Source organism: Nicotiana tabacum, chromosome 24, assembly GCF_000715075.1.
Source record: "Nicotiana tabacum cultivar K326 chromosome 24, ASM71507v2, whole genome shotgun sequence".
NCBI classification, from domain to species: Eukaryota; Viridiplantae; Streptophyta; class Magnoliopsida; order Solanales; family Solanaceae; genus Nicotiana; species Nicotiana tabacum.
Window position 1 is genome coordinate 86,901,966 of NC_134103.1, and position 63,404 is coordinate 86,965,369.

General features: G+C 39.1%; 1 protein-coding gene across 4 annotated transcripts; it reads right to left on the minus strand.

The window, feature by feature from the left end:
* Positions 1 to 5,352: 5,352 nt before the first annotated feature.
* On the minus strand, positions 5,353 to 41,809 carry LOC107793620 (BTB/POZ domain-containing protein FBL11-like). 4 transcript variants are annotated; one of them, XM_075247169.1, is made up of 19 exons: positions 41,526 to 41,809; positions 41,389 to 41,439; positions 38,763 to 38,883; positions 32,335 to 32,476; positions 32,164 to 32,210; positions 30,901 to 30,989; positions 30,703 to 30,808; positions 29,805 to 29,841; positions 29,551 to 29,702; positions 28,239 to 28,788; positions 27,224 to 27,499; positions 21,509 to 21,546; positions 20,338 to 20,685; positions 18,688 to 18,931; positions 8,035 to 8,090; positions 6,801 to 6,881; positions 6,416 to 6,460; positions 6,270 to 6,338; positions 5,353 to 5,955 (listed from the first exon to the last, which is right to left on the minus strand). In XM_075247169.1, exons 1-19 carry the CDS (start codon positions 41,705 to 41,707, stop codon positions 5,782 to 5,784), a joined length of 2,808 nt encoding a protein of 935 aa, XP_075103270.1. In that variant the 5' UTR covers positions 41,708 to 41,809; the 3' UTR covers positions 5,353 to 5,781. The 4 variants fall into 4 exon arrangements, with proteins under 4 accessions (XP_075103270.1, XP_075103269.1, XP_075103271.1 ...); XM_075247168.1 differs by having other exon boundaries at positions 21,509 to 21,654; positions 41,526 to 41,808; XM_075247170.1 differs by having other exon boundaries at positions 21,509 to 21,654; positions 32,164 to 32,232; positions 41,526 to 41,798.
* Between the last annotated feature and the right edge of the window lie 21,595 nt (positions 41,810 to 63,404).

Consider the following 63,404-nt stretch of genomic DNA (forward strand, 5'->3'; position numbering starts at 1 on the left):
CTGTTGCAAGCTCCAAGTTGTGTGTGGGGTAGTTATTCTCATGATTCTTTAACTGCCTAGAAGCATAGGCAATAACTTTTACATCTTGCATAACAACACAACCAAGACCAACTCTATAGGCATCACAATACACTGTGAACCCACTCGAACCTGTCATCAAGGTTAACACAGGTGCAATGGGCAACCTATTCTTTAACTCTTGAAAACTCTGCTCATAAGCGTCTGACCACTGGAACTTAATTGCTTTCTGAGTATAGTTAATGGAGCTGCAAGTGAGAAAAATCCCTCTACAAACCTTCTATAGTAGCCAGCTAACCCCAAGAAACTTCTTATTTCAGTTGGCGTTATCGGCCTTAGCCAGTTCTTGACTGTTTCTGTCTTCTGAAGGTCTACTTTTATGCCTTCACTAGATACCACGTGGCCTAAGAATGCCTCTGACTGCAACCATAACTCACATTTTGAAAACATGGCATAAAGCTCATTCTCCTTCAAGGTCTACAAGGCTATCTTGAGGTGTTCTGCATGCTCTTCCTTGCCTTTAGAGTATACCAGAATATCGTCTATAAACACGATAATAAAGGTATCAAGGAATGGCTTAAAAACTTTGTTCATGAGGTCTATGAATGCATTTGGAGCTTTGTCAACCCGAAGGACATTACTAGAAATTCATAGTGCCCGTAGCGAGTCTAATGGCTGTTTTAGATATATCCTCTTCTCTGATTCTCAACTGATGGTACCCCGACCTCAAGTCTATCTTTGAAAAGTACTTTGCACCCTGAAGTTGATCAAATAAATCATCAATTTTTGATAGTGGGTACTTGTTCTTAATGGTAACTTTATTCAACTGCCGATAGTCGACGCACATTCTAAGAGACCCATATTTCTTCTTGACAAACAGGACCGGGGCACCCCACGGTAAAACACTCGAAATGATAAAGCCCTTGTCAAGAAGGTCTTTCAACTGTTCCCTCAACTCATTAAGTTCTGCTGGAGCCATCCTATAAGGAGGTATAGATATGGACTGAGTGCCTGGCATGAAATCGATGCCAAAGTCTATAATTCTTTCTGGAGGAAGTCCGGGAAGGTCATCTGGGAAAACTTCTGAAAATTCTCTAACAACTAGCACATACTGAAGAACTGGTGGTTCTGATTCTAAATTAATGATGTGAGACAAATAGGCGAGATACCCCTTACCGATCATTCGTTTTGCCTTAAGGTAAGAAATAAACTTACCTACAAGCGATGCTGAACTACCCTTCCACTTTAAGATTTCTTCATTTGGAAATTGGAACCTGACTATCTTGGCATGACAATCTAACATGGAATAGCAGGAAGACAACCAATCCATATCCATAATCACATTGAAATCCACAATTTCTAACTCTATGAGATCGGCCTCGGTGCTGCGACCTTGGACTGAAACTATACAACCTCTATAGACTCTTATGGCTTTCACTGACTCGCCAACTAGAATAGATACTAGGAATGGCTCACTAAGCTGTTAATGTTCTAGCCCGAGGTTAATTGCAAAGTATGGAGTCACGTACGAAAATGTTGAACCTGGATCAATTATGGCATAAGCATTATGTGAGCAGACTAGAAGTATACATGTAATAACCTTTGTAGATGCCTCTGCACTCTGACGATCAAGTGTAGTAAACAAACGGGGTTATCCCCCTCCCTGAGTAACTTGATCTGCACCTCTGCATGCCCCATGCCCGGTCTGATTATGAAAACCACAAGCCTGAGGTGGTGCAACTGTAGTAGCTAAGGAACTAGAAGGAGGAGCTAATCCCCCACTGAAATTACGTCGCAACTTTGGGCAGTTTGCCTTTATATGACCACTGTCTCCGCAATGATAGCAACCTTGAAACCCTAGCTTGCATTGACCTGAATGTTGCCGATTATATGTACCACAAAGACCTTGCTGTTGTGAATTTTGCTCAACATGACTATGGCTATATGAGGATGGTGTCCTAAAATTCTAATTCTAGCGAGACTGGTTTCCATAACTCTTAGTACGTCTGAAGGAAGACCCACCACCTGATTGATGATTGGACTGAGCTGGTGCTAATGACCCCTTATTGAAGGAACCCCTTCCTCCTCCGCTGGATGTACCAATAAGCCCGTCCGCTGTCCGGGCTTTCTTGTTATGCTATTTTTCTTCTCTCCTTTGTTGTCTGTCTTTTTCTAAGTGCTTGGCGAAACCCACAACAGAGGAAAAAGTTGTCATTCCTACCGCTGCAACTTATGTCGTATCCTTAATGTGGTAAGCCAAAACCGCCAACAAACTTGCATATCTTTGCTTTTTCTATCTTAACCATGTGAGGAGCATGCTTAGCCAAACTTATGAATTCTATGTAGTAATCTTGCACACTTTTATTCCCTTGCTTGAGCTGCTCGAACTCTGTAGCCTTAGCTTACCTATCCTCTTCTGGTATAAAATTAGCCATGAAGGCCTCTTCAAATTCTTCCCAAGTAGGCGGACCATCATCTTCATCTCTTTCCTTTTCCCACATCTCAAACCAAGCGCCAGCCACATCTCTAAGCTGGTAGGCAGCCAGCTCCACAGCTTCATCATCAAATGTCTCCATCGCTCGTAAGGCTTTCTTGACACCCTCTAGACACAACATTGGATCTTCATCAACTATAGTACCACGGAACAATGGAGGCTCCACAGCTTCATCATCAAATTCATTCACTGTTGAGGACTCAGAATTGTTCTGTCTATTTGATTGAGGTTGTATCTCAATTGTTCTCTCGTTCTGGTTAGCATGAAGGCTTTAAACATCTCCATAGCACCGTTGACAGCATTAAACATCTGACCCACCTCTGGAGATGTAGTTGTTTGAGCCGGAACTGCCGTTGGGGTTGGCACTGGATCCTGAGGTACTTACTCATCATGCTCCACTCCTTCTTCATGTTCAACCCGGGATACCTGAACCCCCTTTGTGGAATTACCCTTTCTTTTCTGAGTTGAAGACTTCTTAGTTCTACTTTGAGCCACAATAGTAGCAATAGTTTATTGAGTAGCATCCTGAGTATCAGTATCAGAGTTGCGAGTACGAGCCATTTATGCGAGTTTTGGAGAAACGAATACATTAAATAATTTCTTAGAGGTAGGTTCTATTGAACGATCTAAAGTATAAAAAAAAAATGAGGCTCTTCCTAAATGCTTGTAGCCTCCTATTTATAAGTATGGTGTACTTCATATCCATAAATAAGACTCTACTGATACGACTTCATAAACCCCTAGGACTCCATAAACCTAATGCTCTGATACCAAGTTTGTCATGGCACATTTTCTGAACAAGCCGTAACCGGCACCCGATCGCTAAATTTGACCGAGCAAACCATTTGTGCCTATCAAAACTATTATAACTTCAAAATTTATATGCAATAAGGAAATACTTTAATCAAATACTTTTTATTAATTTGAATATCTAAAATAAACCAGCTCCAATACTTTATTCATAGTCTCTACTGAAATACTACAAAGTTATTATCAAAATTACCTGAATCTTAACCCACTGACTATGTCTATGAAGCTTCTATTGATAAACTGACGCACTGCTCATGTATGAGATTTACTGGCCAGTTCTCCTAGTAAACAAAGAAATAGTTAAATAATAATGACTCAAAGGAATACTCTACGAACAAAAGCGGAGCTCACCAATAACACTAGAAGTGAGGGAAGTCCTAACCTATAGTCTGCTCGCCTACAAAACTGGTTCCTACGTTGTACCGTAGACCAACACAGGTTTCCAAAAGAGAACATCAGTACCATCCATTGTACTCGGCGTGTCTCAACGACAGGGGACGAAACTTTAATAAAATATACATTACAAGCAAAGATTCTAAATGCATGAAAAACATAAAGCTTCTACGAACAATTCTAAAATAATAGCATAACAACAATTTAAGAATATTCTAAAAGAAATTCTTTTCTTTTTCTTTCTTATCTAAAAAAAATACTTCACTTTATGCTTCGGAAGTTCCAACTATCCTCACTTATTTCTATCTTTGTCACTATGTAATCGGCATGGTTCGATCCTAACCTGATCGAATAGGCCCAATCCACGAGGTGCCACCACTCGATTCATGGTTCTCAGCGCTCATGTATCATACCTTAGACTGGCTAGATAAATTGTCAGGAACGAGACCCTCAACTCGTTTTCTCCCTACTTTGGCACAGGTAGTTTCAGGAAGTCAACGCCTTGATCAAGACCCTCGGCCTAGACGATGACCCCTTTTCAGAATAGAGGATACACCCAAAAATACTTTAATAATAAATTATTTTGTGTGACATCGCTAGGATCTAAATCAACTTCTCAACTTTCTTGACCATTCAAGTCTAAATCTTTTTTGGAACAACCTATACATACTCATACCGGTATCCTTAAATGTAAAACATGGCAAAAGCATGAAATAAACATTCAAAAGTATTTCTAAAGATTCTTGCTTCTTTATGAATTTTCAACATGAAAATAGCATATAAGAATAACACAAAAATCTGAAAATTTATGCACATATATCATAATAAATCATCTAAACTTTAGCTAGAACAATTCTAAGTAACTAGGTACTCACTCGCTCCAATTAAGTACATATTAACTATTTTAAGCAATTCCTCAAACACCTTGTATGCGTGTTTTTGTGAGTTAAACCACTTTAGTAAAGGGTTATATCAACTCACCTCAAAACTCTTCGAACCAATACGTAGGCCGCTATCCAATTTATACCCGTCAAACAATCGATTCTACAATAGCCGATGCATTTTAATTAATTTCAAAGTTTCACACCTAAACATAGAACTTACTGTTGATATAGAGAAAGACGGGAATTAACAATTCAATTCTTACCTATTACTATTGTAGGATAATTGACAATAAAAATTTTTATATACCTGAGTTCAAGAACTAGTGATTTGTAAAGAAACCCAGAACTTTTTGTTACCTGCGTGAGTAAGCAGCAAGGCTGCCTCTGTTTCGTGAGTAAACAAAACGCTAGTTCTGTTTTTCGTATAAGGCTTCTTAATTCTTTTGCCTTCCAACAGCCCTTTATGGGCTTTAGGCTTGTGTCCCCCCCTCCCTTTTTTTTGTTTTTATTTTGGCTTAACTAATAATTAATGATACTTACTTTTAATAATTAGTAATATTAAAATTATTAATATTCCCCTACTTGTATATCACATTATTTGTCCTCAGGGTAGGGATAAAATCTGCGTACACACTACCCTCTCCAGACAACCCTAGTAGAATTTTAGTGGGTCGTTGTTTTTGTTGTTGTTGTTATTGTAGTATATCACATTATTTATAAATAGAGAAGTAACGCAAAAGTCAATAATAAGGGTTTAAATCCGTAATAGAAGTATAATTTGTTATGCACTAAGGCAAGATTAAAAAAATTAAATTCTATATTGAGCGTGTCTTGAAATTTTTATAGATTTGAGGAATGTTGCATCACCCCACCCAAGAAATTAAGGCAAGACTGGTTGCAGAAATAATCTAATATGCTGGTTTCACAAGTGCAAATGTGCTTCCCTATTTTGTGTTAAACCAAACTGAGGCACCTTTAAAACTTAATAAAAAAGGTTGCAACAGACCAAGAATACCAAGTATTGCATTAGAGCTCTTTGTATTAGGAGTTCAAACTCCTAATATTTTCATGCAGAGACTCCACGAGCCCAGCAATATGACTTGACCGCTTTGCTACCAAAGCTTCATTCCAGTAAATGTGCATACGTTCAAGTCGCCACATTAGCATTTCTCACCATAATTGCTATAATCTTTCCTTGACAACAGTTCTCGAGAGTTTCTCACTGTCCCATGTCAATATCAAAGTTTCTGCATGCACTGGAGTTGTGCAAGGCCCCGATTCAATGGAATATAAAGTGCGCCTTTTTAAATTGCATCTTGCTATTTTCACAATGCTTAAGAAGCGCCTGTCAGTAAACTGAACCAAAAATACAAATATCAGGACGAGATTATAGTGGCTGTCCAGATTACTTAGGACTCTTGCAATCATATTTGTGAAGCAATACTAGAATATGAGGTGATAGAAAAACTATAATGACACCAAGCACTATTCTAGACACTAAAAAGAAGATTCATTTGAACCACTTTACTCATAGATATGCAAGAAGCTAGAGTAATACAACTATTGCGGCTGCAAAAGATATTAACAATGAAAAAATAACTTTTGAGAAAGAAAGGGGTCTGAATATGTATATTAGAGCAATATAAGAGCGTAACAGTCAGAATTCTTACATCTGGAAGATCAAAGTCACCATCCTTTGCATCGCAAACATCAAGTGCTACCTTCCGAAGCAGTGGCATCTAATTGCATAAGAAATATTATTACGACAACTTAAGGTTCATGTCTTTGAAGAGAAAAACACATTATCTATGCTTACCCTTGAAGCGGCACAGATAATAAAATTTCTGTCTATTCCAAGGCCCTATCATTCAAAAGTTGAACTTCAGTTCAGTAGCAACATTTATGTAAGAACCTCTTCAACGAGAGCATATAGGTGTCTCACATAATAGTAAAATCATGGCGACCATATCATTTCAGCCACCCTAAAACATCCCTAAGTTTGTACAGTGTCAAATAGTGGGATTAGATTCACTCAGACTTCCTAGAAGTCCTCATGCATAGAACAAAAATGATTAATACAATTTACCTTATCAAAAAAAAATGTGCGCTTTGGAATTTATTATCCAGTATTATTGATGCTCCCCCATTTGATTTTTATTTGATCTACAGAAGTGCAGGACATTCAATAGTTGAAGACTTACATTATGACGTAGTAAAAGATCTTCAAGTGCTTGACAATTCATAAGCGAAGTGACCCCTTTGGCAGTTACTTCACCACAGTCCTAAACAAAGATTAGACCAAATGAAATTGTGAGAGAACAGAGGCAACTAAATTACATTTCCTGAGGAAATAAACAAAATAAGTACCAAACTGTTTGGCTCAAAGATACTAGTGATGCAACAAGTTACAAAGAACACTTGAAAAGACTGAAGTTTGAAAACTTTTTGGGTCGGGAATCTAATCTATATCTAGGAAGTCTGATAATGAAACTAGCTATATATTCTATCACAGGAGTTTCAAAATAACTAACAGGAAAAAACAAAATGTGACATGAAATCGAACTCATTAACTAAATGCTTCAGAAAAAACAAATTATGAATGAAATCAAACTCATTAAATAAATGCTTCTTATGCATCAGACCTCCGTAACTGATATAGGACATTATGTTCCGACTTTAGAAGCCTAGATCCGGAAACAGTTGATCTTAAATTGTCAGGCTGCAGTTTAGGACTTAAGATGGTTTAGGTCTGTCTGTGCCAACTAATTTAAGATTTCGTGATCTCAGGTAAATTACACTTCTCGTTGGGAGTTTGATACTATTTCTAAGTAGTGGATTGCCAGCCAGCTAAACCTCTGTGCACACATTGATCAAAGTGCTTGAGCTCTCTATTTTATCTTTTTTCTTGATTTTGCAGCAATTTTACTTAGGAGCATCTTAATTCTTATACCAGGGATTGTATGAGACACTTGCATTGTTAAGCATCCAACTTCGTAGAGATTCTGATCTCTGGTAATTCTCTTGTAGTACTACAGTTGATACCGAATTATGTACTTGACAATGGATACATGGCTTAATAGGAGGTCTGCATCCATTGATTAATGCTTCTCTCTGCTTTTCACCCACGGAATCTTCAGATTCCTACCGTATATGCATCTCTTCTGAATATAACCTTTTTTCTTTTGTTAGAAATGTTGTTAACAGGTCGCGAAACTTAAGTTGCAACAATTGCATGTGAAGAAATATTTAAAGGCCTAAAAGAATACACCTAACATGCTAGTAATTTTCTCCTCCCAATTGCCATTTAAGAATCCTATCACCTAGGCAAATTTAAACAAAAGATTATTCTTTCTTCAGCTTGAAGAATTAGAAATTTCAAAAAGAAACATGAAAAGCAGGTATACAACAAGTGGAGTGACAATAGCAATGGCAAACCTCTAAGTGAAGGGAGATCAACCCTGGCCAACCATTTGAAATAGTATCTTGCGACTCTGCAAAGAAACATTATAAGGTCATAAAACCAGGATTTTCATCGTATTTGAGAACAACAGGAATCTTCAAAGTTGCGCAAGCAATCATGGCATTAAAAAAATGGGCAGCCTAGTGCACGAAGCATCCCGCATTCACATAGGATCCGGGGAAGGGCCGCTCCCCAAGGGGGTGTGAGGCAGCCTACCCTGATGCTAGCATCAGTGGTGCTTCCACGGCTCGAACACGTGACCTATAAGTCACACAGAGACAACCTTACCGTTGCTCCAAGGCATTAAACTTATTAATCATACTTTAAAACTTTGTGAAAGAAGGATAGAGGGTAAGCTTAGGAACACTAGAAGAGTGACTAAGAACCAATTTTGTTTTATGCTTGGTAGATCTATAATATAGTTTATGTTCTTGCTAAAAACATTGATGGAAATTAATAGGGAGAAGAAGGAAGATTCACGCATTATATTTATTGATCTAGAGCAAGCACATCATAAAATGACAAAGAAATGTTCTTTGGTGGATATTGGAGAAGAACTGAATCCATATTAAATATATAAAGAATAAGAATGAAGAAGCCATCACTAGCGTTAAGAATTAGGAAATTGTTAATATAACAAGAGCCCTTTCCTTGTAAATTTTGGAAAGGTTTAGAATCCTTAGAATTGAGTACTTAGGAAAAGGAATTACTTTCCTTTCTTTTTTTGGATTACTAGTAAACTTTTTTTTATATGGTAATTTGCTCCCTTAGTGACTCGAACCCACAACCTTAAAGTTGGAGGTGGAGATGCTTTTCACTTGAGTTACCATCTCTTGTTCCACAATGTTTTCCTTGGTCAAAACCTCTGAAGCACAAGGAATTCAAACAATAGTCACTTCATCGTTATATCTTTTTCTTTTTTTTGATAAGGTAAATTGTATTAATCAAAAGGGAGAGAACTCCCGTGTACACAAAGTATACCAAAGACGTAGAGAATTTACATCAGAACATGATTCTCTACAAAAGACGCCCAATTTTCTATACAAGTAGGGGCTAAGTGAGTGCACCAAAAAGCGATCAAAGATAAAAGACTATTCTTAAGATGTGAAAAAGGAGACTCAATGTCCTCAAAAGCTCTCCTATTTCTCTCCCCCCCCCCCCATACTACCCACATGAGAGCTAACGGAGCGAATTTCCACGCCTTTTGCTTTCTTCTTCTACGAAAACCGCCCCAGCTATATAACATTTCCTTTACAGTGCTTGGCATCACCCATTGGACACCAAAGAGATTCAGGATTGCCCTCCACAAAGCTGAGGACGCAGGGCAATGCAACATAAGGTGATCAACTTCTTCTCCTGAGCTTTTACACATGTAGCACCAACTAACAAGTGTAATTCTCCTCTTTCGGAGATTTTCAGCAGCTAAGATCACTCCCCTTGCCGCTAGCCATGCAAAAAAGCACACCTTCGTGGGCGCCCTAGGAATCCAGATCGAGGAGTATGGAAAAGTGGTCTCCTCTTCACCAACATACTTTGGTAAAAGGACTTTACGGTGAACAAACCATCGCCACGCAAGCCCCATCTCCAAGAGTCGCAGGATGGCTGGAGCATGTCTTGCCCGTATAGCAGTGCCAACAAAACTTGAAGCTCCGCAATCTCCCAATCTTGCATGTTCCTCCTGAATGAGAGGTCCCATACTACCCTCCCTTCATGCTCCTTGCGAATCTGTTGCGAATCTGTTGAACCATCAGTTCCTTCTGGTTTGAAACTTTGAAGACGTAGGGGAAGGAGACCCTACCTATGATTCCAAAAGCTGATTCTCCTTCCATCTCCCACCCTGTAAGTGACGTTGCCACTGAATGCTTCCCAATTCTTCATGATACTCCTCCACATGCCACACCCGAAAGGTGTTGTGATCGCCTTGGTCCTCCAACCCCTCCCGTTGAATCATACTTTTCTACTATGACCTCCCTCCATAGAGCATGCTCTTCTACCCCGAATCTCCACAGCCACTTTCCCATTAAAGCTCTGTTAAATACCCTAAGATCTTTAACTCCAAGTCCACCCCACTTCTTTGGGGAAGTGACTGTTTGCCAATTCACTAGATGAAACTTTCTAGTTCCATCCGCCGCATCCCATAGAAAGTTCCTTTGGAGTCGCTCCAGTTTTTCTGTGATGCTCACCGGTGCTTGCAACAGGGATAAGTAATAGGTTGGCATACTCGATAAAGTGCTTTTGATAAGCACTTCCTTACCTCCTTTTGACAAATACCGTTTCTGCCACCCTGCTAATCTTTTTTCAACCCGCTCGATCACTGGATTCCAAACCGTAGTGTCCTTATATGAAGCGCCCAAAGGGAGGCCCAGGTAAGTAGTGGGAAGGGAGCCCACCTTGCATCTGAGAACACCAGACAAGGCATCAAAATTAGTAACCTCACCTACCGGGAAAATCTCACACTTGCCGATGTTGATTTTGAGTCCTGATACTAACTGAAACCACTGCAGGACCTGCTTCAGGTAGGTCAACTGATCCATATCGGCATCACAAAAAAACAGTGTGTCATCCGCAAAAAGCAAATGTGAGACTCTTCGGGCACTGAGCACCCCAATCGGAGCTGAGAATCCTGTCAAGAAGCCTCCGCCCGCTGCACGATCCATCATTTTGCTCAGAGCATCCATCACTAGAATGAATAACATGGGGGATAGGGGGTCACCTTGCCTGAGACCCCTGGAGCTGCCAAAGAATCCACACGGGCTACCATTAACCAGGACAGAGAATCTGACTGAGAAAATGCAGAACTTTATCCATCCCCTCCATCTTTCCCCAAACCCCATCCGCATCATAATGAAGTCCAGGAACTCCCAATTGACATGGTCGAAAGCTTTCTCAAGATCTAACTTGCATAGTAAGCCGGGTTCTCTATTTTTCCTTCTGGAGTCTACAAGTTCATTTGCCACCAAGGCAGCATCCAGGATCTACCTACCTTCCACAAACGCATTCTGGGAGGACGAAACAGTCATGTCAAGAACCTTCTTAAGTCTGTTGGAAAGCACTTTAGAAATAATCTTGTAAATGCTCCCCACGAGACTAATAGGACTGTAGTCTCTGATACAAGATGCACCTTCTTTCTTAGGCACAATAGTAATAAAGGAAGCGTTGATACTTCTCTCGAAAACACCATTAGCATGGAAGTATTCAATGGCTTCCATCAACTCTCCCTTGATGGTGCCTCAAAAGAGCTGAAAGAAAGCCAAGGAGAAACCATCAGGCCCGGGGGCCTTATCACCAGCACAAGACGACACAGCCTCGTGCACCTCTTTCTCCTCGAAAACCCTTTCTAGCCACTCGTTGTCTCCCTCCCCTATATGGTTGAACTCTATTCCCCCCAAAGTCGGCCTCCAACTAACTTCTTCTTTATATAAGTTCTCATAAAACCCCACTATCGCCCCTTTTACTTCCTCCTCTCCCTCAATCCTCACCCCATCCACAACTAAGGACTCTATGAAGTTTCTCCTTCGATTTGCGACCGCCACCCTATGAAAAAACTTGGTATTCGAATCCCCCTCCTTTAGCCAGAGCGCCCTCCGCCAACTAGTCTCCTGAGCTATTGCTAACTCGACTATTTCCCTCTTAACCTCCCCCAATCGCTCTTTCTCAGATTCGTCTAACTCCCCCGCCCCTTCCCCTCTTTCTAAATCCCCCAATTCATGCATAAGCTCCCTCATTTTAACCTCTACCCTCCCAAAAACCTTCTTATTCCACCTAATAATATCTCCCTTGAGCAATTTGAGTTTCTTCGAAAGCCTGTATGAAGGTGTCCCTAATACCCCATAGCTTGTCCACCATTCTTTTACCTTGTCACCGAAACCTGGAACCTTCAACCACATGTTTTCGAATCGGAAGGGAGCACGCACCCCTCTCCCTCTGCATCCATCTAGCAAAATAGGCAAATGATCTGAAGTCAACCTAAGTAAAGGAATCTGCAGCGCATTCGGCACCAGCTCATCCCATGAGGGAGATGTCAGGAATCTATCAATTCTAGACCTTGAGTTGGAATCCTCCGCCCTGGCCCAAGTAAACCTTTCCCCCGACAGAGGAAGGTCAATGAGAATGTGATCATTGATGAAGTCAGAAAACTCCTCCATGGCCCTCGAAAACACACTACACCCTAATCTCTCCTCCGGGAATCTAATAGTGTTAAAGTCTCCCCCTAGAACCCATGGAATGTCCCATTCCCCCATAATATTGGCCAGTTCCTCCCAGAAAGACACCTTGGACCCTTCCCCTACCGGCCCATACACTCCCCCAAATCCCCACTCCACCCCACTCACTCTATCTTTGACGAGAGCTGCCAAAGAGAAAACTCCCTTCCTAATCTCCTTTACCTCCAAGCTTCTATCATCCCACATAAGTAGGATGCCCCCCGCACTTCCCGCTGCTGGGACCCAGTCATATTTCACCCAACTACCTCCCCAGACACTTCTCACGATCGCATCCGACAAAACTTCCATTTTGGTCTCCTGAAAACAAACTAGGTTGGCACCCCACTCCCTAACTCCCACTTTGATGATGGCCCTTTTGTTTGGGTCATTCATCCCCCTCACATTCCATGAAAGGATCTTAACTTCCATAAGCGACAATAACCCCCATTTCCCCACCTCCCTTAGCCGAGGTCCATTTCTCTTTGTCACACACTCGCCCCCTTCTCTGATACACCACTACATCCCCTAAGTTATTTTGCTTAACACCTTTACCCAACTCCCTCCCTGCACCATCGTAAAGAGATTGTTGCTCAATCTCCCTCAACAGTTCTAACACCCTATCTTCCTTCCCTGCAACAGATACACCTAGAAACTTCCCAAAGTTTAAGAGTTTGTCCTCCATCCAAAAAGACATATCCCCTCCTCCGGTCCTTGACGAAATTGGGCAGGCTTCTTCTGTATGTGCCCTTTCCTTGCTTCTACCAGAGGAATACAAGACCATAACATTGCTAGCACTAGGAGTTTTAACCTTCGAAAGGGTCTCACCATTTCCTTAGGGGTCAACAACCTCTGAAAATAACACCCCGCTGCTATAGGAATGTCCAGAACCATCAGTAGGGTAGCATGGCGGAAGAGAGCGTGGAACCCTTGGTGGCATATTAACTGAAGATACTGGTCCGACACTAGCATCAATTTTGACATGCTCACCAATCTCCCCAGAAAGAGAAGAAACTTTGAGTGTGTCCTCAGCACAACTGAGCCCAGGGGCAGTTGAGTGGTTGATGGAACCGGGCCCAACAGAGGTGGGGGGCCGTGGATTAACAGCACCATCCTTTGCCGGTTCTGCCCCTACAGCGGTGGCCATCGTAGAGGGGCACATGTCACTAGAGCTCGGTGAAGGAGTGTCACTGTGTGAAGCACCATGGCCAGAGGAAGGAGGAACCACTGTTCCCATATGCTTAGGAGCCTTATCATGCGCAGCTTGAGATAAGCTGGGCCCCTTAGGATCAATTCTAATGGAATTAGGGAAAGTTGCTGGGCCCATGTGAAGAGGCCCAGGCCTATACTTGCTGAAAACATGTCCGGCCCTATGATAAGTAGAAGAGGACCGTCCTATTTTGCCTTTCCAGCCCGCATCACTGACTCATTCACGTCTTCTCCTGTTATAATTTTGTCTTCCTCCCCCAATTTCAAACCTCCCGTCTCTTCTCGATCTAACGTCTGATTTCGGCTTAATCCAGTGATCCGGTGAACCCTCCCCTCCCCTCAGAGACTGATTTCCCCTCCCTTCTCTTCTGTTTGACCTTTTCTTTTCTTCCGTCACTATCACAGGCATAAAGATAGGGCGAAATTCAGGGCTCAGCCAAACCCTATAACTCAAGTAGCCATCTTCCACCACAGTGGAGACAGGGATTCTGCCCCCTTTCCTCACCACAATCCTCACTCGCGAGAGATCGTGTAAACTGCAAGTGACATCAATAAAACCCCCACAGATTTCCCCTATCTTCTTGAATAGGTCAAGACACCAAAGATGCACCGGGAGACCCACCATGTTGACCACCAAAGTTTCGCCAGTGAAGCGAGGGTCAAGACACCCATCATGCTCCACCCATCTGTCTGGATTTAAAAAGTTCCCATCGAACCACCTGTTTCCTCTGACAAGAATTTCCGAAGCTTGAGACTTGTCAACAAAACGAAAGAGATATTGAGTGTCCCCCAATTGCGATATTTTCAGCCCATCCTTGACGTTCCATGCCTCTGTTGCCCAGTTTCTGACAGTCTCCGGAGAACCAACCCATTTGGAGAAAGACCCAATGAGACTAGATTCCAAGAAACCCTTGCGTCTGAGAGTGTGCTCCTCGGACAGCGTGAAGTGTGGCTCCTGTCCTACGTCGAGCTTTCGATGGCATCTTCCCCCAAGTTCTAGGGATGGCCAAGAGACAGCTTTCATAAACGAATTGTTTTTCAGTTTTCTGGATTCTAGAGAGAGAAAAGAGCTTCTCTCTGTACAATCCATCATATTCTAAATGCGGCTGTCCCGGAAAAGCTGGCCGGAAAAACCTCAATTGTTGGAATAACAATATTCACAGTGGGTGGAGACAGAAGGGAGGAATGTTTCCTCGTACTGCTGTCTGAAAGAGAAAAAGAACTGGGGTTTAAAGGCCGGAAAAAGAAAAAGTCGTCGAAATTTGGTGAAACTGGCACGGGATGGCTCGGAAGTGCCTCGCGAAGAGGCTGTCTGCAAGGAAAAAAATTGAAAAGTCGCCTGAAAAGGCCACACGCGCCGGCACGTGGCTGAGACTCGCCGGAAAGTCAGGCGCGTTGGAGGCGCGTGGGGGCGTGTGAAAGTTCAGTTGCCGGATAAGTTTACTGGGATTTGGTCGCGGGGAGCTTGGCTCTTGATGGGTGTGGTGGAAATTTAGGAAGAAGAAGAGATGGAAGAGGCTTGGCCATTTAAAAGATCATACAGTGATATGTTTAATAGAAAAACTGTTCTTTGAACAGTGATAGGAGAAACAACGAGTTTCCCCTAACCATAGGCTTACACCATTTATTTGCATTTAGCCCGTTGTTTACCCCAAGTATGAATGCACTAACAATATACAAGATCAGTCCCTATGATGTATGCTACTTGCAAACAATATTGTGTTAATCGGCGAAATTAGAGACGATGTCAACAAAGTTGAAAATTGGAGATACTTTCTAGAGAGTGAGGATTTAGTTAGGATAAGCAGAAGATAGATTATATGCACCGCATGATTAGCCAACATAAAAAAATGAAGTTGAGGTGAGATAAGACAGGATTGCAGTTAAAAGGGATGAGGTACACCTAAAATCAAATGGAAGAAAGTTGTTTCAAAAGACCTACAATCTTCTCGAATCTAGGTAGACTTAGTGAAAATAAAGGCACAATGGACGAAAAGGACCCACGTAAGCAATACAAACTAGTTTGGACTTCAGAGTAAGGCTTAATCAAGTTGGTACACTTACTTTGGGTCCAATGTTTGTTAGGAGTCTTTTAGTGTTGTTAGAGATTCGTATGCCTGTAAAAATGCAGAGAATTTCTTGTAACGACCCGACCGGTCGTTTTGAGCTCTAGTGCGTCATTCGGCGGTTTGAGGACATTAGAAGCTTCACTTCGAGTATTATGACTTGTACGTGTGGTCGGAATTGAAATTCGGGAAGTTGGAGTTGATTTGGAGAGAAAATTCTAATTCCAGAAGCTTTAAGTTGGAAGAGTTGGCTAAGGGTTGATTTTTGAGTAAACGATCTCGAAATCGGGATTTGAAGGTTCCAACAGGTTCGTATGATGATTTTGGACTTGGGCGTATGTCCGGATCGGGTTTTGGATGACCCGGGAGCGTTTCGACGCCTATTGTGGAAAGTTGGCATTTGGAAGAATTTCATAAATTTGGGTTGAAGTGCATCTCAATGTTATCAATGTCCGTTTGGGATTCCGAGTCTGGGAATAGCTCCGTATGATGACTCTGGCCTAAGGAGCACGTCCGGAAGTGGATTTGGAGGTCCGTAGGTCATTTTGGGGTCATTTGGCGAAAATTGGGAATGTGAAGGTCTTTGAAAAGTTTGACCGGGAGTGGACTTTTTGATATCGGGTCGGGTTTCGATTTCGGAAGTTGAAGTAGGTCCGTAATGTCAAATGTGACTTGTGTGCAAAATTTGAGGTCAATCGGACGAGATTTGGTAGGTTTCGACATCGATTGTAAAAGTTTGAAGTTTCAAAGTTCATTAAGTTTGAATTGGAGGGTGATTCGTGTTTTGGCGTTGTTTGATGTGATTTAAAGGTTTGACTAAGTTCGTATGATGTTTTGGGACTTGTTGGTATGCTTGGTTGGGGTCCCGGGTGAATTTCGGATGCTTAACGGATCGATTTTTGGACTAAGGGAATGCTGGGATTTTCTGGTTGCTGGTGGAATCGCACCTGCGGAAAAAGGGCCGCAGAAGCGGCAAGGCAAGCGCAGAAGCGGAGGTTGGCCAAAAGGCCTGGGGCCGCAGAAGCGGGCACAAACGCGCAGGTGCGCGCGCGCAGATGCGCTAGAGGATCGTGAAAGCGAAAGCGCAGATGCGCTGCATAGGGCGCAGATGTGGGGGGCTGTTGGGCTGAGCTTGAATCGCACCTGCGAAGGAATTTCCGCAGGTGCGGAGCCGCAGGAGCGGCTATTGGACCGCAGAAGCGGAAATCGTGGCTGGGCAGTGAGATTTTTTAATAAAACGAGGTTTGGCCATTTTCATTTCATTTCCTCCCTGAGAGCCGACCTTGGAGCGATTTTGGAGCACCATTTTCACTATCAATAATGAGGTAAGTGATTTCTACTACTTATGAGTTAAATATACCAACTTAGGCTTGTAAATTCATAGAAATTTGTAGAAATTTGAGATTTTGAAGAAAAACCTAGAAATTGGTATTTTTGGATTTTGACCACGAATTTGAGCATGAAATTGAGAATAAATTATATATTTGAGTTCATAAAGCTATGGGTAGTGTTTATCTTCGAAAATTTTCGAAATCCGGGCACGTGGGCCCGAGGGTGATTTTATAGACTTTTCGAGCGGAGTTGGAAATTTGTTGTAAATTGGATTGTAATAAGTATTAGAGTATATATTTATGGATTTGCATATTTATTGACTAGTTTTGGAGCGATGGGCATCGGTTTGAGTTGTTGGAAAGGCTTTGGAGCCGGTTATGGAATTTCGGAGCAAGGCAAGTCTCTTTTCTAACCTTGTAAGAGGAAATTAACCCCATAGGTGAATCGATTTAATGTGTGCTTCTATTTGTGGGGGCTACGTACACACGAGGTGACGAGAGTCCGTGCGTAGCTACTATTATGCTTATGTCCGGGTAGTCTAGGACCCAAATCATGTTATATTTGCGATGTTTGCAACCTACTTGTTAATTTAATTGCTTGAATCATATTGAAACTTGGTAAAGGAACTGTAAAAGGTTAAACTTCATTTTCTTGACCCTCAATGAGAATTGGTATTTCCTTGAATAATTGCCCCCTTAAATAAATCTTGAATTGGTTGTTTCAAATGTATTTTCTCTTTTGTGGAGTGGGCCGAACACCTCGGTAGCAGATAGATGCATCAATGGTTCGCGCCGTTCGACCTTCAGTAATGCACAGTTTAAATATTTATGTTGGATCGGGCCGTACAACCTCGGCATGATTTGCGCATGATAAATCTTTGGAATTGATAATAATTGAATTGCTTCATTGGCCTGAGATACAAAATGTTAGATGACGAGAATAAATTTGGAAAAATTTCCTATTAATAAAAGAATTGTCCACTCACTTCTTGTTATTGAGTTTATAATTATTTCATACAATCCATGCTTAAGTATAATATCGGTATTTACCGTTAGCCCACAGTAAGTGTCGGAGTCGACCCCTCGTCACTACTTCTTCGAGGTTAGACGGGATACTTACTGGGTACGCGTTGATTTACGTACTCATACTACACTTGCTGCATATTTTTGTGCAGGTTCATATATGTCTAGTGGCCTTGTGAGCACAGAGGCACGGTTATTGCGGGGATTTAGGTGAGCTGCATCCTTTGTTACGATCCGCAGTCATCAGAGTCTCCTTCAGAGTTATTTATATTTTTTCTGTCCAATTTATATTCCGCACAGATGCTGTATTTTATTTTACTTCCTCGTTGATACTCATGCACTTGTGACACCGGGTTTTGGGGGTACTTATGGGTTGTTCAGTATTGTAGTTGTGGAAACATTTCCATATACTCTGTAAATTTTATCTCTTATTATTTAATTGAAGGAAAATATGGTTTCAAAAATACTAAAATGAGTAATTAAGTTAATCAATTATGGTTGGCTTGCCTGACAATGGTGTTAGGCGCCATCATGACCTTTAATGGATTTTGGGGTCGTGACACTTCTAGTGCTAGAAAACCTAAATGTTTTGACATTAGATTGACGGGATAAATGGAGCAACATTGATAGCGAGGATTCATATAGCCGACCCTAACTAGCTTGGGATATTGTCTAATTGATCTGGAGAAGAAAAACATAAAAATGGATTTGTTTGTTACAACTGGATGAACCTCAGACAGAGGAGAATTTTCCAAACCTCATAAAAATTCAAACAAGATGTTCTTGAGAGTAGTGCAAACCTGAATTGAGACATCTGCATCCCAGCAGCGAAAGCTCAGTTATGTTCATGCAATTCTGAGCAAGGGTAAGTAAATCATCATTGGTCATCTGTGCTGTTACTCTTTCAAGCTTCAATTTCCTCAAACACGGTGCACTGAACTGGAAGCTTAGTGAGGAAATCTCACCAAAGCAATAGCAAAGAGCTAACACTTGCAAGTTTTTTAAGGTCTCCAAGATATTTCTTACAACAGAATCAGATATTACCTGTTAAGATCAGTAACACTAAGTAGGCAACACTGATTTCAAGCACTAGTCTGAAATGCACATCATTTAAGTCTTGAACAAGATAAACTACATTAGCAACCGAAGTTAGATTTCCAGGCACAACATGGTATAGTAGATTGTGTTAACAACTTGATGCCCTATTTTTCTATGCTCAATGAAATGAATAACTGACACTCTCAATCCATACAAACCTACGTACACTCAGATCTAAATATAAATGTGTATGTAAGATTTTGTAAGTAATAAGTTTGGAGAGAAGAATCTCACAGCACTATTGTCTCCTGATAAGTCCCATTACTGCAAGTTAATTTAATAAAATTACCAAAAGTATACTCCCTCTGTCTGATTTCTTTGTTGGTTTGCTTTTTAATGTCAAAACTTTATAAATTTGTCCACAATTTTTGTTTTTTGCTAAGTACATTTGACCACAAGTTCTAAAATTATATATTAATTATTAAACAACAACATACCCAGTGTATTCCCACATTGTGGGGTCTAGGGAGAGTAAAGTATATGCAGACCTTGCCTCTACCTTGTGGAGGTAAAGAAGTTGTTTCCAAAAGACCCTCGGCTCAAGAAAAATTATATATTAAACATTTTTTTAAAATGTAATCATTTATGTAGAAAATATGAGTGGTGGCTTTATCAAAGTCTAACTTAAGGACCAGATTTCCAGTCTCGAATAATCTATGAAATTGTAAGATTTAGAATAGAACTTTCAAAGAACAAAAAAAATTATATACAGACAAATTAGCAAATGTCATACCTTCATTTTATTGAATGATATTAAAAGGTGTCTCTCCAAGCTTTTGAAATCTCAAGTAAAGATGAACAGATTTAGTGACAGAAGAAACCTTTAGTTTCCAAGCCCAGGTAAGTAAGTTTCAGACTTGAAACAGGTTGCAACCCCTCAGCTTAACTTTCAAGGATAAATACCCAAGGGAAAGATAACTTTCATCACACTTCATGTTACTCAAAGAAACCATTGATCATGAAATATACATCATCCATTGTCATTATGGTAAAGAGACTTGAAGGTGGTCCTTATAAATAAATAAAATAGAGACTTGAAGGTGGTACACCACAAAAAGAGAACTCAAAACAATGAAAAGAGTTCGTGAAAGTATTTGGACATGAGGAACCATGCCTTGGAATAAACATAATAAAAGGTGAAAAAGATCTAGAAATGAGTTGCAAGGATCAACAGCTTTTATCATTTTCGACAATACAGTTCTGTCATCATATTTCCTTACAATTTAGATAATTGAACACCAGTTCAGGCCCTCAACCCATAAGCTCATTGAACATTGTTCAATATGCACACAACTAACTGGATCAAGACGATGGGAAAAAAACTACCAAGAAGTTTTATGTAAATACTTTACCTGGAAATAAAGAATCAAAGTCTCTAGCCAAGGACAAAAAGTGGGTACCAGCTTGAGCCCATCTTCACCTAAAGATCCACCTAAACCAACAATAAATGTCTTCAACATTTTAATTGCTGGCCGCAGGGTCTCCAATGAAAAGAATGAGAATCCCCAACCAAGTGAGATTTCCTCCAAATTGCAGGACTTTCCAAGCTCATAATACAATACAGGACAGTTATATGACAAAGTAGGAAAGTTCTCTAGAATATTATTTTCCTCCTGTAATAGATGCCTGCAGCCTCTGGCAATCAAGCACTTAAGATGAGGACTTCTGCGGACAACATGACCCACTGCATGGCAAGAAACCTGAAATTCCAAAGTTTACAATATATTGGTCATACAGACATGCCGTACTGTGCTGATCTTAGTCCGGGTGTAAGGAAGAACTTTTCGAGTTCATGCTAGACACAAATCATCTGTCTATAAGTATCATTCTACCTCAAAGGCTCCACCTATAGAGTCCAAAGCCCCCAAAAATTGCTCCCTTCTGGGATACTACAACTCAATAAAAGCAAGTGAAAGGCCTTGGCGTCGTTGGCAGTAATCCATGTAGTGGAGAGGGAGCTTAAATGGAGATGTGGAGAGTTTAGTGACATAAAGTACCTAGATGGTTGCTGATTTTAAATATTTTCTTCAAAACGCATGGATCTGAATTTCCAGAAACCTTTAAAAGATTGGTGAAGTTTGAATAAGTCCACTGATCTACTCTGTCAACAGATTCACTAGGGCGTACAAAAGTAAGCTAGATATATAAATGTCCTGAAATACATAAGTACAGATTTGTGTGGGAACAACCCTTTTAAGAGCTTAAACTGTTAAAGGGGGAAAGTTTTTTTCATTTGATTATGTCTTTGATAGCTCTGTCATGTACTGTCGCCTGCCGGATTCTTTTATACGGGCCAAATACAAAGAAATATTATTATCACTATGGCAGGTCGTGAGATTCAACCAAAGACCTCCACCCTTTCAACAGCTCACCCTAAAAGCTTCAAGCACAAAATTCAACAAGTATTTCTCATGGACTTGCAACAGCTTATTCCCTAGAGCACACTGATAAAATAAAATCCACATCTTTTCCAGAATAACTTGGAGGAAGAAGACTTAAGTTCATCTAGGACTACTCACAAACCTTAGTATCAGATACATCAAGCATCTCGAGTGACGATCCTGAAAATTTGTAGAGAGAATTGTCGTCAAGCTGAGTTTCCCTCAAACAAAGACTTCTTACTCTATGTGTTTGAGCGATAAGCTCCAAAAGAGTAATCTCACTGATACCTGCAAATGAGGAATGTTTTTGAAAATTGAAGTCAAAGATATCAGAAACCACATGGAAGTTGGAAAAGAAGATATAATCATGTCCACAAATATAATTTTCAGCTTCCTTCTCTTACAATTTAGAGCCTTACATGAGATTCCATCAGTCAAAAAATGCTCTCTTGAATGCACTTGAGCAAGAATTTTGTTTGTCATCGGTGCAATGATTCAAATGTAAGTTTCAACTCTCATCATTCAAAAAGAAAAACTTTTTAAGTTATCAATACATTAATTGAGTTGTAAACTGTTTTCGACTGAGATTCAGGTGGAAACTAAAACATGCAGCATCCTCCACTAAATCCTTACTTTTGTGATTTCAGAAAGACTAGCATTTCAAGCTCGCAGTTTTATTTTGGAAAAAGGAGTTCTTGTATCCACAATGAACTAAAATTTATCAACAGTCACATTGGAAGATGCAAAGCAGTAACTGCTAACCATATTTTCAAATCGAAAGTTCTACAATGCAACCTTTAGTTCTTGTTAATTTACAGCATGTATATAGTGTAGTATTGTCCCACATTGGTAGAGGAGTAGTATGTCCTTGTATAGTATAGCTATAAATAAGAACCTCTTGTGTAGTATTATTTATTCATTCAATATATCAATAACATATTTTCTCCCGTGCCTTCTCACATGGTATCAGAGCAATTATGAGAGACTTATCGCTGTGCATAAATTCCAGCGATTCCGGGAAAGAGAAATCAATATTTTTTAAGGTTGTTTTCTATCTGCTTCATTTCTGTCAGTGTTGTGCAAAATCCAACACTACCACAAGAGTCGTCACTGTCCTGCGACCAAACCCCAGTGAACAACTCCGGCAGAAGCAGCCTCACGCGCCTCCACGCGCCACCAGAAGCTCACGCGCGTGAGCTCACGCGCCGGCGCGTACGACCACTTCCGGCCATTTTTTGAAAATCTTCCTTCAGAACATTTGGGTCGCCTGGTAATTCCGATCCTATCCCTACTGTTTTCATTTCATTCCGACAACTTTGAGTTTTTTCCGGTAGCTACAGTACTATTCCGACAGCTACAGTAGATTCCGGCACCTACAGTTTTCAGTATTCTGTTTCTGTGTTTCCATACACTGTTTCAGTGGATTACAGTTGATTCTTTCTCCTATTTGGTAATAATTTGCAACAATGTCTTTGGAATTTGATGCTTTTGGGTCTAGAAACATGAGTTCTGAAAATTCTAGTGCTATTATTACCTCGGAACCTTTAATGGGAGGTTCAAACTACTTAGCTTGGGCTTCATCTGTCGAGTTATGGTGTAGAGGTCAAGGTGTTCAAGATCATCTAATCAAACAGTCTAGCGATGGAGATGAAAAGGCAATAGCACTTTGGGCAAAAATCGATGCTCAGCTATGTAGCATCTTGTGGCGATCTATTGATTCCAAGTTGATGCCCTTGTTTCGTCCATTCCAGACATGTTATTTGGTTTGGGCAAAGGCACGCACCTTATACACTAATGACATATCTCGCTTCTATGATGTGATATCACGGATGACAAACTTAAAGAAGCAGGAATTGGATATGTCTACTTACTTGGGTCAAGTACAGGCAGTCATGGAGGAATTTGAGAAGTTGATGCCAGTTTCGGCTAGTGTGGAAAAACAACAAGAGCAGCGACAGAAGATGTTTCTCGTTCTTACCCTCGCTGGACTTCCTAATGATCTTGATTCAGTACGCGACCAGATTTTGGCTAGTCCGTCTGTCCCGACAGTTGATGAATTATTCTCTCGATTACTCCGCCTTGCTGCAGCACCAAGTCTCACAGATACTTGATTCCTCTGTTCTTGCATCCCAGACAATGGATGTTCGGGCATCTCAAACTATGGAGCATAGACGAGGAGGAGGTCGTTTTGGAAGATCTAGACCCAAGTGTTCTTATTGTCACAAACTTGGACACACTCGTGAAATGTGTTATTCCTTACATGGTCGTCCACCCAAAAATGCTTACATTGCTCAGACCGAGACTCCAGGTAACCAAGGATTTTCTTTATCTAAAGAAGAATATAATGAGCTCCTTCAGTATCGAGCAAGTAAGCAGACATCTCCACAAGTAGCCTCAGTTGCTCAGACTGATACTTCTATTTCTGGTAATTCTTTTGCTTGTGTTTCCCAGTCTAGCACTCTTGGCCCATGGGTCATGGACTCCGGCGCTTCTGATCACATCTCTGGTAATATATCACTTTTGTCAAATATTGTATATTCACAGTCTCTTCCCACTGTTACTTTAGCCAATGGATGTCAAACTAAGGCAAAAGGAGTTGGACAAGCTAATCCGTTGTCTTCTATCACCCTAGATTCCGTTCTTTATGTCCCTGGCTGTCCTTTTAGTCTTGCATCTGTTAGTCGTTTGACTCGTGCCCTCCATTGTGGTATATACTTTATTGACGATTCTTTTATTATGCAGGACCGCAGTACGGGACAGACAATTGGTACAGGACGTGAATCAGAAGGCCTTTACTACCTTAACTCACTCAGTCCTTCCACAACATGTCTAGTTACAGATCCTCCAGATCTAATCCACAGACGTTTAGGACATCCGAGTTTATCCAAACTTCAGAAGATGGTGCCTAGTTTATCTAGTTTGTCTACATTAGATTGTGAGTCGTGTCAACTTGGGAAACATACCCGAGCCTCCTTTTCGCGTAGTGTTGAGAGTCATGCAGAGTCTGTCTTCTCCTTAGTTCATTCTGATATATGGGGTCCTAGTAGAGTCAGTTCATCCTTGGGATTTCGTTACTTTGTCAGTTTCATTGATGATTATTCAAGATGTACTTGGCTTTTCTTAATGAAAGATCGTTCTGAGATATTTTCTATATTCCAGAGTTTCTGTGCTGAAATCAAAAACCAATTTGGTGTTTCTATTCGCATTTTTCGCAGTGATAATGCCTTAGAATATTTATCTTCTCAATTTCAGCAATTTATGACTTCTCAGGGAATTATTCATCAGACATCTTGTCCTTATACCCCTCGGCAAAATGGGGTTGCTGAGAGAAAGAATAGGCACCTTATTGAGACTGCTCGCACACTTCTAATTGAATCTCGTGTTCCGTTGCGTTTTTGGGGCGATGCAGTTCTCACAGCTTGTTATTTGATTAATCGGATGCCTTTATCTCCCATCAAGAATCAGATTCCGCATTCAGTATTGTTTCCCCAGTCACCCTTATACTCTCTTCCACCTCGTGTTTTTGGGAGCACGTGTTTTGTTCATAACTTAGCCCCTGGGAAAGATAAGTTAGCTCCCCGTGCTCTCAAGTGTGTCTTCCTTGGTTATTCTCGTGTTCAGAAGGGATATCGTTGTTATTCTCCAGATCTTCGTAGGTACCTTATGTCAGCTGACGTCACATTTTTTGAGTCTAAACCTTTCTTTACCTCTGCTGACCACCATGATATATCTGAGGTCTTACCTATACCGACCTTTGAGGAGTTTACTATAGCTCCTCCTCCACCTTCGACCACAGAGTTTTCATCCATACCAACCGTTGAGGAGTCTAGTGTTGTTCCCCCTAGTTCCCCGGCCACAGGAACACCACTCTTGACTTATCATCGTCGTTTGCGTCCTCCATCAGGCCCAACTGGTTCTCGTCCTGCACCTAACCCTGCTCCTGCTGCGGACCCTGCTCCTAGTACACCGATTGCACTTCGGAAAGGTATAAGGACCACACTTAACCCTAATCCTCATTATGTCGGTTTGACCTATCATCGTCTGTCATCTCCCCATTATACTTTTATATCTTCTTTGTCCTCAGTTTCCATCCCTAAGTCTACAGGTGAAGCGTTGTCTCATCCAGGATGGCGCCAGGCTATGAGTGACGAGATGTCTGCTTTACATACAAGTGGTACTTGGGAGCTTGTTCCTCTTCCCTCAGGTAAATCTACTGTTGGTTGTCGTTGGATTTATGCAGTCAAAGTTGGTCCCGATGGACAGATTGATCGACTTAAGGCCCGTCTTGTTGCCAAAGGATATACTCAGATATTTGGGCTCGATTACAGTGATACCTTCTCTCCTGTGGCTAAAGTGGCTTCAGTCCGCCTTTTTCTATCCATGGCTGCGGTTCGTCATTGGCCCCTCTATCAGCTAGATATTAAAAATGTCTTTCTTCACGGTGATCTTGAGGATGAGGTTTATATGGAGCAACCACCTGGTTTTGTTGCTTAGGGGGAGTCTCGTGGCCTTGTATGTCGCTTGCGTCGGTCACTTTATGGTCTAAAGCAGTCTCCTCGAGCCTGGTTTGGTAAGTTCAGCACGGTTATCCAGGAATTTGGCATGATTCGTAGTGAAGCTGATCACTCTGTGTTTTATCGGCACTCTGCTTCAAGTCTCTGTATTTATCTGGTAGTCTATGTTGATGATATTGTTATTACTGGCAATGATCAGGATGGTATTACCAACCTGAAACAGCATCTCTTCCAGCACTTCCAAACTAAGGATCTAGGCAGATTGAACTACTTTCTGGGTATTAAGGTTGCCCGGTCTAGCTCAGGTATTGTTATTTCTCAAAGAAAATATGCTTTAGACATTCTTGAGGAGACGGGGATGATAGGTTGCAGACCTGTTGACACTCCGATGGATCCGAATTCTAAACTTATGCCAGGACAGGGGGAGCCGCTTAGCGATCCTGCAAGCTATAGGCGGCTGGTTGGAAAATTAAATTATCTCACAGTGACTAGACCCGACATTTCCTATCCTGTGAGTGTGGTAAGTCAGTTTATGAATTCTCCCTGTGATAGTCATTGGGATGCAGTTGTCCGCATTATTCGATATATAAAATCGGCTCCAGGCAAAGGGTTACTCTTTGAGGATCGAGGTCATGAGCAGATCATTGGATACTCAGATGTTGATTGGGCAGGATCACCTTCTGATAGACGTTCTACGTCTGGATATTGTGTTTTAGTAGGAGGAAATTTGGTGTCCTGGAAGAGCAAGAAACCGAATGTAGTTGCTCGGTCTAGTGCAGAAGCAGAATATCGAGCAATGGCTATGGCAACATGTGAGCTAGTCTGGACCAAACAATTGCTCAAAGAGTTGAAATTTGGTGAAATCAGTCGGATGGAACTTGTGTGCGATAATCAAGCTGCCCTTCATATTGCATCAAATCCGGTGTTCCATGAGAGAACTAAACACATTGAGATTGATTGTCACTTCGTCAGAGAAAAGATACTTTCAGGAGAGATTGCTACAAAGTTTGTGAGGTCAAATGATCAACTTGCAGATATCTTCACCAAGTCTCTCACTGGTCCTCGTATTAGTTATATATGTAACAAGCTCGGTACATATGATTTGTATGCACCGGCTTGAGGGGGAGTGTTAATTTACAGCATGTATATAGTGTAGTATTGTCCCACATTGGTAGAGGAGTAGTATGTCCTTGTATAGTATAGCTATAAATAAGGACCTCTTGTGTAGTATTATTCATTCATTCAATATATCAATAACATATTTTCTCCCGTGCCTTCTCACATGGTATCAGAGCAATTGTGAGAGACTTATCGCTGAAAACAAAAGCCAGAACATTGCTCACCTTTGCAGCCTCCTATATGCAGAATTTGAAGTTTGTAAGCTGATGAATTGGTGTTCTTTTCCATTTTTATTGCCACACCGTCAAATCTGGAGATATCGCGACAAAGCGACAGAACACAATTGTGCCCAAACAAAGTATCACAAGCGAAGATTGAATGTAGGCCAACACATTTCAGCAATATAACGGATATTCCAGAATCCGTTATGGAAGTACACGCATTGAGGTTAATACAATACAAGGAAGGGCAGCACTCTGCAATATTGTGGAGATCCGAATCTGGAGAATATCAAAGAGAAGCAATGTTAGGTCAATGCAGAGAGCATCATATTATTAAGAGTATACGTGAAAGCTGAATTTTCAATAAACATTTTCTAACAGCTTGAGAAGAGTACGGACGAGATTCCAAGACTACATACAGAGGAGATCCCCTAAAGTATATGCATGAGAAAATGTAAGTGGTCTCACTTAAAAAACACAACATAAAAGCTAAAAACAGTATTCAACATTACATAGCTAGAGTTTTGGAAAAAGCAAAGGAACCACACAACATAAATGAATCCTTTGGGTACCAGCAGCAGTAGTTCTGTTTCATACTGTTCTTTTCTTTTAGTCTTTTGAGTCTGGCTGTTCAATGGTATAGATTGCATGATTTTGATGGCTGGAAACTTTGCCAATATAAGAGGATAATTATTGTTAAATTGGTCTTCCTCCCTTCCCCTTCGGGATATAAGCTATCTGAGACATCATGTACTATTTTAAATAGCAAAACGGAAAAAAGACATCAAGTATTATTTTTGGGGCATCCTCCCTAGCATTCTTTTCATAACCAAAATATGCTTTAAGGCTCATACCCTTTCCCCAAGAATCAAGTACAGCAGGAAAAATACTAGTCTCTTTGAAAAGTTTCATCTCAAGGGCCAGAAACTAACAAACGATTTCTCAAAATGAGACTTTTCCTTTTCTTTGGTAGTGGGAAGGTGTTTTAGCTAGGACTGCTGGACTACAAATATCATACCATAAATATCTGTTCGACCCTCCAATATGAGTTTTGTAATATTCCAGAGCCGCCTAGGAAAATGAAACGTTGGTACAGCAGGACATGTCTCTTCATTGAAAGATGTTGATATCTGCAGCTTTACAGCAGGGAATGAAGATATAACTGACACCTTTGCTGGTATCACAGGATTACTCTCCACTGTTAGATCGATGTCTGAGAGTAGTGGGCATTTCTGTAACAATTGGTACAACTTCATTGTTCTGAAGTTCAAAGTATAAGCTGCTTTCAATGTTGTTAGGGATGGAAATGACGTGGAAAAGCACTCAATGGCAGCCTCAAGATGTAGCATAGGACAATTTGAAACATCCACCACTTCCACTGCTTCAAAAGTCAAAACAGGAAAATTTTCCCACGGAATCCGAGATACATCCATATCAGAGGGCTCAAGTTTGAGGGAAAGCTGATTAAGCTTCTTTGTCAGCATTGTGTCCACACTATAGGAAAAAGGAAGCATGGACAGGAGAAGAAGAGGCAAGCTAATTTGTGGGCAGCCGGAAAGGTCCAATATCTACAGAGGAGATTCAGAAAAAAAAAGAATTTCTTTAGAATGGTAACAGTAAATTCAGAAAAGGAAAAAAAAAGAAACTAAGCAATAAAAATGGTTGTAAGTGTTGATTACATTATATGAAATTTCACAACTACATTTCCAGTAAAAGAGGAAAACTTCAAAAATATATCTTCACTTTGACACTGTTAAGTAACATTTTATATCAAGCAAGCAAGCATGTTCTCGATGATGTTTAATGGGTTAATCTTTTAGTTTCCAACAAGTGATTAAATGGAGAAAGTTACATTTAAAAATCATCCCCAAAGTTCTAGCAAGTTCAATTGAAAGTCTCCAAGAACAGATATGATGAAGTGAAAACTATAAGCAGAATCATTTCCCATTTCAATTATTAGCATAATACCAGCAGCGAGTGAAGAAACAACGGCAAAAAAGTTAAGGTATCATAATTCGAAGAAACTCCACCTCTCAATATGTCTAGGTTTAGATTAAATTATATATACTCCTTAATTTTATTTTTCTTTTGTTTTCCTTTTGCTTCTAGATAATAACAACACCTTAAAAAATGTATTTACAATTTTTTAGTGAAATGACTTTCATAATTAAGTGGTCAGACTTACCACTTTAGTCCCAAGATTTCAAGCATTCTAAAGGGATAAAGAAGAAAACCATGAGTTGTTACACTGATTATATTGTTCTGGCATCTAAAATAGAAAATGAAAGCCAAAATCCACAAGAACTGAAAGGATGCTGCTAAATGTAAACCTTAGTATATTCAGTCAAGCGGATTCTGAGCTGACTAAAATCACCACCTCCAAGAATGTTTGCTAAGCTAAAGGAAGAGGAGGTAGCTAAACTAAGAATAGCATTCACACTTCTTTCTGCAAACTTTGAGAAGAGGGGGCATCTCCGTTTCCCTGAAATGAAAAAAAAAAAAAAAAAAAAGGGAAATGATCAGATGATACATAACACTTTAGTGTTAGTGCTTTGAAAATAACAACTTAAAGGGCTGCTCATACCCGCAGCTAATGGCAATGGCAAAAGGCTAGTGCGGATCTGTTCAAAAAGACAATGAAGGTTACATAAATTACTCGTGTAATCCAGAGAGGATTCAAATGCATACATAGCAGAGATATCTGTGCAAGAATCATAGGCCTTCAGCTTGTAGCTTTTAGATGTTTAATTTTTCAAGCAATAGTGGCAACAATTTCCTTTAACCTAAAAGGGATTTAGTTGCTTGTGAGTTTCATTTCACATTAATACCTTCCATATATAATATAATTGTTAATTATCAAACTGCACCACTTTGTCAACTGGAAGACCAGGACTGAGATCAATGCACCTGTAATATTATACGTAAATCAGATATGCAAAGAAAACCAAACAACTGAGCACCAGCTGCTCCATATTCTTTTTCTACAAGAAAACGGAGTGTGAGGTTCAAAATCTGTTAAATAGGCATGTCATCAACTAAGATAAGAGTCACGCATATGAGATGTCATAAAACAACAAAAACAAAGAGGAAAAAACACTATTATTTTGTTAAAAGAGAAAGAATATCCACTTCCCAAATCTTCTTGCCTGTTTTAAAAAAACATCCTGAATCCTCCTTTTTTTTATTAAGGATATACACTTCCGGAATCTTATATTGCAAATGTCCAAACCAGCAGTGACTACTAACCTCACCAAGTAAGCTAGATTATTCTTTCACAGATTGTTAAACCTGATTTGCTAATGCAGTCTCACTTTAGCATGCAGCCGTGCATGACTAGTTCCAGTTTTCTTCAATTCTGAAAGAATACCCTGAGAAATTGTCAACCCCCCCCCCCCCCAAGCCTCTCTCGATACACACAAAGACAGACAAAATTCAATTGAAAATATCATGTGATTGAACACAATCTCTCCAGTATCTTATACCTCTGTGAAAATTGCAACGCGAGCATCCCCAGTGGAGTTCAAAAGATCATATGGGATGGTGTTGGCGGCAAGCCATAGTAGAATAGCATCACAAAGATGTTTCTCACTGTGAAAAGTCACCATGGAATCAGTATTGCAGTTGAAATAAGACATTGCATCAGGCAACCCTTTATTTTAACAGATAAAGAGAGTACCAACCTATCTACTGTCAAACAAGGATGTTTTACACAGGAAAGCAACAATTCAAAAGGGACATTGTGAAAGGAGTCACAAGAAGTCATCCATATCTGCAGTAAGAAAATTACATCTGAAACAGTTGATGGAGACTAGCAAAGATCCTGTGATGTGACATCGCAACTTAAAATTCAAAATACTTAAAACTAATATGAAGGACAACATGTTTTCACTGGCTTATTTTGGTAAATCACTGCAACAGCTCCTGGGCTTGTTTGATAGCTAGAAATGTTCCTGCTAATATTTCAAAGTAATACATTTTTTGTTGTTTCGGCAGAACTGACATAAAAAAAAAGACTAAAAAGCTGAAGCAGATCTAATGGCATGAAAATTTCTTTAAAACAAATGCGGAGTGACTAACAAAGGGTGAGTAGGTAAATTGGCAGGTGGTAGAGTAGTAAGGGTGTGGAGAAAAGGATGGTTTTCAAAGCAAGTGTGCACATTTTGTCTATTTCTTTTTAAAAATGGTCCTTTTCCTAAAAACATCGGAAACATCCTCTCTGCCCTTCCAGGGGTAGGGGTAAGACTGCGTACATCTTACCCTCCCCAGACCCCACTGATGGGAAACTACTGGGTTTGTTGTTGTTGTCCTTTTCCTAAAAACGTATTGAGATATATATTTTTAACAAAAAGTAACAAAACAACATTCTCTCACCGGCTTACAATAGTCTCAAAACAAGAACATGAACAGAACGTCTTCCATTATCAAAGACCCCTCAGAAAGACAAATCTGTTGCAGTTACTATGCTGAAAATTTTTCTTGGTAACAACTGTCTCAAAATTCACATTTCATCCAATCCTAACCACATGCGATATCAGTGTTTCCAGATAACTTGTCAAAAAATGAGAACACAATTGATCTGATAATTACATCAAGTGAGTTCTGCAACTAAACAGCAAAATTGTTGCCAAAGTTTTTGCAACTTGTCTTTATTGAAGTTGCCAGTGGGAAATCAAAAAAAAAAAAGAGAAGAAAGAAGCATGAAGGAAATGGAAAAGAGATAGTAACTGGATGGAGGAGAAGAAAAATGAAGCTGGAGAAGGAGCGAAATCAAGGAAGAGAAAGGATGGACAAAGAAACATTAAAGGATGTGCAGTACGGTTTAATCGACCATCCTATAGAGGCATGCTGTGTGTATATACATTTGAATCAAACTAATCAATTCAAGAAAACATTCAATAACAGACAATTTGGGGACTGGGACATAGTACAATTTAAGCACTTACAAAGTTCCTCGCTAGACAATCAGTCAATTGTGGAATAAAATCAGTTGCTGCATGATATCCCATGTTAATCTATAAGAGACAACCCATGGTATCACATTAAAAATGTAATATGAATAGCAATATGCTGCAATTATCATTTTTCCAGTAACCAAAAATCAAAGACATTGTTACCATTCTCTCTACCATACTCCCAGATATGGACCAAATCTCCTAAATGCAATTGAGGAGGCCGAATCCTGCCTTCTGATGTTACATAGTTCAGCCAACTTCGACAAACCAAAAGAAGCTTTTCCACTCCAAAAAATAATGCAGCCTGACGCAGTAAGTGTGCAAGATCAGAGATTTATCAAGAAAAATGTCTACGATCAGATATTAGAAATTATTGAACAAACAACAGATTGCATCTAATCACGTGTTAGAGACTTGCAGAGCAACTATCCAGTCAAAAGAGACCTTCAGTTGTGGTAAAACATCAAAAGAGAGAAAAATGAACATCTTTCCAACGTGACATAGATCACTCCTTTCTACCCTCTCACGGAAGAAGAGACGACAACAACAACAATAACAACAACAACAACAACAACAACAACGACCCAGTAAAATCTCACAAGTGGGGTCTGGGAAGGGTAGTGTGTACGCAGACCTTATCTCTACCTGAGGGGTAGAGAGGCTGTTTCCGATAGACCCTCGACTCAAGAGAACGAAAAGAGACAATATGTCAGTGCCATCAACAAAAAACCATAGAATTAATAACATCACCACAAGAACCAGTATATAGATGGAAAGCAGAAATAATAACCAGTAAATAAGGCCCGACACTATGAAAACGGAAGAGTAGTGTAAACACAACATTGACCACTAGCAGTCTAAGACTAAATCCTATCAGCCTAGCCTCATACTGGTAGACTAAATATGCTCAACAACCTCCTAACCTACAACCTTAATGCTCGACCTCCACCGCTTCCTATCGAGTGCCATGTCCTCGGAGATCTGAAGTCTCGTCATATCCCGCCTGATCACCTCTCCCCAATACTTCTTCGGCCGCCCTCTACCTCTCCTCATACCCACCAACGCCAACCGCTCGCACCTCCTTACCGGGGCATCCAAGCTTCTCCTTTGTACGTGCCCGAACCATCTGAGCCTCGTTTCCCTCATCTTGTCATCAATGGGAGTCACGCCCACCTTCTCCCGAATATCTTCATTCCTAATCTTATCCATCCTAGTGTGCCCGCACATCCACCTCAACATCCTCATTCCTGCTACTTTCATCTTCTTGATATGTGAGTTCTTAACTAGCCAGCAGCCAACACTCAGCCCCATACAACATGGCCGGTCTAACCACCGCTCTATAAAACTTACCTTTGAGTAGCGGTGTCACTTTCTTGTCACACAGGACTCTAGATGCTAACTTTCATTTCATCCACCCCACCCCTATACGGTGTGTGACATCCTCATCGATCTCCCCATCCCCCTGGATAACCGACCCAAGGTACTTGAAACTGCCTCTCTTGGAAATGACCTGCGATCCAAGCCTCACGTCCATGCCCGCTTCCCTCGGCTCGGCACTGAACTTGCACTCAAGATATTCCATCTTCGTCCTGCTCAACTTGAAACCCTTAGACTCAAGGGCCTGTCTCCAAACCTCCAGCCTCTCGTTAACGCTACTCCGCGTCTCGTCAATCAGAACAATGTCATCAGCGAATAACATACACCATGGCACCTCTCCTTGAATATGGTGTGTCAGTGCGTCCATCACCAGAGCAAACAAGAAAGGGCTCAGCGCAGATCCTTGGTGTAAATTATTAATCAAAAACTATTCTATTGACAAGATGTCCTTTGTGAAAATGCACGGGAGAAAAATCTATTTTTTAACAATGATACAATGAGCCCTATATATAATACATATTCTACTCCTACTACATATGGGACAAGGACATATTCTACTCCTACCACATATGAGACTAGAATTATCTACACATAACTATCTAGCACTCTCCCTCAAGCCGGTGCATACAAATCATATGTACTGAGCTTGTTACATATGTAACTAATACAAGGACCAATGAGTGACTTTATGAAAATATTTGCAACATATGTAACAGTCGCATATGGACTGTTACAGTTGATAACGCAAGTTCAAATGATGTCACAGTGGAAGAGTTGTCTAAGCAACTTACCAAATGGGGAACTAATATGATGGATGGTAAACACCTCCATATGAGATATATGGCTCACATCCTCAATCTTGTTGTTCAAGATGGTCTGAAAGAAGTGGGTGATTCTGTGAAACGCGTTAGACAAGCAGTAAGATATATTAGGCAATCTCCTGCGAGGTGGAAAAAGTTTAAAGAATGTTGTGAAATTGAAAAGATTGCATGTAAGAAATCACTATGCTTGGATGTTCCTACTAGGTGGAACTCCACCTACTTGATGTTAAATGTGATAAAAGAATTCGAGCATGCATTTGCAAGTTATGGTGCTCTTGATCATGGATTGTTGCAATATCCTCTTACTCATGTGTGTGAAGATGGAAAATTAGTGGGTGCACTTGTAAGTTCTGATTGGGAAAGTGTGAGGCTCATGGTGAGATTTCTTGAAACTTTTTTTGTACTTACCTTGAAGATCTCTGGTTCACTTTATGTTACATCAAATGTTCATTTTGTTGAAATATGTGAACTTCATTATAATTTGAAAAGTTTGATAGCAGAAGATAACGTTGACTTGAGTTCAATGGCAGGAAAGATGAAAGAAAAATTTGACAAGTATTGGAGTACTCCAGAAAAGATGAATAAGATGATCTTTATTGCATGTATTTTGGATCCGCGCCATAAGTTTGAGTATGTTACTTATGCACTTGTGAGCATGTTCGGGGAAGAAACAGGAAAAAATATGGTAGGAGAAGTGAAAAGCTACATGACTTCTTTGTTTAATGAGTATGCAAAGAAACACTCAAAAAATGATCATGCTTCATCTTCTTCATCAAGTAGCTCATCAGAGACGTCAAGTGCAAGTAGTCATGGAACTCAATCTAAAACTTTAAAGGAAACATTTTCACAACAATACAAGAGGCACAAAGCTGAAAATGAAAATTCAGATGCTAAAACAGAGTTATAGAAGTATCTAGATGAAGAATGTGATGATGGAGGTGATGGTTTTGATATCTTGCTTTGGTAGAAAGTGAACAAACCTAGATTTCCGATTGTTGTCGAGATTGCTCGTGATGTTTTGGCTCCTATGTCTAGTGTGGCATCAGAGAGTGCTTTTAGTACGGGAGACCGTATTCTTGATTGTTTTAGGAGCTCATTGACTCCCAAATTAGTACAAGCTCTTGTGTGTTGTCAAGATTGGCTTCGAAACGAATTACTTCCTGTTAGAGTTTAGGAAGATATAGATTATCTCGTACAATTTGAACTTGGTAAGAATATTTTATTTGTATGCACTCTATATTGATATTTTCAATTAGTTTATTGTTCATATTGCATAACAAATTACCTTGAATTCTCTTTAGGCTTGCCCAACAATGGAACAGAGCCTTGCATCGTTGATGTATAGTTGTTAGTTGCAACACATATGGTAAGTCAAGCTTTTATTTAGTTGATAAATGTCATCAATTTATTTTGTTAGATATTGGATTAATTTTAAATATCATGTCACCCTTGCAGCACGAAGTTACCAGAGAGCTTCAGGAGAATGTTTCTAGTTCCATGTTCTTTTGCTAAAGCCTGTGCGCCACCTATTTTTGTCTATGTGGTTAATGGATGGTACACGAATGGTTTATGTAAACAACACTTGTAAATACTTATTTTGGTCACATTTTGAGAAGCTTACTGGTGTCTGGTGCATTATAGAGATGCAAGTTAGAGCTTTAGACCAGACATATTTACATGTTGATGAAGTTTGTAAACATTATTCTAAACTTATGCTCCCCAAAATATTACGTTCGAAAAGTTGTTTTAGAGCCGAACAAACCGAAGTTACCGTACCGAATAAACCGAAACCGAAAGGCGAAAAGCCAAACCATACCGAATTTAATTAGGAACGGTATTGGTATAGCATTTTAGGAAACCGAATACCGAAAATACCGAACCGAATAGTCTAAATACCGTACCGACCGATGAACACCCCTAACTGTAACTCGCCGGAAAACTCCAAGTTCTCGAAATTTGTAGGAAATTGTACCAGTGGACTCGGAATCACCCCACGAAACAACTGTCCTGAAGAATTTTTTGAAAATTCTAGCTGGAAAGTGCTCCACGCGCAGGCGTGTGTGTCAGACGCGCTCACCGGAACCCTAGTTCTGATGGCGCGTGAGGGACTTTTTGCCAGAGCAATTGACTGGGGTTTTGTCGCCTGAATTTTCCGAACAGGATGGTAGTGTTGGTTTTCGCACAACACTTATCGATGAGGAGATAACGCAAATCAATCTTGAGTCGTCAATCGGAAAGACGCACGGTGACTGACTTTTCTGTTTCGATGGGACTGGGATTTCTGGGATTTTTGGGGTTTGGTCGCACAAGAGTTTCGAATCTGATGGTGGTACTTGTATATGCACAGTACCACTATAGCAGTGATGAACCCGGGGAACAAGACGAAGTTGCCGGAAAATTGCACGGCGACGAGATCTTTCTTTTCGGATGTCGTTGGAATGACGCACAACGATAACTTTCTTACTGAAGCTTTGATACCATGTGAGAATGCACGGGAGAAAATTATATTTTTTAACAATGATACAATGTGCCCTATATATAATACATATTTTTACTACATATGCGACTAAGACATATTTTACTCCTACTACATATGAGACTAGAATCATTTACACATAACTATCTAACATCCTTAATTGACAAAATCTGAATATAAAAGAATGAAACTTTAAATAAACATGTTTGTAACATATGTTGCGCGGACTCTTCAAAATCCATATCGCATCTGTGTCGACACAACATGGGTGTGGGTGTGGAATCCATACCGAATTTGGTTACCTTGGGTACTTTAACTACATTTTATGACCAAGAAGTATAGATTGGGTCTAACTCAACCCCAAAAGCTAGCTTATGAGGCGAGGATTGCCCAAGATAATATAAGGAGACCAAGACACCCATTATCCACCGATGTGGGACACAACTCAACATATGAACGATTATAAATATGACAGAATAAATTAAACATTTCATCTATTAGAGAGCATATTTTTAACTTTTTAGTTGAGATAGGTCTGGCTCTGATACCATGATAAATGGACTTTGGGCGTAACTTAACCCCAAAAGCTACCTCAAAGGATGTGGATTGCCCAAGCTATATAAAGAATCCAAGGAACCCATTCATCTCTAACGTAGGATTCCATCCCCCCTTCCCCCCGACGCTCAGACCTGTCAGTTGGAGCGTGAACAATCTATCCTGGGGCCCAACATCAGGGACCTGGCTCTGATACCATGATAAAAAAATGGATCTTGGACCTAACTCAACTCGAAAAGCTAGCTAGGTGAGGATTGTCCAAGTCCAAATAATGAGACATATATGTCTCCCACCCATCGATGTGGGATACTAACACCCCTGCCGCCCAGGCTTGGTAACTGGAGCGTGGACAAGATAATATGGGGGTCCAACATCTGGTGACACGATTATTTGGGGGGCCTGGCTCTTATACCATGCTAAATGGTCCTTGGGCGTAACTCAACCCCAAAAGCTAGCTTAAAAGGTGAGGATTGCCCAAGGACATATAAGGAGACAAATGGCCTCCCACCCAACCGATGTGGGACACTAACAATGTTTAATATATATATGACATTGTTATACGTAATGTATGAGAATGCTTTTCTATTACACGAGATATCTTATGAAAAAAATATTAGGTGTTTATAAAGAATTAAGTTTTAATTAGTTTTAGTTCAATAACTTTAACTAATCGAAATATATAAATTTATTGTTCCGTATCTGCACTCGGATCCATAGCCCCGAATCTTAAAATTTATGTGCTGAAGAATTCGACCTCTAAATCAGCACCAATATCAGATACTCGCACGAGGAGTCCGAGCAACATAGTTTGTAACTGCTTTGGAGGGAAGTCAATGTTATCCCAGAAAAATATTCCACTATGTTACAACATTGCGATGCAAAGACGAACCTTTCCCAAACTAAAGTTGGAGCATGTTTTTGTCCTGGAACACTCTAGCAGCATTGAGCTCAATGCAAACGCAGCACACTTTTGGTATACCGTGCTGAATGAATGATTTAGACCCTAAATTAGATTTCCTCAGTTCCCTACATTTACGATGGAAGACTGAGTTTTTGCAATGATACACATTCAATACCTCCTAGGTGCTGTTTTGATTGATAGAATAAATTACCTTATTTAACCCCACCCTCCTAACCCCAAAAAAAAGAGGCATACTGAACTCTTATCCGCTAAAAGGGCACTACTTACTCCGCAGGCAATATGACCTTACTAGGCTAACAAAAAATGGTAAAGTACTCTGAGAAGTTTTCAGGTGACCAACAGAAAATACACTCAGAAATTCAGTGAAACTTCTTCAGCAGATAAAAGGAATTGTTGACACCTTCAGTGATGAAAATATATTGGCAACTGGAATTCTTACCTCATACAACGGAAGGAAGTTCTCTGAAGTAAGGTCCAATGAACATCCAAAAAGAAACCTCAACATGCTCAAAAGAGACTCCATGTCCCAATGAATAGATATAGAGTCGAAGCAAGATTCACTGAAACAGTAACCATACAATTAAGAGGTAAGGTAATCTCAGAAAAGAAAGCAATTACGTTATAATACTTATTTTAAAAAAAGAAGTAATTACGTTATAATCTTCTTCATGCATTATCTCCTGTAACATCCCATATAATATTCTACGTATATTCTATATAATTATTACTCCCTCCATTATATTTCATATAACAACCTTCCTTTTTAGTACGTTCCAAAAAATTGACATCTTACTATATCTGGTAACTCCTTAATTCTAACACTCACATTTTACCTTTAAAGCACTCTCTTATAAGCATGATATGTCATTCTTACAACCACAAGATAAAAGGTATTTTGGTATGGTATACATATTTAGCTTGTGTCAATAGTCTCTCTTTATTAGTTATACTCCATACCAATCAAACATTGTCATATAAAATGAAACATAAGGAATAGGAGAACATTTACTTATCGCGTTAGGAGAAGGAAATAACTGTTTACATATTATACGTACTCTAAAACTTCTATATATGAAGTTATTCTTGTACATTATTATTCACTCAATAGTCAATACAAGAAAATTCATTTAATTCTCTTGTGCTTCACAAGGTGTAAGAACTAAGGGGAGGGAATATCGAAGCTTGAGTTGCTTTCAATCACCAAAAGAGTTTTCTGACAAAAATAGTATGGTGTACGCCCGTCGCTTCAAGATCTGTGTCTCATCCAATCAACCACTACACCTGGAGATGCATCTCGTCGTGATGAACATGATAGTCGAAAAAGGATACTGGTCAAAAGGCATACCATACGAGCCCTCATGCTCCAACAGAGTCCATCACTGCCGGGGCATTCATCTAGTCACCAGCTTTTATTCTGGTAATGTTCCATGTTAGCACCACATTAGGTTCAGCCAGCCGCCACATCATTAATCAGTTAGTTCACCCAATAGTCCAGTTAGCCCACGTCAGTAGTACATTCAATGGCATGCCAGCAAGTACAAGACCAAAAAAGGTACTTTGATTTTTCGACGTGCTGGATCTATTTTTCAGTTGGATTTTGTCAAAATCCACTCCTTAAAAGTATATCAAAGACAAGTTATTCCTTCTTTTCTAATCATAAATTCTATATTGTCAAATAAAAATAGAAAGCCCCTTCAGGAGATCAGTCAATTGTGGTTTCTAATGACAATTGCAACATATTCCTAAAATTTAAGGCCCCTACAAATTTTCTACCATCTCTCTCACATATAAAGGCAATTCAGCTACATATCTACCCCAGTCTTCATCCTTTGGGTGACTTCTTGATTCAGGAGTCTCAGACGATATGACCAGTCTCCATGAGCTTGGTTTGGACGTTTTGATTCTGTAGTTCAACAATTTTGATTAGCCCATATCTAGTCAGATCATTCCATTTTTTATCGACACTCTACGCAGAGTTGATGTCTCTACCTTGCCATATATGTGGATGATAAATTATTACCGGAGACAACAGTAAATATTTAGGTAATAAAATAACATCTCTCACTTACTTCCATACGGAATAACACAAGTACTTGTTGGGGATGAAGGTTGGTTAGTCCAATTCATTTGTCCCTCTCTATAGAGGAAAGTTGCTCCGGCTATTTTGGGCAAAACCGGTATGCCTAACTATCGACCAATCGACTCACCTATACATCCTAAAGTCAAGCAACTTCAAGGCTGAGGAGTCCTAAGATTGGTAAGTTGAATTATCTTTAGCATTGTCTAGATATTGCGTTGTTGTCAATATTATCAGTCAGTTTTTTCAAGGCACTTGTGATAGTTAATGAGATGAAGTGGTACACATCCTTTGATATAATTCAAGAGTAATCTAGGACAAGGAATACTCTACAAGATCAAGGAAATAGTAAAATTTTCAGGTTTGTAAATGAATATAGGGTTGGATCTCCATCAGATAGCGACCTACGTCTCGATACTTTGTTTTGAGTGGTAGAAACCTGGTCTCTTGGACAAGTAACAAGCAAAATGTGGCTACTAGATCGAGTGTAGAAGTTGCATATAGAGCTATGGTCCTAACAACACCATGAGCTTATGCGGCTAAACCATATACTTGAGTTAATTCAAATGAATTTTAGTTTGTCACAATCAAGATGTGATAACAACGCATCTAAACCAGTATCCTATCAGAGGACGAAACATATTGAGATTGATTATCACTTTATCTGCGGCAAAACACATTCCTCACTCATCACCACTATTTACGAATGAATTATGAACCCCGAGGATCACATTTATGTATAGCAAGTTCGGAGCTCGCGATCTATATGCTCCAACTTGAGGGGGAGAGTTATTAACCATATTCATATTATCATGCCCCATAACATTCCACAGAAAATTAAGTTCAGATTTTGTACTTAATAGTAGAATATTTATTTACCATGTAGGAGTAAGAAACAGACCCCATTTATGGGATCAAACTGGGTTTGTTGCTGTTGTTGTTGTTGTAGGAGTAAGAAACAACTAAAGATGAATAAAAGAAATTATACCTAAAGCTTCCACACAATAGTCCGTGAAAATATGACGAGTGCTGAACGAGCCTGAAAGTTCAAAGATCGAGTTAAACGAAAAGCAAAAAACAAAACACTTCTTTACAAATGTTAAAGGTATAAAATACGTAATTTACCTTTGCCGATTAGCTTTAATTTTAATGATTGGGCGATGAGCAAGTGATGGTAAGTCCCACTGACCGACTTCAACTGTTGAAATGACAATCTCTTCGTGATCTTCATGTAGACTGGAGCCGTTGGGGTCGATACAGTTGAGAATTACAGTCTCGCCGTCGGCTGTACCGGCGTTGGACTCCATACCGGAAGTTTGTGTCGCCAGATTCAGGTAGTTCAGCTTCAGTGTTGTGTGTGAATTGGTGCCAAATGCAAAAATATCTTGCAGCTGCTCTTTTGGTGTTATTTTCACTTTACCCCTTTATATTTTTGGCTTTTCGAAATCTGAACCTGTTTTGTTCGCGCTACCATTCCAATTGGAAAGCGAAAAAATGGGGAGTACTATTCATTGAAGAACTTTCACTTCTGAAATAAAATTTTAATATGTTAGATGCAAATGGTCAAAAAATACGCCTCTGTTATACAATAATGATCAAAATAATTATATTGTGTATGTTTATTTATTAGTACTCTGTTGAAGTTTATCTAACAAGCAGCTGATGCACGCAGGCCGGAAGTTTGTGTCGCCAGATTCAGGTAGTTCAGCTTCAGTGTTGTGTGTGAATTGGTGCCAAATGCAAAAATATCTTGCAGCTGCTCTTTTGGTGTTATTTTCACTTTACCCCTTTATATTTTTGGCTTTTCGAAATCTGAACCTGTTTTGTTCGCGGTACCATTCCAATTGGAAAGCGAAAAAATGGGGAGTACTATTCATTGAAGAACTTTCACTTCTGAAATAAAATTTCAATATGTTAGATGCAAATGGTCAAAAAATACGCCTCTGTTATACAATAATGATCAAAATAATTATATTGTGTATGTTTATTTATTAGTACTCTGTTGAAGTTTATCTAACAAGCAGCTGATGCACACAGGCCGGAAGTTTGTGTCGCCAGATTCAGGTAGTTCAGCTTCAGTGTTGTGTGTGAATTGGTGCCAAATGCAAAAATATCTTGCAGCTGCTCTTTTGGTGTTATTTTCACTTTACCCCTTTATATTTTTGGCTTTTCGAAATCTGAACCTGTTTTGTTCGCGCTACCATTCCAATTGGAAAGCGAAAAAATGGGGAGTACTATTCATTGAAGAACTTTCACTTCTGAAATAAAATTTTAATATGTTAGATGCAAATGGTCAAAAAATACGCCTCTGTTATACAATAATGATCAAAATAATTATATTGTGTATGTTTATTTATTAGTACTCTGTTGAAGTTTATCTAACAAGCAGCTGATGCACGCAGGCCGGAAGTTTGTGTCGCCAGATTCAGGTAGTTCAGCTTCAGTGTTGTGTGTGAATTGGTGCCAAATGCAAAAATATCTTGCAGCTGCTCTTTTGGTGTTATTTTCACTTTACCCCTTTATATTTTTGGCTTTTCGAAATCTGAACCTGTTTTGTTCGCGGTACCATTCCAATTGGAAAGCGAAAAAATGGGGAGTACTATTCATTGAAGAACTTTCACTTCTGAAATAAAATTTCAATATGTTAGATGCAAATGGTCAAAAAATACGCCTCTGTTATACAATAATGATCAAAATAATTATATTGTGTATGTTTATTTATTAGTACTCTGTTGAAGTTTATCTAACAAGCAGCTGATGCACACAGGCCGGAAGTTTGTGTCGCCAGATTCAGGTAGTTCAGCTTCAGTGTTGTGTGTGAATTGGTGCCAAATGCAAAAATATCTTGCAGCTGCTCTTTTGGTGTTATTTTCACTTTACCCCTTTATATTTTTGGCTTTTCGAAATCTGAACCTGTTTTGTTCGCGCTACCATTCCAATTGGAAAGCGAAAAAATGGGGAGTACTATTCATTGAAGAACTTTCACTTCTGAAATAAAATTTTAATATGTTAGATGCAAATGGTCAAAAAATACGCCTCTGTTATACAATAATGATCAAAATAATTATATTGTGTATGTTTATTTATTAGTACTCTGTTGAAGTTTATCTAACAAGCAGCTGATGCACGCAGGCCGGAAGTTTGTGTCGCCAGATTCAGGTAGTTCAGCTTCAGTGTTGTGTGTGAATTGGTGCCAAATGCAAAAATATCTTGCAGCTGCTCTTTTGGTGTTATTTTCACTTTACCCCTTTATATTTTTGGCTTTTCGAAATCTGAACCTGTTTTGTTCGCGGTACCATTCCAATTGGAAAGCGAAAAAATGGGGAGTACTATTCATTGAAGAACTTTCACTTCTGAAATAAAATTTCAATATGTTAGATGCAAATGGTCAAAAAATACGCCTCTGTTATACAATAATGATCAAAATAATTATATTGTGTATGTTTATTTATTAGTACTCTGTTGAAGTTTATCTAACAAGCAGCTGATGCACACAGGCCGGAAGTTTGTGTCGCCAGATTAATTTGCAGTTCATTAGGTACATAAATTTTAATTTGAATAATTTATCAATTTCTCTCTATACTTATCTTTACTTTACAGTTTTTATTTTATAACACGTTTTCAGTTTTATTTTATAACACGTTATCAGTACGATGCTCTAACCAACTGAGCTAATGGGCCCACGCAGTTTACCGATTTTGCTACTTCCGACATCACCGGTTAATCGGAGCTCTTTATACTTATTTGCCATCAACGTTTCTACCGACGAATTCAGCAAACCTTTCAGATGAGTTCAAAAAAGCAACCACGACGAGTATCATGCGCCCCTTACTTTGATGCCCTCTGGTTCTACTACTCTCCAGTCCATCAGGTGCAGCAGTACTATAGAGTTGGTGTCCTTGATAATTGTAGTCAGAAGTGGAGTGCTCTAATTGGTTGTCTCACTTTAAAAACCAAAAGGTCTTCTGAAGTGGAGGAAATTTTGGAAACACGTGAGAAAGCAAAGCCTTACCTGTGGTCATTTCGAACCCTAGAAGAAGCCGCGTCTCATTGGAGAGAACTCTTTGACCATCTACATGAAGAGTAAAATCCCAAAGGCATACCTTCTCCAGCGATCCCTTGTTAGTTGTGTTCATCTTCGATGCGAGACTCCTATGTCCGTGATTAGATCTTGTTCATTCCGAGCATCATAAGACAAATTATATTCTTGAGGTGGTAAGTTTTTCTTCTTGGCAATAGTGACGTAGATATCACTTACATTTAGAGTGGCCAAATTTACGTAATTTAATTTGAGCCTTATGCTTATATTTTAATATCTTTATCATCGCATGCTTGGTTATATGTTACATATACAATACCTATTTTGGTATTTGTTTTCATCCTAATTATCTTAATAAAGGATTACAAAGTGGATAAAATTGTTACATCCACTTAAACTCCAGCAGAGTTTGCAAGAAATATACAACTACCAGAAGTGGTTATATTTCGTATATCTCATTGTAACTAAATTTTGTTAACCACTAGAAGTGGTATATGCCTATGACCACCAGAAGTGATAATTTGAACTTTCTATGGTTACAATTAAAGATAAGCTAGAGAAATATTCTCTATATTACATGCACGCCTCGATTTGCTCCTGAAGTAGTAAATATTTTAAAAGAAGTTGAAGCATCACAATTTGATGTGATTAATGCATGTTCAGATAATTATGTTTGATTTCCTGAAGGATGAAATTTTTTATAAATATTAAGCCATTCCCCGAAGTGAATGTGACAATATTAATAAAGGCATAAATATGAGCGCGCTGTTGATGTAAATATATTACGATTCACCTCCAGAAGAGGTAATACGATTGAGAGAATATATACTCAATTTTTCGTATTTTAATTTGCTCCTGAAGAAGTAACACAATTGAATTTTTCTCCTGAAGAAGGAATATATTATAAAACTGTGTCTTTCTCTGCATAAATAAAATAATGAGCTATTCAAAATTATTTTTGAAGCACATTTTTATTCCCTGGAGTGAATGAAGAAATACTACAACTCACCTCCGGGAGAGCTAGAATAACAAATGATATAAATATTATTTTTGTGGCATAAAGATCATTGCTACACGTACCTGTTGTACGTAAAACATCTTGGATAATTTTATTATGTATCATTCTAAGGCAAAAACATTCTTGTAGAATGCTTTTTACTACAACCACAATAATATATTATGGTTAGTTATTGAGTTCCCCGAAGGAAATAACAACTCATGCATCTTTCTTTAAAAGATGCAATGACTATGTGGTTGCCGTATTGATACAAAATATTCAGATGTTAATAATATTTCTCCTTGAAGGAGATATTTGTCACAAATTTAGTAGTAAAAATATTAAAATTCTTAATTTTCGTCATTTATAAATTTAGAATTAACTTTATATTGTTCATTTGATTATGATTTTCTCTCATGACACCAGAAGTGTCTGAGCAATATTTGGTAGTACAACAAAAGCTCCTAAAGAGCTAATTATTTGTCTAGAAGACACATGACACAGTAGTGTCTGAATAATATTTGATTGTGGACAATAAATGGAAGGCTCCCGAAGAGCTTATTTGTCATTATTGTGGTCAAAACATATGTTATGATAAACTGAAGTTTACTAATACATATGACTATCATACTAAGACTACAGATGATTGAAAGATTAAAAATCTTCGTGTTTTCACAATCATATAGTGTAAATATGTATGTGAGAAATTACCTTCCTTATTCTTCAAATTTGTACTACATCATGTATCACTAATGCAAAAGCAGTCACAGTAAATCAAAAATTTACTGATACAAAAGTAACCACAGTAAATCAGAAGTTTACTGATGCAAAAGTTTATGCCATAGTAAACCAGAAGTTTACTTAGAGATAGCACATGCCATGATAAACTTGAAGTTTTCATTTACCATTTTTAAATGAGATATTTGAAAATTCAGATAAGCATATACTGAAGAACTAGAAGATTCTTCAAGAATTCTCTTGTGTTGCTTGTTCTCATAATAACTTGATTATACCAACTAAAGTTGGGACTAAAATTCCCGAATTCTAGAATATATAAAAGGTGAATATGGGTCCATTCACCTATCATGTGAACCACTTATAGATGCATATATAAGATGGTTACATGTATGTTTATTGTTAACCTGCAGTTTGGCATTTGAAACTGTCTTTCTTAATTAAGAGCATAATTTTCAGATTATGAAATCAAGATAGTTCATCTTGATGATGTTGGTTTATATCCAAGCCAGGTTAGCATTGAATACCTCCTATTAATGGTTAAACTATTGCTTATGAGAACAAAGCCTCATGTGTTGGTCTAAGATTTTCTAAATTGCATACAACAACACTTGTATGCATCAGACCAACAAAATATGATAAGTCCTCCCCTCACAAATGGTCTAGGATCAGAAACTAAATATTTTTACTATCTAATAACTTTTGATGTGTGATATATGATTAATTTCTCTACCACAATGCACAAAGATATGTTTCCCAAAGAAGATTGGGGAAATGAGTTAGTTTTTCTAACATTTGGGGGATGGAATAAAACAGCTGAAAAATATGCTATATGGATCGAATTATCATTAATATGATTCTCGCTTAGAAGATAATTCAAGTCAAATGCCAGAAGCATTTGCTGATCCAAAATTAAATATCATATTTCAGCTGCAAACGCTCATATTAAAATTAAAGTCCCTGAAGGATAGAGTTTACTGTACGCATGAAGCGCGGTAGACCAATCGGTTCCAAAGGTAACAATCCTTGAAAAGAATAGGAGCAAATGATCAAAATGATCACAATAAGGAGGAAATAGGCTTTGGAAGAGCCCCCGACATAACATTTCATGAAACTCAAGAAGAAGTTCAGGTACCTGAAAATAAAGAAAGTGATGAGATCTCAACAAGTTATGTCATTTGCGAACTGATAAGAAATGATCGTCGACGATATATTTTATACAATATAGTGTACAATATTGTAAAAGATTGTGAGGATCAAACTTGTAGTCCAGACACCTTAAGATGTCATGCCATTTAAATATAAGTCGTAACCTACATGACTCATTTGATTAATTCTATACGAAGATCCCTGAAAGATTTAAAATGCCTGAAGCAAATTCAAAATCTAGGAAAATGTATTCAATCAGATTACAAAGATCTTTATATGGTTTAAAGCAATCTGGGCGCATGTGGTATAATCGCCTTAGTGAATATTTGTTGAAAGAAGGTTATATAAATGATGTTATTTATCCATGTATTTTTATAAAGAAAATGACATCAGAATTTGTTATACTTGCTGTTTATGTTAATGCCATAAATCTTTTTGGAACTCTAGAAGAGCTCCAAAAGGCAATTGAATATCTTAAGAAAGAATTTAAGATGAAAAATCTTGGAAAGATAAAGCTTTGTCTTGGACTGCAAATTGAACATTTAGCAGACGGGATCTTTATGCATCAATTTGCCTATACATAAAGGGTCTTAAAACGCTTTTACATGGACAAAGCACACCCATTGAGTACACCAATGGTTATCCGATCACTTGAAGTGAATAAGGACCCATTCCGACCTCCGGAAGAGGATGAGGAACTCCTTGGTCATGAAACGCCCTATCTCAGTACAATTGGTGTACTTATGTATCTTGCTAATGCTACAAGGCCTGACATAGCATTTTCTGTTAATTTACTAGCAAGATATAGAACTTCTCCTACACGGAGATATTGGAATAGGATTAAGCATATTTTGCGATATTTAAAGGGAACTCTTGATATGGGTTTGTTTTATGCTAACAAAGGTAGTGCATATCTTGTTGGTTATGCAGATGCACGTTATTTATCTGATCCTCATAAGGCTTGATCTCAAACCGGGTATGCGTTTACATGTGGAGGTATTATCATATCGTGAAACTTCACAAAGCAATCTATTGTTGCTACTTCTTCAAATCATGATGAGATAATAGTTATTCATGAAGCAAGTAGGAAATGCGTATAGTTGAGAACAATGATTCATTTTATTCGAGAAAAATATGGGTTGGAATGTGATAAGAAACCCACAATCTTATACGAAGACAATATTGCATGCATAGCCCAATTAAATGGAGGATTCATAAAAAGGAGATAGAACGAAACACATTTTACCAAAGTTATTCTTCACACATGATCTCGAGAAGAGTTGTAATATCGTTGTGCAGCAAATTCGTTCAAGTGACAATCCAGCAGATTTGTTCACTAAATCTTTGCCAACTTTAACTTTTGAGAAGATAATATACAATATTGGAATGTGGAGACTCAATATTTGAAACAAAGTTTTCATCAGGGAGAGTAAAATACGTGATGTACTCTTTTTTTCTTACTAAGGTTTTTTCCCACAGGATTTTCCTTATAAGGTTTTTAATGAGGCAGCTAGAAATGCGTATTACTAAATATGTGTACTCTTTTTCCTTCATTAGGATTTTTCCTACTGGATTTTTCCTAGTAAGGTTTTAACGAGGCACAATACCTTTTAATGAACATCCAAGGGGGAGTGTTATGAAAATAATTATATTGTGAATGTTCATTTATTACTCCGCTATAGATAATCTTCCTGAAGAAGATTATCCATTTAGTACTCTGTTGAAGTTTATCTACAAGCAGTTGATGCAGGCAGGTTGCAAGCAGCTCAATGAAATAATTTGCAGCAGCTTCTTATTAAACAGGCATGTTGCAAGCAGCTCATGCAGACAGCTTACAAGCAGCTAAAGAAAAGCCTTGCAGCTGCTTCGTGAAAAGTCTCGCAACTGCTTCCTTTCTTCTATAAATAGAGGAGTTTTCAGTTCATTATGTACATAAGTTTGAAATTTAAATAATATATCAGTTTCTCTCTATACTTGTCTTTACTTTACAGTTTTTATTTTATAACAGATCATATATTTTTTGTTATACTTTCGGTCCATTATTATATTAAAAATTGATACAAAAATACCCCCCTCTGTTAATCCCTCCTCCATGACCAACACCGAAGTGACCCAATCCTATTTTAACCCCGTCACCCACTTCTTCCACCACTACCTCCCCTTCACCTAACCACCACCGTCCACATCACCTCTGCCTGAGGTCCGTTGCCAATGGATATCTAATTCTTCCCCCTCTTTCCATGATAATTTTGTTCTTCTTTTTAATTCTTATTAACTAATAGTTCTTGATTTTTATTTGTAATTCTACTATATGGTTAGTGAAAATTTGGTAGTTTGTTTCTAAAGTCCTCAAGAAAAAAAACTGATGTTCCTCATTCTGACAGTGGGTTTCTACAAATGTGGGTCCAAGTTTTAACATTTTTGATTGTAGAACTAGAAAAGCTATGATACTGCAGTCAATCAAAGGAAATGACTATTGCGTGGTTCAATTAATTGGAATGTTCTTTTCTTGTATTTGTAAAGATTAAAGTGAAGAAACTTGGTACATTCAAGATTTGATACATTATAACCTTTGTTTACCCTTAAAATTGGATAACAATTAAACTTATAATGAGGTTCTAAAGATACGTGATTTCACTTAATACAAATTGATAAATATGAAGATTAATGACAGAAATGAACTATAAAGTAAAGCGAACCAGTGTTGAAATGGAATTCAACCCTCGAGCTAGGGTGCCCTCGAACTGATTGATACCAAAACAGTTAAAAATAAAGCAAGATGATGAACAAGAGAGTATAAGCTAAAGAGAGAGCATTATATTGGCTTTTTTATGTGAGAACATTGTATCTTACAAATGGTTAATACTCCCCTTTATATAGTAGAGGAATTCTACTTATGGTATAACTCTAATTATAGAAGAAAATTCCATGATTAGCTAATTAACCATTCCTAATTTGATCCGTTCCGAGATTTTCGCCATGATTTTTGACCAATCACGGATATTTCGCCTTTCCGTTATTATGTTATCTTCGATCTTACTTGATGCCTGTCTCATTCGGTCTCGATCGATGTTGTCCTCGATCTCGACAGGTACCTCGAATCCAGAACTTGGCACCTTGTCCTCGTACCTTGGTCTAATCCACTACGGGACCGACCTTCGATGTAGCTCTCCGGTACCGGTCAGATAGAAACATTGGGTGGGCTCAATTTTAACCGTATACAGATAGTTCCCTCATTTGTTGGAGTGTAATGACAAGAAACGAATTGAGTCTTCGATCTTCTACCTCGACCTGTCATGATGTCATCCTCGTGACGTGAGCGACGGAAGTGACCGAAACATCCCGTCGGTACAGTTTCCCAAATCATTAATGAGTGTCAGTTGGTGGTCGGCCACTAGTGCCTTTGAACCGTCGCCGTGAATCCAATAAATAGACCCCTTCTTCATTGATTTAAACTTTACTTTTACTTCCTTATAATCTCCAAAGCTTTTACATCTCTTAAGCTCTTCCCTTTTAAAAATCTCCAGGTTTTGCTGTTAATCCTTTCTCAAACGTTAATCATTTCTCAAACATTAAGTCCTATTTTCTTCCTCTTCTTTAAACTATCACAAAAATGGCAAAAACATCAAAAACGATACTACAAAAAGAAGTTGCTTCATCTTTTCAACCGGCCGGCGGGAAAACGCCGGTGGAACCCCGTCTTGAGGAATGTATTCTTGGGGGGTGCGTGCTAAACTCCTATTTCAAGATCGATAAAGCCTCGTCGATTCCTGGTCGATGCGAGCCAGTGTCGAGGTATATATGCTCGATAACTGAGGGATACCTTAAGCAGGTAAAGAAAGACTACAACTGGGAGGGTAAAGAGGTGGTGATCCCGACCCCCGAAGAAGATATCACCACCCATGTGGAAGGGTTTCTAAGTGTTTACACTTACCCTTTCACACTGGACCCCTCGACCCAGTCATTATTGATTTTTGCCATCAATATCGCATAACCTTAAGCCAAATCCATCCTTCCTTTTGGTGTATTGTTAGTCTCCTCCGATTCTTCGTGAGCAAAATCGAGGGGCTCCCTTTCACCCTCGATCACCTTATCAGATTGTATAGCCCCACGCCTCTATCGAGGCGGGTTAATAAAACTTCAACGTTGGGCTACCAAAGTATTGTTCTCGAGCATAGACGAGGACAATGATCGAGGCTGGATAGGCTGGTTCGTTCGAGTGAGGACTTCCGACCTAATCCCAGCTGAGAAGATGCCATTTCCTGAGAAATGGAACATGAATCGTAAGTACCATCTCACTGTTAGCTTCCATGTATTATTTGGTCCTTTGTCTTTTTTCATCGATGTCTTTTTCCATGATATAGCGGTCGCTTGGATGCCCCATGCGATTCTCGACTTCGAGGGCTGGGTTTGAAACCTAGCCTCGACCTCTACATACGTAGAGCGCTCATGGCGCGATTTATCAAAGGGTCGATGGGAGGCCAAGACTCATGGTAAGCCCCTTTTCCATGTCTTTGATGATTTTGTTAAAGCATTTCTTACTTAATTTCCTTTCATACAGGCCTTGGCAAAGATGTTGTCATGAGACCCCTATTTGGTGAGGAGGAGACTTCGATCCTTGCACCGAAACCGGTGAAGGACAAAAAGAGGAAAAAGACCTCAACCTCCGAGGATCCATAACCTAAGAAGAAGAAGGCTCGTAAGCCGAAGATAAACATCATCCTTCTGACCGAAGACTCTGTTCGGCGTCTAAGGGAGGAAGACGAAGAAGAGGAAAAGGACGACTCCGGGCTAGTAGCCCGGGTGGGAATGAGCACTGAGGCACCAAAGGCCACTGAATCGGTGAAGGCTGCAGAGACTCCATCTCGAGATGAGGGGGTCTCGGGAAGAGATTTTGGCGAAGTCCCCGAGTCATCAAGGATTGAAGATGCCTCCCACCATAATGAGCCAACGGTGGGTACGACTGTAGGGGCTGGTCTCGAGGCCCCTCGAAATGAAGAGAACGCCCCAAGTGGATAAGAGAACACCCCAAGTGATCCACTTGGGGCAATAGAAATTGGAGGCTCCCCACTGCTCCCCTCATTTTTCTGAGGAGATGATTTAAGAGGCTCGGGCCTTGAAGATCCCCTCCATCGAAGGAGTCCACGGAAGGGAGGACCCCTTCCGTGATTACTTTACTGGGGTTGAAGATGCTACCGGCCTGAGTGACTTGGAGGTCTCCAGGAAGGACTCGGGCGAGGCATTGAGCCTTTTTAACGAAGCGCAGCAAGCTCTGAATCGGGTAAGCCTTAACTTCCTTTTTTGGTATTACCTTTGTGTTCATTTTTCTCTTCATGTCTAACTTCTTTTCTTCTTTCTGTGTAGGCCTCAACACTTCATCGGGAAGCATTTTCTTTGTCTCGAGCTGAGCTGAGTCGATACGAGGCCGACATTCAAAGGCTTACCGAGGAGAGGAATGCCCTCAACCTTCTCGGTGGGCAAAAAGAAGAAAAGATCAAGGACCACCGAGCCGAGTTGGCCACGACTCACAAAGATAAGACCGACTTGATCGAGCAAGTAATGAAAATCTTAAAAGCTCATGGGCTCGATTCGGGAATGGTGGCTAACATTTCAATCTCACATCTGCAACAGAAGGTCGAGAGGATCGAGCAGTTCCACGAGGAGGTCAACATGATGAAGGCGGAGACATTAGGGTGGAAAGAAAGTATAGACCTCTTTGCTGCTGAAAAAGAGACTGCTCAAGCCCAATTGTCATCGGTCGAAAGTTAGCTTCGAGGCATGAAGGAGAAGAGCTCGGCTCAAGCAAAGAAAATAGAGGAGCTCGAGGCTCGGTTGGCTTCCGAATTTGCAAAGGCCAAATCTGAAGCCGAAAAGGCAAAGGCTGAGGCAATTGCGATCATGGTCGTCTACCGAGCTGAAGCCGCTCGAGTCCAAGCGAGAGAGGTAGTTGAGACCGCTCAAACTCGAGCATATTGGATTGCTGAACTCGCCAAATGCCAATCTCGGAGGGAAACCCTCGAGGAGATCCACGCTCGAGATTTCGATCTTACCGACGAGATAATAAAGGCTAGAGAGCATGAAGCTGATGCTGGAGCACTGGCCTTTTCCGATGATGATGATGATTATGGCAGCAAGAGCGGATCCGAGAATGGGGAGGACCTCGATGGAGAAGAAGCTGCCCTTGAGGAAAATTAGGAATCTTAGGCTTTTTCTTTTTTGATTTTTTGTGCGGGACCCTGATCGGTCCTCGTAAATATCTTCGTATATATAAAATATCTTTTTTTCTATTTCATTCATACTTTATGAAAAATTTGCTCATAAGCTCGAGGCTTAGGCAACTTGATCGAAGCCGGACTAGTGTAGTTTTAATCGAGTGAGTACTTGCTCGAACTCGGAGTAGGATGACTCTTAGGTTTTAATTGAGTAAGGATGATTTCTCGAACTCAGAAATAAAATGGCCATTTAGGCTCTTGAATTAGGCCGATCATATGGAACTTTGTTTCTTGAATAGTTCCGGCTACATTTACTAGTAAGATGACTTCACCTTTAGTTGTTTCCCTCGCCATGTTGAAGCCATTGAGAATCCGAGCCGCGGGTACGATCTGATCTTGTAGGCCGAGTTGCTCCACGACCCTCGATCGAATAATATTGGCCGAGCTTCCTGGATCAATTAAAACACAATTAACCTGAATTTTATTGATAAGGATAGAGATTACTAGAGCATCATTGTGGGGTTGTGAGATCCCTTCTGCTTCCTCATCATTGAATGATAAAATGCCTTTTGGCACATAGTCTCGAGTTTATTTTTCCCTAGTGATTGATACTTTAGTGCGTTTGAACACGGGCCTTTGTGGAATATCGACCCCACTAACGATCATGTGAATCACGTGATATGGTTCTTCTAGCTAGTTTTTCCTGTTTGCATCCCTGACTCTAAAATGGTTTTTAGCTCGGTCGCTCAAGAATTCTCGAAGGTGACCCTCGTTGAATATACGGTCCACCTCCTCCCTTAGTTGTCTGCAGTCTTCGGTTCTATGACCATGTGTACCATGGTATTTGCATATTTGATTGGGATTTCTTTGGGATGGATCAGTTTGTAGGGGTCTGGGCCATCTAGTATCTTTGATTCTCCCAATGGTTGACACAATACCTGATGCGTCAATGCTGAAGTTGTATTCTGATAATCGTGGTGCTTATGTGGTATCGACATATTTATCGAAGTCACTTTTGCTCATAAGCCCCCGAGAGCTCTGTCCTCGATCGTTCATTCGATCATTTCGGGTGGGATTGCGTCCTGGGCCGCCGTTTCTACGATCTGCGTTGTATGGTTGATACTGATCTCTGTTCGACCGGGGTTCTCTGTCGATATCCCTTTGAGTTTTGCCGAAGGGTCTGTTTGGATAAACGAAACCGGAAGGGGTCCCCAATTGATCATCCTCGACCTTGATCTTTGACTGGTATCGATTATGTACATCGGCCCAGGTTACCCCTGGATATTCAATTAAATTCTGCTTTAGCTGTCGTGATGCCACCGAACTTCGTTCATTCAAACCCTGAGTAAAGGCTTGAATAACACAATCGTCTGTGACCAGTGGTAGTTCCATGCGTTCCGTCTGGAATCGAGATACGAATTCCCTCAATATTTCGTTGTCTTTTTGTTTCACCTTGAAGAGGTCCGACTTCCTAGTTGCAACCTTTATTGCTCCGGCATGTGCCTTTATAAAGGAGTATGCAAGCATGGCAAAAGAATCGATAGAATTAGGCGGCAAATTATTTTACCATATCATTGCTCGTTTCGACAAGGTTTCTCCAAATTTCTTCAGTAAAATAGATTCAATCTCATCGTCTTCCAAGTCATTCCCTTCTATTGCGTATGTATAAGAAGTGACATGCTCATTAGGGTCAGTGGTCCCATTATACTTAGGAATTTCTGGCATTCGGAATTTTTTTGGAATGGGTTTCGGAGCCGCACTTAGAGGGAAAGGCTTCTGTACGAATTTCTTTGAATCCATACCCTTTAGAATCAGCGGTGCCCCCAATATTTGGTCACCCCGGGAGTTGTATGTCTCTACTTTCTTGTTATTTGCCTCGATTTTCTTTTCTCCCGATTCAATCCGTTTAGTGAGCTCCTCGAGTATTTTTATAACGACGGGGTCAGTCCTCGATTCGTTGGCATTCGACCTTTCCGGCACAGGTACGGTCTTGTGGACGACTTCTGGTTCGATCCTACTCGGTGTTCGGTACTGATTTTGTAGTTGTGCTATAGCGGCCTGTTGAGCATGTAACATTTCTAATATCAATTGGAGGCTAACTATCTTCTCTGTCCTGCGTACCTCGACTACCTGATCGAACTTCCCTGCGTACGCTACCTTCGGGATCCACGCCCAAATTTGCATTTAGGGCGACATGTGAACTGACATCGACGGGATTTGCAATTGGTGCTCCCTCGAAGTTAGCCCGAAGCACCTCAATTCCTGGGGCGACTATATTGTCATTTTTCTCGTGAAATTTGAGGCTGTTGTCACCATGTGTAGGCGTTACTTGCGAGTTTGACATGCTTATCCTGAAAACAAAGATTCTTACGAGAACAAGTGTAAAACAGTGTGTGTTATCGGAATCAGTATTAAGCAATCACTATTATCCTTGGCCCCACGGTGGGCGCCAAACTGTTTACCCTTAAAATTGGATAACAATTAAACTTATAATGAGGTTCTAAAGATACGTAATTTCACTTAATACAAATTGATAAATATGAAGATTAATGACAGAAATGAACTATAAAGTACAGCGAACCAGTGTTGAAATGGAATTCAACCCTCGAGCTAGGGTGCCCTCGAACTGATTAATACCAAAATAGTTAAAAATAAAGCAAGCTGATGAACAAGAGAGTATAAGCTAAAGAGAGAGTGGCTTTTTTATGTGAGAACATTGTATCTTACAAATGGTTAATACTCCCCTTTATATAGTAAAGGAATTCTACTTATGGTATAACTCTAATTACAGAAGAAAATTCCATGATTAGCTAATTAACCATTCCTAATTTTATCCGTTCCGAGATTTCCGCCATAATTTTTGACCAATCACGGATATTTCGCATTTCCATTATTATGTTAATTTCGATCTTGCCCGATGTCTGTCTCATTCGGTCTCGATCGCTGCTGTCCTCGATCTCGACAGGTACCTCGAATCCCGAACTTGGTACCTTATCCTCGTACCTTGGTCTGATCCACTACGGGGCCGACCTTCGATGCAGTTCCTCGGTCTCGTCAGATAAAAAAATTGGGTAGGCTCGATTTTAACCGTATACACCTTGTTCTACCTTAATTTTGCTTTGTTTAAGAACATGCGTAAATGGCTAATTTTGAAGATGGCCGTAGAGAAATCAATAAACAAAAGTTATATTTTTCATCAATTGACAAAGAAGAAACTAGAAACAATGATTATAACGTTGGGGATTCCTTTTTTTTTTTGAATACTTAGAGCAAAAGCATTCTATCCAAAACCAATCATGTCTTGAGGCAATATTTTGTTTTCGAGAGCGATGAGATTTCATTTCTTGTACACTCATACATTAGATCTTTTGTTTTGTAATCTTGGAGGACACACAATTTGATACATTCTTATACTTCTCTATCTCCAATAAAAATTATTGTGGGAAAACAATGATTTGGGTTGTGAGTGGTTGGGTGAAGGGGAGGTAGGGGTGGAAGAACTGGGTGAGAGGGTTAAAATAGGATTGGGTCAGTGACGTGGCATACCATGTCAGGGCACGTTGGATGGTGTTGGTCATGGAGGAGGATATTTGGGTGAGGATATTTTTGCACCAATTTTATAATGGTAATAATGGACGGACATAACGAAGGACATTTATGATCCTTTTTGCATAGTAGAGAAATATTTTTTACCCTTTCCCTAAAATAAAAAGAGAAATTGATATCGGGTGACAATATATAATAAGAATTGACAAATTTTTGACCTTATATTACGTCCCACAAAAGTAACTCAAAAAAAATGATATTGTATAGCCAAATCCCCAAAAACTTACTACTTTCCTATTGTTCTCTCTCATTGTGCTAGATATATTCCATTACATATTTGGTCAGACCATAATTCATTTTCTTTCATCAATTTAAGTTTGCACTCTTTAAATTATACTCAATGAGTCTTTGTTTAGTCCGTTCAATGTCACGACCTAAAATCCATTGAAGGTCGTGATAGCGCCTAACACCGCTATCAAGCCAGCCAACCTTGACTAATTAATTTAGTTACTCAATTTAGTATTTTTGAATCGAAATTTTTCCTCAATTAAATAGTAAAGATAGAACCCATAGAGTAAGTGATAAATATTTTTGCAACTAAAATTACTAAACAATCCATAACCACTCCCAAACCCCGGTGTCACAAGTGCATGAGCATTAACTAGAGAGTAAAATAAAATACAGCATCTGTCTGGAATACAAATTAGACAGGAAAATATAAATAACTCGGAAGGAGACTATGTTGTCTGCGGATCGTAATATAGAATGCAGCTCACCTAAGTCCCCGCATTTTAACCACACCTATGCGCCCACAAGGCCACTAGATATATATGTACCTGCACAAAAATATGCAGCAAGTGTAGCATGAGTACGTAAACAACGTGTACCTAGTAAATATCAAGCCTAACCTCGAAGAAGTAATGACGAGAGGTCGACTTTGACACTCACTAAGGGTCAATAATATTAAAAATGGAAATATTTAAATCAACATGATTTATAGAAATGATAATAATGTTCCTTAACCAGCAGAAATAATTAATTCATTAAATTCCAATAATTTTTCATTTATCAATTTGCTTCACAAGCTGCAATAAAATATCAAGGTATCGTGTAATTATTATTATTAGGTACGATGTCTGCCGAGGTCATTCGGCCCGATCCAAAGTGTCGTGTACACTGCCGAGGGACGTGCGACGCGATCCATAGATGCATCTATACTGCCGAGGCGTTTGGCCCGTTCCACAAGAAAGGAAGATATTTTCTTATGAACCTCCAGAATGGGAATATATATATATATATATATATATATATATATATATATATATATATACATTTTTTAGATTTAACGCAGGAGAATGTACAAATTTCTACAACAGTTAAATATTCTGAACAAAATTTCAAGTATGTGAGATTTCAATCTTTTACCATTTCCTCTAACAATTTGCAATATAATTCTATTGCTTTAATTAAATAAGGATACAATTATCACAAGTAATTCATGATTTGAGTCCTAAACTACCCGGACTATAGCAATATTAGTATCTACGCACGGACTCTCGTCACCTTGTGCATACGTAGCCCACACAATTAGCAACAGTTATTAATTTAAATCACCTATGTGGTAAATTCCCTCTTACAAGGTTAGACAAGAGACTTACCTTGTCTCAAAGCCCACTTCCCGATCACAAATGTCGCGAAAAATCTCAATTTGGTGCCGAAAAATCCGAAACTATCCAAATGTTATAAAAAATAATTAATACATATTTAAAAATTCAAAATTAGACTATTAAATAAATTACCCTATCCAAAATGGTAAATTTCTAAAATTCACCCCGGGCCTACGTGCCCGGATTCTGAAAATTTTTGGAGGAAAACGTTACTCATAATCTCAAGAACTCAAATATACAATTTCTATCTAATTCCATAACCATTTTCGTGGTTAAAATACAAAAATACTAATTTCTAGGTTTTTCTTCAAAATCCCAAATCTCTACAAATTTTCATGTCTAAATCCATATATAATCCAAGTTAGTATTAAACTTGCAATAGGTGGTAATCACTTACCTTGACATAGATGATGAACATGGAGCTCCAAAATCGCCCAAGATCGGCTCCCATGACGGAAATGAAGTTAAAATGGCCAAAATCCCGTTTAAAACAACTCACTGCCCAGCATTGTCGCCCCTTCCTCGCGTTCGCGACCAATGTCTCGCGTTCGCGAAGGCCAAATGCCCTGCCCCAAAATTGTTCTTCGCGTTCGCGAAGGCCAACGACCTCAGGCCCAACTCCTCTATTTCCTTCTATGCGTTCGTGACTGGCCTACCGCGTTTGCGTAGGTTCATCAAGCACTCCTCCGCATTCACAAGCCCTTCTTCGCGTTCGCAGAGCATAAGATAGCAGCCACCATTTTCCTTCTTCGCGAACGCGGGACTCCCTTCGTGTTCGCGAAGAACAAAACCACAACCAGCAAACCAACAACAACTTTTCATCTAAATTCGATCTGAAACTAACCCGAAACACACCCGAGGCCCCCGTCTAATCACACCAACCACTCCCATAACCTAACACAAACTTGCTCGAGGCCTCAAATCACATCAGACAACATTAAAACCACAAATCATACCTCAAACCAAATTGATTCAACTTAAAATTTTTAAATTCTTCAAACTTACTCCGAACGCGCTGAAACATACTTAAACTACTCGGCTTGACATTTTTTAGATTTAACGCAGGAGAATGTACAAATTTCTACAACAGTTAAATATTCTGAACAAAATTTCAAGTATGTGAGATTTCAATCTTTTACCATTTCCTCTAACAATTTGCAATATAATTCTATTGCTTTAATTAAATAAGGATACAATTATCACAAGTAATTCATGATTTGAGTCCTAAACTACCCGGACTATAGCAATATTAGTATCTACGCACGGACTCTCGTCACCTTGTGCATACGTAGCCCACACAATTAGCAACAGTTATTAATTTAAATCACCTATGTGGTAAATTCCCTCTTACAAGGTTAGACAAGAGACTTACCTTGTCTCAAAGCCCACTTCCCGATCACAAATGTCGCGAAAAATCTCAATTTGGTGCCGAAAAATCCGAAACTATCCAAATGTTATAAAAAATAATTAATACATATTTAAAAATTCAAAATTAGACTATTAAATAAATTACCCTATCCAAAATGGTAAATTTCTAAAATTCACCCCGGGCCTACGTGCCCGGATTCTGAAAATTTTTGGAGGAAAACGTTACTCATAATCTCAAGAACTCAAATATACAATTTCTATCTAATTCCATAACCATTTTCGTGGTTAAAATACAAAAATACTAATTTCTAGGTTTTTCTTCAAAATCCCAAATCTCTACAAATTTTCATGTCTAAATCCATATATAATCCAAGTTAGTATTAAACTTGCAATAGGTGGTAATCACTTACCTTGACATAGATGATGAACATGGAGCTCCAAAATCGCCCAAGATCGGCTCCCATGACGGAAATGAAGTTAAAATGGCCAAAATCCCGTTTAAAACAACTCACTGCCCAGCATTGTCGCCCCTTCCTCGCGTTCGCGACCAATGTCTCGCGTTCGCGAAGGCCAAATGCCCTGCCCCAAAATTGTTCTTCGCGTTCGCGAAGGCCAACGACCTCAGGCCCAACTCCTCTATTTCCTTCTATGCGTTCGTGACTGGCCTACCGCGTTTGCGTAGGTTCATCAAGCACTCCTCCGCATTCACAAGCCCTTCTTCGCGTTCGCAGAGCATAAGATAGCAGCCACCATTTTCCTTCTTCGCGAACGCGGGACTCCCTTCGTGTTCGCGAAGAACAAAACCACAACCAGCAAACCAACAACAACTTTTCATCTAAATTCGATCTGAAACTAACCCGAAACACACCCGAGGCCCCCGTCTAATCACACCAACCACTCCCATAACCTAACACAAACTTGCTCGAGGCCTCAAATCACATCAGACAACATTAAAACCACAAATCATACCTCAAACCAAATTGATTCAACTTAAAATTTTTAAATTCTTCAAACTTACTCCGAACGCGCTGAAACATACTTAAACTACTCGGCTTGACCCCAAATTTTGCGTGCAAGTCTTAAATCACCATACAGACCTACTCCAACTTCCGAAATTGGAATCCGAACTCGATATCAAAAAGTCCACTCCCCGTCAAACTTCTTAAAAACTTCAAATTTCTAACTTTCGCCGAATGACTCCGAAATGACCTACGGACCTCCAAATTAACATCCGGATGCGCTCCTAAGACCAGAATCATCACACTGAGCTATTTCCAGGCTCAAAATCCCAAACGGACATTGATAACATTAAAATATACTTCAACCCAAATTTATGAAATTCTTCCAAAATACCAACTTCTACAATAGGCACCGAAACGCCCGGGTCATCCAAAACCCGATCTGAACATACACCCAAGTCCAAAATTATCATACGAACCTATTGGAATCATCAAATCTCGATTTCGAGGTCGTTTTCTAAAAATATTATCCGAAGTCAAACTCATCCTTTTTAAAGCCAACTAAGGAACCAAGTGCTCTGATTTCAACCCGAACACTTTCAAATCCAGAAACCAACCATCCCCACAAGTCATAAATTAGTAAAAGTACATAAGGGGAGTCTTATTTAGGGGAACGAGATTCTAACAGTCAAAACGACCGATTGAGTCGTTATATTCAAGAGACCACGTTCCATTTTCTTTATCTTTTTCAAAATTTTCCCAATTACTGAAGGTTTCGAATGAGTTTTTTCACAAGCCCTCGCGTTGTGAGAAAACCAAAAAATTGAAGAAAAAAAAAAGAGCTCGAAAAGACCACTTTTGTTGATTTGATTTATACTAGTTTTAGGATAAGCGCGTTGCGCGTGTATCTTAACTCAATGAATATAAAATTATAAAGTTACATTAATATTATATTAAAATTTGTGTTTGAGTTATAGAATTAAATCTAACAAAATATTAAATTATTATCGCAAAAGGTATTATTCAATCGCTATATTTTATATTAACTCTTTTTCGTTTTGGAGTGAGCTTCCTTTTTCTATCCAGGCACATAACCATGTATATATATTTTTATAGAAGTAGAAGGTTAAGATTTTAATGAAGTTATTTATTATTAATGGATTCTAAAAGGACTTGCTACTTAGCAAAAAATATGGAGCGTATGTTTAAAAAAATTCCTAAACAATTTGTAGTTTTAGCTACCCTCTGAAATTGGCTATTTGATAATTGATACACTCTGGACGTCGATGTTGTTAAAGAGCGTGGATATATACTCTCTCCTTTAGGCGCATGAAAGTGAAGAATAATTGAAAACCAACTTCCAAAAAGGATATTTTTCAATCTTTAATTGTTATATAATCATATACAAATGTTATTTGTCGGAATATAATTATATATTTTCCCTTGCTTCATCTTAATAAACAACACATAATTTTTCCTCAAGTATTTCTTCAAATCAAGGTTTCAAAAGCAGTGTTGTTTTTTTCTTTAAAAAATGCAACATCCCTTTTGTATTTTTGGTTATTAACTAATATAATTATGAATTTTGAAATATTTTTAGCACTAATGTCAGTAACATCTAGAGATTTAAAAGTCGTATATATTTACAAAGCAAAAGACACAAAGTTTGAGAACCTAAAATATCATTGAATATAGAAGGAGCACAGACTGATATTATCAATTTTAGTAACAAATAGTTCTTACTTATTCTTTGTGGACTTTATCGTTTTTCATTTACTTGTTTATCATTATAGTCAAACTCATTTCTCTCGTTTGAATTGACAATATTGTAATTTTATTTGAATTTATCATTAGAAGTAAAAGAAAATATACCTTGATATTTTGAATACTCCTTAATTCAAAACAATATTGTCAAAACCGGTGTAACTTTGTTCGTTCATATACATTATCTAGTTGCTATTAGATCTTGATAAATAGGAATTTGAAATTAAATTTTCAATTTTTCTTATTTGAACATGAATTAAACTAAGGAGTTATAGTTATTTTATGCAATTCAAGTAAAAAATTAATATGAATTAAAATATTATTCAATTTTGAATTCTAAATATTAAGAGTTCCTATTATAACAAAACTTTCACTTAATTTTTTGAATTTTAAATAAAATAATTAATGATAATGATATTTAATATATAAGATGATGTACGTGTTATCTATCATTATTAATTAGAGCCCTTTTGGATTAGCTGATCGTATATAGATGATAAGCTTGTAGTGCTGAAAAGTGTTTTTAAGTGCTGAAACTGATAATAAATAATTGATGTGTTTGATTAAA

Excerpts from the sequence above, each read along its gene's own strand:
- LOC107793620 (XM_075247168.1), bottom strand. The coding sequence starts at position 41,707 with ATGGAGTCCAACGCCGGTACAGCCGACGGCGAGACTGTAATTCTCAAC. Across the intron at positions 29,703-29,804 it reads GCCATTGCCATTAGCTGCGG|GGAAACGGAGATGCCCCCTC; the intron begins GTATGAGCAGCC and ends TTTTCATTTCAG. Across the intron at positions 5,956-6,269 it reads GTGACTTTGATCTTCCAGAT|TTTACTGACAGGCGCTTCTT; the intron begins GTAAGAATTCTG and ends TTTTTGGTTCAG.